The 72,089-nt window shown below is 43.6% G+C and overlaps 1 protein-coding gene and 1 non-coding gene across 2 annotated transcripts; one reads left to right on the top strand and one right to left on the bottom strand.

Annotated features, from left to right (window-relative positions):
* Positions 1-22,808: 22,808 nt before the first annotated feature.
* On the bottom strand, positions 22,809-51,106 carry LOC126295417 (poly [ADP-ribose] polymerase tankyrase-1-like). The gene is made up of 4 exons (XM_049987896.1): positions 50,975-51,106; positions 31,871-32,447; positions 28,249-28,464; positions 22,809-23,396 (listed from the first exon to the last, which is right to left on the bottom strand). The coding sequence occupies exons 2-4, from the start codon at positions 32,434-32,436 to the stop codon at positions 22,910-22,912; spliced, it is 1,269 nt and encodes a 422-aa protein (XP_049843853.1). The 5' UTR covers positions 32,437-32,447; positions 50,975-51,106; the 3' UTR covers positions 22,809-22,909.
* Positions 51,107-61,675: 10,569 nt separating this feature from the next.
* On the top strand, positions 61,676-61,750 carry Trnaw-cca (transfer RNA tryptophan (anticodon CCA)). The gene has a single exon. It is a non-coding gene; the product is annotated as a tRNA-Trp (tRNA).
* The last annotated feature ends 10,339 nt before the right edge of the window (positions 61,751-72,089 follow it).

Consider the following 72,089-nt stretch of genomic DNA (forward strand, 5'->3'; position numbering starts at 1 on the left):
ATATAGCAATCAAATCTAAAGGCTGTAACTTCAACTAAATACCTAGGACTTACAATTACGAACAACTTGAATTGGAAGGAACACACAGGAAATGTTGTGGGGAAGGGTAACCACAGACTGCGTTTTATTGGCAGGACACTTAGAAAATGTAACAGACCTACTAAGGCGACTGCCTACACTACACTTGTCCGTCCTCTTTTCGAATACTTTTGCATGGTGTGGGATCCTTACCAGATAGGACTGACGGAGTACATTGAAAAAGTTCACCGAAGCGAAGTACATTTTGTATAATTGCGAAATATGGGAGAGAGTGTCACAAAAATGATACAGGATTTGGGATGGACATCTTTAAAAGACTGGTGTTTTTCGTTGCGATGGCATCTTCTCATGAAATTCCAACCACCAACTTTCTTCTCCGAATGCGAAAATATTTTGTTGACACCGACCTACATGGGGAGAAACGATGTGGCCGGCCGCTGTGGCCGTGCAGTTAAAGGCGCAACAGTCAGGAACCGCGTGACCGCTCCGGTCGCAGGTTCGAATCCTGCCTCGGGCATGGATGTGTGTGATGTCCTTAGGTTTAAGTAGTTCTAAGTTCTAGGGGACTGATGACCACAGATGTTAAGTCCCATAGCGCTCAGAGCCATGTGAACCATTTTCTTGAAGAAATGATGAGCACGATAAAGTAAGGGAAATCAGAGCTCGTACGGAAAGATATATGTGTTCGCTCTTTCTGCACACTATATGAGATTGGAATAACAGAGAATTGTGAAGGTGGTTCGATGAACCGTCTGCCAGACACTTAAATGTGATTTGCAGAATATCCATGTAGATGTAGCTTGAGATGTAGATTCAGTTTTTGTGAGGAGATGAATCCTGTGTGGCCTGTTACCTGTACCAGCAACGGTACACGCCACGAGAGTCTTTTGTGGTTGAAATGGTTCAAATGGCTCTGAGAACTATGGGACTTAACTTCTGAGGTCATCAGTCCGCTAGAACTTAGAACTACTTAAACCTAACCAACCTAAGGACATCACACACATCCATGCCCGAGGCAGGATTCGAACCTGCCACCGTAGCGGCCGTGCAGTTCCAGATGGTAGCGCCTAGAACCGCTCGGCCACAATGGGCGGCTGTCTTTTGTGCACCAACATAATTACAAACCTTCAACAGTGTCGTTAGAATTATTTTTCTGCAAGACGGCACTCCTCTGCACAATGCACACCCAGTGAAGCAGCTGCTGCAGAGGAATTGCAGAAATGCTAAAATTACCAGTCGGCATTTCCCCACAGCCTAGCCATTCAGATCACACGATTTTTATCTGTATGACTTCTGCCTGTGAGATTATCTGGAAGGTGTTGTGTCCAGTGCTACCGTTGTGACTGTAGCTGAACCGAAGGCATGCATTACACAATGAATTCTGAACATTAGTTGCAAGACACTTCAACTTCACCTTCAACTTCTGGCAGAAAGCAGTGAAGAGCAGGGTCACCCCAGTTAGAAGGTGACGCTTATTATGCAGTTTTTGGGCCTTAGGGCAATTAAAAAGCAAACTCATTTTGCTTTTAATGCGGTTTTTGGCCCCTAGAACAATTCAAAACCAATGCCATTTAGCTATTTACGCGGTTTTCGCCCCATGTCGGTTAAAAACCGATTTTTCCCAACCGACGCAGTACGACCTTGTGTAGTGGATGAGCTTACCTAACAATGCCACATCTGCTGAACTTGAGCAGTGATGCACATTGTTCAGAATGGCTGGGTTAACGTGCGAGACACACCACAGCCATCGTCTCTGAATTCATGTCATTCATAATCGACTGCATTTACGTTAAGGCGCTTGCAGCGCCAACTGTAGAAAAATTTTCGTTACCTCTCTCTGTTCCGCGAGGTTTTCCTTGTCTCAATAATACGCTGTCCAAATCGGACATCATTCTGAGCAGTGGTTCTCTTACGGCAGCGCTTTGAAACTGGAATTACAATGAAATGAACACTCTTAGCTGCTTACAGGCGCTGACATACGTCAACGGGGACAGATGAAAAAGTGTGCTGCGACCGGCACTCGAACCCAAGACCTCCTGCTTACATGGCAGACGCTCTATCCATCTGAGCCACCGACGACACAGAGGATAGCGCGACTGCAGGGATTTATCTCCGGCACGGCTCCCGCGAAACCCACATTCTCAACGTATTGTCCCGCACCACATACGAAGTGCCTCCGCCTATTATACTCATCAGTCGCGGCTCGGTGCCGATTCCCGTAAGAGTTCGGGCACTGTTTGTGCATTCGCACAGAAGAAGAAGATGGTCAAGTGGCCGGTGAGGCTTAACTACATATTTACTGAGACGGTATCTGTTCTTCCGGAGATGTACTTAATAATGGATACGCTGAATGTAAATTACCTCCCGTCTGATATGCAACAGGCACAACTAGTTCTATTCACAGATGTCACTAGTGTTGCAGTCAATCAGAGTACGCATACAGGGACAAAAGAATGGTAAACAGTGCTGTTAAAAGTATCGTAGACTGGTTTGCTGTGAACGGTCCCATCCTCAGCTTCAAAAAGATGCAAGTTACTCACTTCTGCCCTACCTAGGGCTGCTACACCAACGATGAGTGTAGCACATTGCCGATGGTCCGTGTATCTTAAGGTCAGTAAACATTGTGTTAGAACCTTACAGTGGCATCAGAATATCGACTAACATTGCAAATGTGCGAGTAGTACATTACTGGTCATTGAAATTGCTACACCACGAAGATGACGTGCTACGGTCGCGAAATTTAACCGACAGGAAGAAGATGCTGTGATACGCATATGTTTAGTTTTTCAGAGCATTCACGAAAGGCTGGCGCCGGTGGCGACACCTGCAACGTGCTGACATGAGGAAAGTTTCCAGCCGATTTCTCATACACAAACAGCAGTTGACCGGCGTTGCCCGGTAAAACGTTGTTGTGATGCCTCGTATAAGGAGTAGAAATGCGTACAATCACGTTTCCGACTTTGATAAAGGTCGAATTGTAATCTATGGTGATTGCGGTTTAATGTATCCCGACATTGCTGCTCGCGTTGGTCAAGATCCAATGGCTCTTAACACAATACGGAATCGGTGGGTTCTGGCGGGTAATACAGAACGCCGTGCTGGATCCCAACGGCCTCGTATCACTAGCAGTCGAGATGACAGGCATCTTATCCGCACGGCTGTAACGGATCGTGCAGCCACGTCTCGATCCCTGAGTCAACAGATGGGGACGTATGCAAGACAACAATCATCTGCACGAACAGTTCGACGAAGCTTGCAGCAGCATGGACTATCAGCTCGGAGACCGTGCCTGCGGTTACCCTTGACGCTGCATCACAGACAGGAGCGCCTACGATGGTGTACTCGACGAGGAACCTGGGAGCACGAATGCCAAAACGTCATTTTTTCGGATGAATCCAAGTTCTGTTTACAGCATCATGTTGGTCGCATCCGTGTTTGGCGACATCGCGGCGAACTCACATTGGAAGCGTGTATTCGTCATCGCCATACTGGCGTATCACCTTGCGTGATGCTTTCGGATGCCATTGGTTACACGTCTCGGTCACCTCTTGTTCGCATTGACGGCACTCTGAACAGTGGACGTTACATTTCAGATGTGTTACGACCCGTGGCTCTACCCTTCATTCGATCCCTGCGAAACCTTACATTCCAGCAGTATAATGCACAACCGCATGTTGCAGGTGCTGTACGGGCCTTTCTGAATTCAGGAAATGTTTGACTGCTGCCCTGGCAGCACATTCTCCAGATCTCTCACCAACTGAAAACGTCTGGTCAATGGTGGCCGAGCATCTGGCTCGTCACAATACCCCAGTCACTACTCTTGATAAGCTATGTTATCGTGTTGAAGTTGCATGGGCCCTGGATACGCCATCCGAGATCTGTTTGACTCAATGCCCAGGCGTATCAAAGCCGTTATGTCGGCCAGAGGTGGTTTGTTATGGGTACTGATTTCGCAGGATCTATGCACCCAAATTGCGTAAAAATGTAATCACATGTCACTTGTAGTATAATAAATTTGTCCTATGAATACCCATTTATCATCTGCATTTCTTCTTAGTGTGGCAATTTTAATGGCTTGTAGTGTAACTGCAGAATGGGGAGTTCAAAAAGAAACGAGTCAGAGACATAATTGCAGAAACCAGTACCGGTATGTTAGAAGTATTGACATTTGTCCTACTGTGACACAAGGCGGTGGATGGCTGTCGCACAAAATTCCCGGGGCTGCGGTGTTTACTAGTTCCACATGTACAGCTGGACGTCGACGTCTGAGGTGAATCGTTATGCTGACGTTCTCCTTTGACCAAGACGGTCCTCTTCTGATTCACTTCCTGCAGTGAATGCCCAGCATTACTCTCAAACCTCGACCACCCTTCGCCAAGCGATCAAATCAAAACAACCAGGAAATCCCACCCGCACAGCCAACACAGACGCGGCGCTCCTGCTGAAATTCAAATGGGAGGTTCGTGGCCACCCTCCATTCAGTCCGGACCTCTCTCCCTGTGATTACACCATTTTGGGTCCTCTTGATAAGGCTCTAAGGGGCAAACGATTCTCCTCGGACGACAACGATTTCCTTTCTCCCAGATACAGTTCAGTGCCTCTTCATTAACTGTAATATAGATGTATCCATCTAACACTACAGCATTCTCCTGTAACACGACATTTCGGAAACTTCTAGTGTCTTCTTTCACTTCTTTACAAAGCTACTCCACACGAATATCTTCAGAAGAGCCTTTCAGCACTTACATTTACATTTGATGATAGTAAATATCTGTTTTTCAGAAATACTTTTCCTGCTGTTGATTGTTTGTATTTCGGATGCCCTCTTCTTCAGCTATCGCACGTTCTCCACTTACCCTGATGGCAAATCTCAACTATTACTTACAATGAAGCCCCAGAGAAACTTGTATAGGCATGTGCATTCAAATACGAAGATATGTAAACAGGTAGCATACGGCGCTGCGGTCGGCAGTGCCTATATAAGAGAACAAGTGACTGGCGCAGTTGTTGGGTCGGTTACTGCTGCTACACTACTGGCCATTAAAACTGCTACACCAAGAACAAATTCAGATGATAAACGGGTATTCATTAGATACATATATAACACTAGAACTGACATGTGATTACATTTTCACACAATTTGGGTGCATAGATCCAGAGAAATCAGTACCCAGAACAACCAACTCTGGCCGTAATAACGGTCTTGATATGCCTGGGCATTGAGTCAAACAGAGCTTGGATGGCGTGTACAGGTACAGCTGCCCATGCAGCTTCAACACGATACCACAGTTCATCAAGGGTAGTGACTGGCGTATTGTGACGAGCCAGTTGCTTAGCCACCATTGACCAGATGTTTTCAATTGGTGAGAGATCTGGAGAATGTGCTGCCAGGGCAGCAGTCAAACATATCCTGAATTCAGAAAGGCCCGTACAGCACCTGCAACATGCGGTTGTGCATTATACTGCTGCAATGTAGGGTTTCGCAGGGATCGAATGAAGGGTAGAGCCACAGGTAGTAACACATCTGAAATGTAACGTCCACTGTTCAGAGTGCCGTCAATGCGAACAAGAGGTGACCGAGACGTGTAACCAATGGCATCCGAAACCATCACGCAAGGTGATGCGATAGTATGGCGATGACGAATACACGCTTCCAATGTGCGTGCACCGTGGTGTCGCCAAACACGGATGCGACCAACATGATGCTGTAAACAGAACCTGGATTCATCCGAAGAAATGCCGTTTTATCATTCGTGCACCCAGGTTCGCCGTCGATTACACCATCGCAGGTGCTCCTGTCTGTGATGCAGCGTCAAGGGTAACCGCAGCCACGGTCTCCGAGCTGATAGTCCGTGGTGCTGCAAACGTCGTCGCACTGTTCGTGCAGATGGTTGTTGTCTTGCAAACGTCCCCATCTGTTGACTCACGGATCGAGACGTGGCTGCACGATCCGTTACAGCCGTGCAGATAAGATGCCTGTCAGCTGGACTGCTAGTGATTCGAGGCCGTTGGGATCCAGAACGGCGTTCCGTATTACCCTCCTGAACCCACCGATTCCATATTCTGCCAACAGTCATTGGATCTCGACCAACGCGAGCAGCAATGTCGCGATACGATAAACTGCAATCCGTCCTTTATCAAAGTCGGAAACGAGATGGTACGCATTTCTCCTCCTTATACGAGGCATCACAGCAACGTTTCACCAGGCAACGCAGGTCAACTGCTTTTTGTGTATGAGAAATCGGTTGGATATTTTCCTCACGTCAGCACGTTGTAGATGTCGCCACCGGCGCTAACCTTGTGTGAATACTCTGAAAAGCTAATCATTTGCATATCACAACATCTTCTTCCTGTCGGTTAAATTTCGCGTCTGTAGCACTTCATCTTCGTGGTGTAGAAATTTTAATGGCCAGTAGCGTACAATGGCAGGGTTTAAGTGAGTTTCAAAGTGATGTTATTATCGGCGCACAAGTGATGGGACACAGCATCTCTGATGTAGCAATGAACTGGAGATTTTCCTGCACATCCACTTCACGAATGTAGTGTGAATATAGGAGTCCGGTAAAACATCAGATCTCCGACATCGCTGAGTCCAGGAAAAGATTCTGCAAGAACAGGACCAATGACGAGTGAAGAGAATCGTTCAACGTGACAGAAGTGCAACCCTTCCGCAAACTGCTGCAGATTTCAATGCTGGGCCATCAACAAGTGTCAGCGTGGGAACCGTTCAACGAAACATAATTGATACGGGCTTTCGGTGCCGAAGAGCCACTAATGTGTCCTTCATGATGCACGGCGCAAAGATTTACGCCTCGCATGGGCCCATCAACACCGACATTGGACTGTTGATGACTGGAAACACGGTGCCTCGTCGGTCGAGTCTTGTTCCAAATTGTATAGAGAGGATGGAAGTGTGGGTGTATGGAGACAACCTCATGAATCCATGGATTTGGCATGTCAACAGGGGACTGCTCAAGCCGATAGAGGATGTGTAATGGTATAGGGCTTATGCAGTTGCAGTGATAAGGGCCCTTGATATGCCTATAGACGACTCTCGACAGGTGACACGTACATAAGCAACCTCTCTGATCAACTGCCTCCGTTCACTGTGCATTCCGATGAATTTGGGCAATTCCAGCAGGACAATGCGACACCGCACACGTCCAGAACTGCTCCAGAGTGGCTCCAGGAACACCCTTCCGAGTGTAAACACTTCCACTGGCCACCAAACTCGCCAGACATGAACATTATTGCGGTTACCTAGGATGTGGTAGGCAGAAAACATCTTCCGAGATGGTCCTAACTGCTTTCTCCGAAAATTATTTCGAGCAGTTAGTCCAAGAACCCACGCGAATTGTAAATGGTTGCGAAAACACACTTGACCTCTTAGCCACAAACAATCCAGAGCTGATAGAGAGCATCATGACTGATACAGGCATTAGTGATCACAAGGTCGTTGTAGCTAGGTTCAACACCGTTTCTTCCAAATCCACCAGAAACAAATGCAAAATAATTTTATTTAAAAAAGCGGATAAAGTGTCACTAGAAGCCTTCCTAAGAGACAATCTCCATTTCTTCTGAACTGACTATGCAAATGTAGACGAGATGTGGCTCAAATTCAAAGATATAGTAGCAACAGCAATTGAGAGATTCATACCTCATAAATTGGTAAGAGATGGAATGGATCCCACGTGGTACACAAAACAGGTCCGAATGCTGTTGCAGAGGCAACGGAAAAAGCATGCGAAGTTCAGAAGAACGCGAAATCCCGAAGATTGGCTAAAATTTACAGACGCGCGAAATTTGGCACGTACTTCGATGCGAGATGCCTTTAATAGGTTCCACAACGAAATATTGTCTCGAAATTTGGTAGAAAATCCGAAGAAATTCTGGTCGTATGTAAAGTACACAAGCGGCAAGACGCAGTCAATACCTTCGCTGCGCAGTGCCGATCGTACTGTTATCGACGACTGTGGCGCTAAAGCGGAGTTATTGAACGCAGTTTTCCGAAATTCCTTCACCAGGGAAGACGAATGGAATATTCCAGAATTTGAAACACGAACATCTGCTAGCATGAGTTTCTTAGAAGTAGATGCCTTAGCTTGATACGGGCAAGTCTTCAGGTCCAGATTGTATACCGATTAGGTTCCTTTCAGATTACGCTGACACAATAGCTCCCTTCTTAGCACTCATATACAACCGCTCGCTCACCGATAGATCTGTACCTACAGATTGGAAAATTGCGCAGGTCGCACTAGTGTTGAAGAAGGGTAGTAGGAGTAATCCATCTAACTACAGACCTATATCATTGACGTCGGTTTGCAGTAGTGGTTTGGAGCATATACTGTATTCAAACATTATGAATCACCTCGAAGGAAACGATCTATTGATACGTAATCAGCATGGTTTCAGAAAACATCGTTCTTGTGCAACGCAGCTAGCTCTTTATTCGCACGAAGTAATGGCCGCTATCGACAGGGGATCTCAAGTTGATTCCGTATTTCTGGATTTCCAGAAAGCTTTTGACACCGTTCCTCACAAGCGACTTCTAATCAAGCTGCGAGCCTATGGGGTATCGTCTCAGTTGTGCAACTGGATTCGTGATTTCCTGTCAGGAAGGTCGCAGTTCGTAGTAATAGACGGTAAATCATCGAGTAAAACTGAAGTGATATCAGGTGTTCCCCGGGGAAGCGTCCTGGGACATCTGCTGTTCCTGATCTATATAAATGACCAGGGTGACAATCTGAGCAGTTCTCTTAGATTGTTCGCAGATGATGCTGTAATTTACCGTCTAGTAAGGTCATCCGAAGACCAGTATCAGTTGCAAAGCGATTAAGAAAAGATTGCTGTATGGTGGGGCAGGTGGCAGTTGACGCTAAATAACGAAAAGTGTGAGGTGATCCACGTGAGTTCCAAAAGAAATACGTTGGAATTCGATTACTCGATAAATAGTACAATTCTCAAGGCTGTCAATTCAACTAAGTACCTGGGTGTTAAAATTACGAACAACTTCAGTTGGAAAGACCATATAGATAATACTGTGGGGAAGGCGAGCCAAAGGTTGCGTTTCATTGGCAGGACACTTAGAAGATGCAACAAGTCCACTAAAGAGGCAGCTTACACTACACTCGTTCGTCCTCTGTTAGAATATTGCTGCGCGGTGTGGGATCCTTACCAGGTGGGATTGATGGAGGACTTCGAAAGGGTGCAAAAAATGGCAGCTCGTTTTGTATTATCACGTAATAGGGCAGATATGATACGCGAATTGGGATGGAAGTCATTACAGCAAAGGCGTTTTTCGTCGTGGCGAGATCTATTTACGAAATTTCAGTCACCAACTTTCTCTACCGAAAGCTAAAATATTTTGTTGAGCCCAACCTACATAGGTAGGAATGATCATCAAAATAAAATAAGAGAAATCAGAGCTCGAACACAAAGGTTTAGGTGGTCGTTTTTCCCGCGCGCTGTTAGGGAGTGGAATGGTAGAGAGATAGTATGATTGTGGTTCGATGAACCCTCTGCCAAGCACTTAAATGTGAATTGCAGAGTAGTCATGTAGATGTAGATGTAGATGCCTTGCAACGTGCTGTTCAGAAGAGATCTCCACCCCCTCATACTCTTGCTGATTTATGGAGAGCCCTGCAGGATTCATGATGTTAATTCCCTCGAGCACTACTTCAGACATTAGTGGAGTCCACGCCACGTCGGGTTGTGGCAATTTTGCGTGCTTGCGGGAGCCCTACACGATATTAGGCAGGTGTACCAGTTTCTTTGGCTCTTCGGTGTATAATGACTCATTTCATGAGCTAAGTGCCCTCTGATTCTGAGCTCCTTTCGCTGTTCCATTTCTGAAAGGTACCCATTCACTTTATTCGTTTCCCGTGTTTCAATTGATTATTTCCTTTCAGTTTTTTGAGGCCTCATCGCGTTAATTTCCTGCTCTACAATTTCTTTAGTTTTAGTCTGTAGTTTATTATCAACAAATTAAGGTCGGGCCACATACGGCCCTGGAAGTGGACTGCCCAGTCATATCAATTGGGTCAGCTTTCAAGAGCCTGAATGACCAGCTTTCGGAGTCGAGACTGCTGTGAAATCCGCAGGAAGCGAGTCAGTTCTGGAAGTTACCGATGGGTATGTGGAGCCATGCCCACTCCACTCCCATGGCCAGCTGCGCTACATTCTTCTGTTGAGGATCCAAGGTGGTCCCACAGATTCTAGATTGGATTTAAACCGTGGAGTTTGGTGACCAGGGGACTAGGGTGAACCCACGCTGGTGCTCTCTGAGCAAAGCATGTACACTGCGATCTGTGTGACAAAGTTCATTGTCCTGCTGGTAGATGCCATCGTCCCGAGGAAAAACGAACTGTAGGTAGGGTCGGTCATAGTCCCCAAGAATAGCTGCACACTTGTGTTGTCCATTGCGCCTTCCAGAGTGGCGATATCTCCAGGGAGTGCCACAAAACCATTCTCCAGACCGCGACTCACCCTCCGCCAGCCTCGTCGGTTCGGCCTAGATATTCTGGAAATGCTTCCACCTATGTCCTGAAAGACGTCAGATAAATCGCTCCGTTTCCGCGTTACGACACATGGCTGAAAACGACTTACAAGTTCGTGGCGCCCTCCACCTGTAATGCTGCATTTCAAAATTGTGTTGGCCCACCCTTTGCCTTGATCATAGCTTCCACCCTCGGAGGCATACGTTCAATCTGGTGCTGGAAGGTTTCTCGTGGAATGACAGCCCATTCTTCATGGAGCGCTCCAATGAGGAGAGGTATCGACGTCGGTCGGTGAGGCCCAGCATGAAATAGGCGTTCCAAAAACATCCCAAAGGTGTTCTATAGGCATCAGGTCAGGACTCTGTGCAGGCCATTCCATTACAGGGATGTTTTTGTCGTGTAACCACCCCCGTCACAGGCCGTGCATTATGAACAAGTGCTCGATCTTGTTGAAAGATGCAGTCATCCCTGAATTGCTCTTCAACAGTGGCAAGCAAGAAGGTGCTTAAAACACCAGTGTAGACCTGCGCTGTGATAGTGCCATGCGAAACCACAAAGGGTGCAAGCTTCCTCCATGAAAAACACGACCACACCATAACACCACCACCTCCGAGTTTTACTGTTTGCACTGCACACGCTGGCGGATGACGTTCACCGAGCTTTCGCCATACCCACACGCTGCCATTGGATCGCCACATTATGTACTTTGATTCGTTGCTCCACTGCTCAATCGTCCAAAGTTTACGCTCCTTACACAGAGCGAGGCGTCGTTTGGCATTTACAGCTGTGATGTGGTTTATGGGCAGCCGCTCAACCATGAAATCAAAGTTTTCTCACCTCATGCCTGTCATAGAACTTGCAGTGAATCCTATGCAGTCTGGAATTCCTGTCTGATGGTCTGGATAGATTTTTTCCTATTACAGATTACGACCCTCTTCAACTGTCGATGGTCTCCGTCAGACGACAGACGAGGCCGACCTGTACGCTTTTGTGCTGTACGCGTCCGTTCACGTATCCACATCACTATCACATCGGGAACAGTAGACCCAGGGATGTTTAGGAGTCTGGAAATCTCGCGTACAGACGCATGACACAAGTAACACCCAGTCGCCTGACGACGTTCGAAGTCCGTGAGTTGTCCAGAGCGAACTACACTCCTGGAAATGGAAAAAAGAACACATTAACACCGGTGTGTCAGACCCACCATACTTGCTCCGGACACTGCGGACGGGCTGTACAAGCAATGATCACACGCACGGCACAGCGGACACACCAGTAACGGCGCAGCATTTGTGCACCGCCGCCGTCAGTGTCAGCCAGTTTGCCGTGGCATACGGAGCTCCATCGCAGACTTTAACACTGGTAGCATGCCGCGACAGCGTGGACGTGAACCGTATGTGCAGTTGACGGACTTTGAGCGAGGGCGTATAGTGGGCATGCGGGAAGCCGGGTGGACGTACCGCCGAATTGCTCAACACGTGGGGCGTGAGGTCTCCACAGTACATCGATGTTGTCGCCAGTGGTCGGCGGAAGGTGCACGTGCCCGTCGACCTGGGACCGGACCGCAGCGACGCACGGATGCACGCCAAGACCGTAGGATCCTACGCAGTGCCGTAGGGGACCGCACCGCCACTTCCCAGCAAATTAGGGACACTGTTGCTCCTGGGGTATCGGCGAGGACCATTCGCAACCGTCTCCATGAAGCTCGGCTACGGTCCCGCACATCGTTAGGCCGTCTTCCGCTCACGCCCCAACATCGTGCAGCCCGCCTCCAGTGGTGTCGCGACAGGCGTGAATGGAGGGACGAATGGAGTCGTGTCGTCTTCAGCGATGAGAGTCGCTTCTGCCTTGGTGCCAATGATGGTCGTATGCGTGTTTGGCGCCGTGCAGGTGAGCGCCACAATCAGGACTGCATACGACCGAGGCACACAGGGCCAACACCCGGCATCATGGTGTGGGGAGCGATCTCCTACACTGGCCGTACACCTCTGGTGATCGTCGAGGGGACACTGAATAGTGCACGGTACATCCAAACCATCATCGAACCCATCGTTCTACCATTCCTAGACCGGCAAGGGAACTTGCTGTTCCAACAGGACAATGCACGTCCGCATGTATCCCGTGCCACCCAACGTGCTCTAGAAGGTGTAAGTCAACTACCCTGGCCAGCAAGATCTCCGGATCTGTCCCCCATTGAGCATGTTTGGGACTGGATGAAGCGTCGTCTCACGCGGTCTGCACGTCCAGCACGAACGCTGATCCAACTGAGGCGCCAGGTGGAAATGGCATGGCAAGCCGTTCCACAGGACTACATCCAGCATCTCTACGATCGTCTCCATGGGAGAATAGCAGCCTGCATTGCTGCGAAAGGTGGATATACACTGTACTAGTGCCGACATTGTGCATGTTCTGTTGCCTTTGTCTACGTGCCTCTGGTTCTGTCAGTGTGATCATGTGATGTATCTAACCCCAGGAATGTGTCAATGAATGAATTCACGGTGTTCTTATTTCAATTTCCAGGAGTGTATTCTGCTCTCTGACGATGTCTAATGACTACTGAGGTCGCTGATATGGAGTACCTGGCAGTAGGTGACAGCACAATGAACCTAATATGAAGAACGTACGTTTTTGGGGGTGTCCGGATGCTTTCGACCACATAGTGTATGTACAATGCACTTCTATTGCTGCCATCTACCGTCTGTGTGAGTGTTTATTGCCCGTTGACGACGAACATAGGCTATGAACACAGTATTGTGACTGGACCACTTATTTTGCAGTTGAAAATCTTGTATCAATTCCGTTGTAGCATTGAGGAATGATCTAAAATTTCCTAGTGCAGGCAGGTGTCATCCACGTTTACAACCTTGCACTGTTCAAATGGTTGAAATGGCTCTGAGCACTATGGGACTTAACATCTATGGTCATCAGTCCCCTAGAACTTAGAACTACTGAAACGTAACTAACCTAGGGACATCACACAACACCCAGCCATCACGAGGCAGAGTAAATCCCTGACCCCGCCGGGAATCGAACCCGGGAACCCGGGCGAGGGAAGCGAGAACGCTACCGCACGGCCACGAGATGCGGCCATTGCACTGTTCTTGAAACAAATGTTAGGAATGACTAAATTCAAAAGTCGACTATGCGACTCTGCTTTTCATTTTTGTACCCAAGTGAGATACATAATTTTACTTAACCTTCCCAACTTTCAGTTCTCTACAACGAGAATCTTCATGGTGCACTACTATGACATGTCATAAAAGGAGCAGTCAAATGAAAATGCGACGAATGGAAAAAGTAAGTATACTGTTAACTGTTTCATAAGTAATTGATATAGCTATTAATACATTTATCCCACTGTGGGACAAGATTGTCAATGCATTCATGAAAAAATGTTTGCAATTGCCTTCAGAGGCATGATTGAACCAGACCAGCATCTCTTCATCTGAATCAAATCAGTGTGCACAAATGACTTTATTCAGGGCTTCAAAAATAAGGCAGTCACACAGGGAGAGATCAAGACTGTTTTGAGGATATGTGAGGGTTTCCCAGAAAAACTTCTGCAATGTAGTCGCAATAACCTTGGCAGATTGTAGTAGGACATTATCCCACAACTGAATGGTGCCATCCACCAATATTCCTAGGTGTTTGGAGTCATTGGCACATTTCAAGTTTTCAAAAGTGTCCACGTATACTGTGCTTTAACTGTGATGCCATGTTCTAGAAAGTCATTGAACAGCAGAGAAAAAGGTAATCATGTCTTTCAGACATTTGGCCTTCACGCCTTTGTGTTTTTTCAGCGGGGGTGAATGCATGTGCTTACAACGTTGTCTCTGATGTTTGTTCTCTAGCTCAGAAGAATGACACAATGTTTCATCCCCCATTACTATAAGGGACAGGTAACGATAGTCCCCACTGTGACATTTGCAACAGGCACTGCAGTGTTGTCGAGATGCTGTTCAACTTCTGCTGCTCCATCTGTCTGTGGAAATCCCACTGTGCACAGGTTCTCCCATGGTGGTGTGAGCAGCACCATTACTAATCCCCAACAGGAGCCAAATGGTTTCCAGCATCCGGTGTTGGTTATTACTGATGGCAGTGTCCACCACACCAACGGGAAGTAACGACACAATGAGGCTGTCCTGGCCAAATTCTGTCATCCAGTGATACCCAACCTTCTCGTTTATTCCACACACGCTCACAGGTAATGATGATGATGATGATGATGGTGATGATGATGATGTTGGTTTGTGGGGCGCTCAGCATCGAAGTCATCAGCACCCGTACCAGTCCCCAATCCTTCAAGTTCCAATCTCACTGCTTCCCAAATGATGATGAAATGATGAGGACAACACAAACACCCAGTTCCCAGGCAGAGGAAACTCTCACGTATATGATGTACTGCGCTCGCCAGACACAGCAGGTATTTCGGCATGAATTACATTTCCTGACACACCTTTGAAAGTGTGCAACTCCACTGCACACTACTGTGCCTTTTTCACAGTCTTCAGAGTGAATGCAGGCGCACACACGAGTCGCCCAACTCACGTCGAGCATGTCTGATGAACAGATGGCACAGTGGTAAATGTTCGCGCTGTTCCTCCCTGATTTCCAGCTATGATACACACACCTACCTACGTTCTACAACGTCAACGCCACGCTCAATATACAATTTGTGTTGTTTTAATTTTACACTCCTGGAAATTGAAATAAGAACACCGTGAATTCATTGTCCCAGCAAGGGGAAACTTTATTGACACATTCCTGGGGTCAGATACATCACATGATCACACTGACAGAACCACAGGCACATAGACACAGGCAACAGAGCATCCACAATGTCGGCACTAGTACAGTGTATATCCACCTTTCGCAGCAATGCAGGCTGCTATTCTCCCATGGAGACGATCGTAGAGATGCTGGATGTAGTCCTGTGGAACGGCTTGCCATGCCATTTCCACCTGGCGCCTCAGTTGGACCAGCGTTCGTGTTGGACGTGCAGACCGCGTGAGACGACACTTCATCCAGTCCCAAACATGCTCAATGGGGGACAGATCCGGAGATCTTGCTGGCCAGGGTAGTTTACTTACACCTTCTAGAGCACGTTGGGTGGCACGGGAGACATGCGGACGTGCATTGTCCTGTTGGAACAGCAAGTTCCCTTGCCGGTCTAGGAATGGTAGAACGATGGGTTCGATGACGGTTTGGATGTACCGTGCACCATTCAGTGTCCCCTCGACGATCACCAGAGGTGTACGGCCAGTGTAGGAGATCGCTCCCCACACCATGATGCCGGGTGTTGGCCCTGTGTGCCTCGGTCGTATGCAGTCCTGATTGTGGCGCTCACCTGCACGGCGCCAAACACGCATACGACCATCATTGGCACCGAGGCAGAAGCGACTCTCATCGCTGAAGACGACACGTCTCCATTCGTCCCTCCATTCACGCCTGTCGCGACACCACTGGAGGCGGGCTGCACGATGTTGTTGCGTGAGCGGAAGACGGCCTAACGGTGTGCGGGACCGTAGCCCAGCTTCATGGAGACGGTTGCGAATGGTCCTCGCCGATACCCCAGGAACAACAGTGTCCCTAATTTGCTGGGAAGTGGCGGTGCGGTCCCCTACGGCACTGCGTAGGATCCTACGGTCTTGGCGTGGATCCGTGCGTCGCTGCGGTCCGGTCCCAGGTCGACGGGCACGTGCACCTTCCGCCGACCACTGGCGACAACATCGATGTACTGTGGAGACCTCACGCCCCACGTGTTGAGCAATTCAGCGGTACGTCCACCCGGCCTCCCGCATGCCCACTATACGCCCTCTCTCAAAGTCCGTCAACTGCACATACGGTTCACGTCCACGCTGTTGCGGCATGCTACCAGTGTTAAAGACTGCGATGGAGCTCCGTATGCCACGGCAAACTGGCTGACACTGACGGCGGCGGTGCACAAAAGCTGCGCAGCTAGCGCCATTCGACGGCCAACACCGCTGTTCCTGGTGTGTCTGCTGTGCCGTGCGTGTGATCATTGCTTGTACAGCCCTCTCGCAGTGTCCGGAGCAAGTATGGTGGGTCTGACACACCGGTGTCAATGTGTTCTTTTTTCCATTTCCAGGAGTGTATTTTCCCTTATATTTATCATGGGGTGCACTCAGCCTAGTGATGTCAATTGAGGAGCTACTCGACCGATTAGCAGTGGCTTTGGTCAAGAATACCATCATAACGACCGGGAGAGCGGTGTGCTGACCACACTCCCCTCCTATCCGAATCCTCCACTGAGGATGACACGGCGGTCGGATGGTCCCAGTAGGCCACTCGTGGCCTGAAGACGGAGTGCTTATACTTATCACAGAAGTAAAAACGTTAATGTCGTGTGGCTAGGGTCTCCCGTCGGGTAGACCGTTCGCCTGGTGCAAGTATTTCTATCTGACGCCACTTCGGCGACTTGCGCGTCGATGGGGATGAAATGATAATAATTAGGATAACACAACACCCAGTCTCTGAGCGGACAAAATCTCTGACCCAGCCGGGAATCGAACCCAGGATCTTAGGATTGAGAGTTTGTAGCGCTGACCACTCAGCTACCGGGGCAGACATCACAGAAGTATAGTCAAATGGTCATAACAACAGTATATAATAACAAAGGTGCACCATATGCTTCCGTAAATATACTGGAAAATTCAAGTTCATTTGAAACTGCTTTTAGCTAATAATATACACTGTACCTGTACCCAATGTGTAGAACAATCCTACAATAGAGCAAGTGTCAACATAACGCAATTTAAGGACAAGAATATTTCAGTCATTTTTCCCACAATTTCAGTTGACTGAGTTACACTGCTCATTCCACTAGACTAGGGATCGGATTTGAAGTGCGTGCAGACGTGACTGAACACAAGAATACGAAGCTTAAGTCAGCCCATTGTTCCTTGTGTTAGAATCAACAGGTCTCACATGATCGTACCATTACAGTCGCTTCCTTTTTATCCACTGTAGCATTGTTCGTTTGTGTCTTCATTTCCTTAACCTGGCCATTTAGCGGTTTTCCAACACCTTCTCGGACATGTAATTTCCAATGTGAGTGGGTCTTTCTGTTCTTTGTTAGGGTCCATACGTCTGCACCATATGACACAGTGTCTTCAATGAAACAATGAAAATAGTGACTGTATAGTCACTATTTCCTACCTTCGGAGATATTGTCACGTCCTACCTTTCAAATTTTCACAATAATTGTCAACATTACGACAATATTATACATGCAAAGTGATTTCAGATTTTGGGTATGTTGTTGTTGTCTTCAGTCCTGAGACTGGTTTGACGCAGCTCTCCATGCTACTCTATCCTGTGCAAGCTTCTTCATCTCCCAGTACCTACTGCAGCCTACATCCTTCTGAATCTGCTCAGTGTATTCATCTCTTGGTCTCCCTCTAAAATTTTTACCCTCCACACTGTCCTCCAATGCTAAACTGGTGATCCCTTGATGCCTCAGAACATGTCCTACCAACCGATCCCTTCTTTTGGTCAAGTTGGGCCACAAACTTATCTTCTCCCCAATCCGATTCAATACTTCCTCATTAGTTACATTATCTACCCATCTAATCTTCAGCATTCTTCTGTAGCACCTCATTTCGAAAGCTTCTATTCTCTTCTTGTCCAAACTATTTATCGTCCATGTTTCACTTCCATACATGGCTACAATCCATACAAATACTTTCACGAACGACTTCCTGACACTTAAATCTATACTCGATGTTAACAAATTTTTCTTCTTCAGAAACGCTTTCCTTACCATTGCCAGTCTACATTTTATATTCTCTCTACTTCGACCATCATCAGTTATTTTGTTCCCCAAATAGCAAACTCCTTTACTATTTTAAGTGCCTCATTTCCTAATCTAATTCCCTCAGCATCAGCCGACTTAATTCGACTACATTCCATTATCCTCGTTTTGCTTTTCTTGATCTTCATCTCATATCCTCCTTTCAAGACACTGTCCATTCCGTTTAACTGCTCTTTCAAGTCCTTTGCTGTCTCTGAGAGAATTACAATGTCATCGGCGAACCTCAAAGTTTTTATTTATTCTCCATGGATTTTAATACCTACTCCGATTTTTTCTTTTGTTTCCTTTACTGCTTGCTCAAAATACAGATTGAATAACATCAGGGAGAGGCTACAACCCTGTCTCACTCCCTTCCCAACCACTGCTTCCCTTTCATGCCCCTCGAATCTTATAACTGCCATCTGGTTTTTGTACAAATTGTAAATAGCCTTTCGCTTCCTGTATTATACCCCTGCCACCTTCAGAATTTGAAAGAGAGAATTCCAGTCAACATTGGCAAAAGCTTTCTCTAAGTCTACAAATGCTACAAACGTAGGTTTGCCTTTCCTTAATCTAGCTTCTAAGGTAAGCCGTAGGGTCAGTATTGCCTCACGTGTTCCAATATTTCTATGGTATCCAAACTGATCTTCCCCGAGGTCAGCTTCTACTAGTTTTTCAATTCGTCTGTAAAGAATTCGCGTTAGTATTTTACAGCCGTGACTTATTAAACTGATAGTTCGGTAATTTTCACATCTGTCAATACCTGCTTTCTTTGGGATTGGGATTATTATATTCTTCTTGAAGTCTGGGGGTATTTCGCCTGTGTCATACATCTTGCTCACCAGATGGTAGAGTTTTGTCAGGACTGGCTCTTCCAAGGCCATCAGTAGTTCTAATGGAATGTTGTCTACTCTGGGGGCCTTGTTTCGACTCAGGTCTTTCAGTGCTCTGTCACTCTTCACACAGTATCGTATCTCCCATTTCATCTTCATCTACATCCTCTTCCATTTCCATAATATTGTTCTCAAGTACATCGCCCTTGTATAGACCCTCTATATACTCCTTCCACCTTTCTGCTTTCCCTTCTTTGATTAGAACTGGGTTTCCACCTGAGCTCTTGATATTCATGCAAGTGGTTCTCTTTTCCCCAAAGGTCTCTTTAATTTTCCTGTAGGCAGTATCTATCTTGCCCCTATTGAGATAAGCCTCTACATCCTTAGATTTGTCCTCTAGCCATCCCTGCTTAGCCATTTTGCACTTCCTGTCGATCTCATTTTTGAGACGTCTGTATTCCTTTTTGTCTGCTTCATTTACTGCATTTTTATATTTTCTCCTTTCGTCAATTAAGTTCGTCAATTAAGTTCAATATTTCTTCTGTTGCCCAAGGAGTTCTACTAGCCCTCGTATTTTTACCTACTTGGTCCTCTTCTGCCTTCTCTACTTCATCCCTCAGAGCTACCGATTTTTCTTTTACTGTACTTCTTTCCCCCATTTCTGTCAATTGTTCCCTTACGCTCTCCCTGAAATTCTGCACAACCGCTGGTTCTTTCAGTTTATCCAGGTCCCATCTCCTTAAATTCCCACCTTTCTGCAGTTTCTTCAGTTTTAATCTGGGTATAGCTGTATAGAAATATGAAGTATAACAAAGGTACTTGATGCCCTTTTTCTAAAATGCAGAAGAACCTTAAGGCTCATCTAAAGTCAGAGACTTTGTAGGAATATCATCAATAAAGGAATCAACGAATTCAATAACTTAAAAGTAGGACGTATTTCATTTGTAAGACATGCACTATTTACTATAGTTATTTAATTAATTTACAAGCCAAAGGTAATACAATTTTATAACCTGTATGTTCGTGACTTGTACAACCACCTCCACTGTGTAATTCTTTCTGACGAGTATCAAGTTACATCAACATTGTGAAACCTATGCTGCTACTCATGTTCAAAGTTGGCGATCGGTCTTCTTCCCCAAATTCAATTACAATTATTTTGATTGCTGCAATTTGATTATGTGAAGTAAAATGACATTACTTCAAGGATAGAATTTTCTTTACTTTTTCATGTGCCTTCGTTAGATTCTAACTTAAGTACTGCATTTAGGTACTGGTTTCTGTCCTAATTAAAATGTATGGATGGCGTTGTCAAAAACCAAGCAGTCTACATTGATCCAACTGTAAATTTAACAGCCAATTTTACTCAGTTTGGAACAGTTTATATTACATCGCCACCATATCACAGCTTGGAAGGTAATCTGCCGTTGCTACTTATATTGTGCTGTAAGAACCTATTTGACGAACGAGACGGCTGAGAGTATTGTTTACTTGTTTATTTTCGCAAATTAGAATAGTCTTTTCATAAAAGGTTAGGAACACTATTGGTTTTTGTTATTTTGGCATGGAACAGAATGTAGATCTCGTGTTAAATGTTCTATTTAATGATCCAATTGCCAACACAAATACGTCACACTCCGCCATCAGTTGTAGAGTTCACGAGAGCCGTAGTTCAGCAGACTGGGCAATGGGGCAGTGAGGGCGCTGTCATCAGTGGCGCCAGTCCAGCCAGAGTTGCTGTTGCTGTGCAGTGGACCCTGCAGGCGCTCTCCCCACTCGACACCTGGCTGAGGCCAGAGAACTGAAGACTGGCAGAAGGGAAATGCGGAAAGCGAGAACATTTTCTGCAGCATCCTGCAGTATCAGAGTGAAGATCAATGTTACCTGACTGTTGAGAGAGCGTATCACAAGAGCACCATTACTGCGGTGTGGGACTAATATGATTTGAGTTTGGACTTACACTACCGGCCATTAAAATTGCTACACCACCAAGATGATGTGCTGCAGACGCGAAATTTAACCGACAGGAAGAAGATGCTGTGATATGCAAATGATTAGCTTTTCAGAACATTCACACCTATAATGTGCTGACATGAGGAAAGTATCCAAACGATTTCTCATACACAAAACAGCAGTTGACCGGCGTTGCCTGGTGAAACGTTGTTATGATGCCTCGTGTAAGGAGGAGAAATGCGTACCATCACATTTCCGACTTTGATAATGGTCGGAGTGTAGCCTATCGCCATTGACATTTATCGTATCGCGACATTGCTGTCGCTTTGGTAGAGATACAATGACTGTTAGAAGAATATGGAATCGGTGGGTTCAGGAGGGTAATACAGAAACCCATTCTGGATCCCAACAGCCTCATATCACTAGCAGTCGAGATGACAGGCATCTTATCCGCACAGCTGTAACGGATCATGCAGCCACGTCTGAATCCCTGAGTCAACAGATGGGGACGTTTGCAAGACAACAACCATCTGCACGAACAGTTCGACGACGTTTGCAGCAGCATGGACTATCAGCTCAGAGATCATGGCTGCGGTTACCCTTGACACTGCATCACAGTCAGGGGTGCCTGCAATGGTGTACTCGACGACGAACCTGGGTGCACGAATGGCAAAACGTCATATTTTCGGATGAATCCAGTTTCTGTTTACAGCATCATGATGGTCGCATCCGTTTTTGGCGACATCGGGTTAACGCACATTAGAAGCGTGTATTGGTCATCGCCATACTGGGGTATCACCTGGCATGGTGGTATGGGATGCCATCGGTTACACGTCTCGGTCACCTCTTGTTCGCATTGATGACACTTTGAACAGTCGACGTTACATTTGAGATGTGTTACGACCTGTGGCTCTACCCGTCTACATTTCAGCATGATAATGCACGACCGCATATTGCAGGTCATGTACGGGCCTTTCTGGATACAGAAAATGTTCGACTGCTGCCGTGGCTAGCACATTCTCCAGATCTCTCACCAACTGGAAACGTCTGGTCAATGATGGCCAAGCAACTGGCTCGTCACAATACGCCAGTCACTACTCTTGATGCATGGGCAGCTGTACCTGTACACGGCATCCGAGCTCTGTTTGACTCAATGCCCAGGCGTATCAAGGCCGTTATTACGTCCAGAGGTGGTTGTTCTGGGTACTGGTTTCTCAGGACGTATGCACCCAAATTGCCCGTTTATCATCTGCATTTCTTCTTGGTGTAGCAATTTTAATGGCCAACTCTCTCGAGTTGAATTTGAACTGATTGTATGATTCCAGAAGATAAGCCCTTATTGTGGTGTGAATATTGCTACAAATGTCACATTTTACAGATGTACAAGTAAGTTCAGTCTGAAATCAAAGCTGAAAACATTAACTGCAGAGATGATATCAAGTAAGCTGGGCATGACAAAGATTACAGTAGTTTGATATCATCATATACGCCGGTATGAAATACGTTTCAATAATAAAATATTGTAAAGTACCGTGTTTGTTAGGTTTGTTGGCTTCTGCAAAGAGCAGTGTAGAAATTTTTCTTCGGAGAGAGGTTGCCTCCTGTTACTTAAATTAGTTCAGTGTTATTAGAGGATTTACACACGCTACATAAAGATGGGTACAAATGAGTGGCTGTAGGAACAACGTTTTTCATTCTTTATTTGAAAACATAAGAAACAGATTTAGAGAGACTATTTCAGTACTATTACACAAAAGTTTGTAGGTCTGCCTGCCTCACGATAGCAAATCTATCAGCTGCTGGTGGTTTCTCTGCCTGGCTTTGTCCAGGGGGGTGAACCCATCGTCATCCGTAACCTCCCGGTCGGCTCCTGCGTCGAGGAGCACGCTCGCCGCCTCCGTGTGGCCACGCCACACAGCATCATGCAGCGGCGTTCTCCCCCACTCGTCCCTCGCGCTGGGATCAGCGGATGACCCCAGCAGTAGCCGCACCACAGCCACGTCTCCACTGTACGCAGCCAAGTGCAGAGGTGTGTTCTGGTTGCCATCCCTGTCGTTCACCTCCGCCCCGGCGTCCAGCAGACACCTCACGGCCTCCAGATGTTCCTCCTGCGCTGCCCAGTGCAGGGCCGTCATCCTGTGTCCGCCCCTGCCTCGCACCCCCACATCCGCCCCCGCAGCTAGCAGTGCCCTCAGCTCCTCTACGGCCCCCTGCTCAGCTGCCTGGATCAGCCTTCTGTTTTTCCCTTGTTGAGAAAGGCTCCTGCATACAACAGATACATTCTTACATTTACTGTAAACAAACACACCTTGTGTGGGAAACTATCAAACAAAGCAAACAGAACAGTTCTGAATGTACATTTGTCCAGGAACAAACCTACTATATTTCCCACTTCTATTATACAAATGAATGTCAAACTGTATGCATATCAAGGTATAGAAGTAGTGCTGTAGCCCCTTGTCAAAGTCTTCATCCTCTGTCCATTAAAAATTCCTTTATTCAGTCTTTCAAGAAATCGCGTTGTCACATTTTTACCCATTCTACAGCTACACCTACATTTATACTCCGCAAGCCACCCAACGGTGTGTGGCGGAGGGCACTTTACGTGCCACTGTCATTACCTCCCTTCCCTGTTCCAGTCCCGTATGGTTCGCGGGAAGAACGACTGTCTGAAGGCTCCTCTAATTTTACATTCGTGGTCTCCTCGGGAGGTATAAGTAGGGGGAAGCAATATATTCGATACCTCATCCAGGAACGCACCCTCTCGAAACCTGGCGAGCAAGCTACACTGCGATGCAGAGCGCCTCTCTTGCAGAGTCTGCCACTCGAGTTTGCTAAACACCTCTATAACGCTATCACGGTTTCCAAATAACCCTGTGACGAAACTCGCCGCTCTTCTTTGGAGCTTCTCTATCTCCTCGGTCAACCCGATCTGGTACGGATCCCACACTGATGAGATTGTTTGCTGGAAGTCTGTTCTGTTGACCTCAAGTGAAGCAGATGCTTCGCACAGATACTACTGTTTCTGTGTGCATCAGTCCTTCCTTAAACTACCGTAGGTGACACACAAAATGAATTCCATCTCCAAATATTTAATAAGGTTTTGTTGACAAGGAGCCAAAAACGTTCAGTTCAGTTATCAGCACATTTAGTGACACACATGCCAAATAGTGAAAGTTCCACACAAAATGATTTTGTTGAAACAAGCACATTAAGTGGACTGCTACTCAACCACACTCATACTGTGTGTACGTGTGTCGCTTTTGTTTGTGTGGCTTGTACATGAACACATGTTGGGTATGCACACTGCTACTCTGAAGTACCTAATAGTGTACACTAATATTCATACACACATACACACACACACACACACACACACACACACACACACACACACAAGCACATGCACACTTCTGACTAAATTCTTGTTGCTGTCCCATGTCTTCTGGCTACTGCAAAAGTTACAATCCATGAAAGTAAGTGAATCTTTCATGCATTTTGCTAGACTACAATTAGAAACGTACTTCTAAACAAACATTATCTTAGTGGAAATACTGATTACCTCACACACTGAGCCAGCCGCTGTGGTCTGGCGGCTCTAGGCGCTCAGTCCAGAACCGTGGGACTGCTACGGTCGCAGGTTCGAATCCTGCCTCGGGCATGGATGTGTGTGATGCCCTTAGGTTAATTAGGTTTAAGTAGTTCTAAGTTCTAGGGGACTGATGACCAAAGATGTTAAGTCCCATAGTGCTCAGAGCCATTTGAACCATTTCACACACTGATGTAAGTACTGGAAAATGTGCTGTGTCACTTGCATCTGACTATCTCATTGCAATCACCAAGGCATAAAATACCCATTTACTCCTAGTATGACCTGTGCATCATATGTGCTAATATCTGCAAATATTCCAACTTCTCTAAAAACCTTAAATAAATAAAAACAATGTAGTTTTCTCAGTCTGCCAAGGGAGGCATTACAGCTGTTCAACTTAATGTTCATCTTTCAACAACTCAGTTTCATTTCTAATTAGATGCACAGGAAGATGCTAAGGCTTCTTTTTCAATTAAAAATAAATCTGTGCAAATGAAAAATTAGTGACCTCAGACGCACTTCAATTCTTAAAGAGATATCTTAGCTTTCTAACTTTTTATATGACATGTCACCTAATCTTAGATCGAATAATAAGACAGATGTGGATTTTGAATGACTTTACAGTACTTGACACCTGGAAGTTCTTTTCAAAGTGTCTCACTAGGGACAGCCCCAGTGGAGCTGGTACACCTTTGCAGGCATTTAATGTGTTAACTGGTTCACACACACACACACACGCACACTTCCTGACATGGAAGACTAACAATGGTGATGTTTCATTTTGAAACACACAGATGGAAGATGTGAAAGTCAGGTTAAAACTTTCTAGGACTGTTTGTCAATCAATCACTGACATGTGGAATCCAAGATTTTGGGAGAAGCAACCATGTTGCTTCATGTACAGACATATGTATGTGTTTCTATCTTCAAACCTTTTGCGATAGTAATGAACAGTCAACTAGTAGGGAACAGTGACAGTCTAAGAAATTCATCTTACCAAATAACCTCACCACTGAAGTGCAATTTCTGAGACCCGTTGTCTCATCGGCAGCCAGTTCTCTCCACACCAATCCTCTGTGGATGAGACCTCCCACTTCTTCCCAGTACTTGTGCTGGATGGTAGAGCTACTGCAAGCCTACATCACATATGCCGATACATTTGTATAAGTGCTTCTGTGCCTCAGTGTTTTTGGCTATTAAGAAGAGATGTGGAGGTTTACTTGGTAAAGGCCTGGGGACATTGGAAGATTCCAAGTGGATAATATATATATAAGAGATCTTGAAATCGGTTATTGATTTATGAGAAGTATTCATGGGCAGATGCAGACTAAGATTACAATTCAGCTGTAATGTACACCAAAGTTGAAGAGAAGCTTCGAGAAGAACCAGTGTGTAAATAAGTTGAATACTAAAGTATTGAGGAATACAAGGTTGTAGATAATCTGATATTGCATTCGAAGATTGGTGAACAGTACTGAACATCTCCAAAAAGGGCAACCACAAAAGTTTGTCACTCAAACGCCTTCAAGGAAAGGATCCCCATAGAAGTTTTGGTAAACAGAGAGAAATATAAACTCATTGAGGAAATAAAAAAATAGAAAAATATTCAGCAGAAGATGAGAATACAACAATGTAAATCACTCAGGTGTGAAATAAATAGCAAGTAGAAGGAAACATAAAGCACAATGGCTGCAGAAAGAATTAGAAGAATTCGAAAAAGAAATGATTGTAGTGAGGACAGCTTTGGCACATAGAAAAGAATAAACAACATTCGATAAAATAAAAAACAAACATTGAGGTGTGGCACCTTATATCTCTCCTGTCTAGAGCCTGTGTGTAGGCAGAATAACTCACGCGTGTACAGTGACAGATGATCTGAAGCGGGTCCAGTTGAGTGTATAATTCTAATTTTCATCCACCAGAGGACAGCAGCGCACAGAGACATTCAAGAAACAGGTCAAGAGAATGTTTTCTGAAATGTTCTGTTTATTTCTTGAAGGATTTTCTGTTCATATATGTTTGTACAGTTTTGTATATGCTCTTAGTAGTGTGAATGCTGCCTGAATGTAGTCTAAAGTAGGTATGTAGAGCATTGTTCTACTGATAAACACTACAAACTAGCGTGAGAAATTTTTAAGGCAGTGTGAATGCAGATGACGAAGAATTTTGTATCATAATATGTTAAGTCCGAGTTGCAGTACAGTAGGTTTCCGCTCGGTTTTCCTACCAGTGATCTGCTGTATCGAGTCCACAGGTAGGTGCAGGACCAAAGGAAACGCACCACCCCAAGGCGTCAACATGAAGACTACGAAAGGAGTTGCGTAGTTAAAGTCAGAGGAGAGAAGGGATAAAAATCTCTGTCAGATGATTTAAGAGAGGAATAAATGGCAGTCCAATCAAAAAACATAATGATTCAGTACCAGACTCAGTGTTTAATAAATATTTGGAGGCAGTATGCACCAACAAGGAGTGTGATTAGATAACAGTCCTTCAGAATTTCTGTAATCATTTAGGGAAGGTTATAAACAAATGACTATTCTAGTCGATCTACAGACTCTATGAGAGTAGAAATATAGCATCAATCTTTCAGAAAAAATATCAACCAGACACTCCACAATCGAACAAGGGCCAATAGGTGAGAGAACCTTCTCACAAAGAGCTTAACATAGGCCAGCTACTGACTAGAGTAACATACAGAAGAATGGGAATGTACATTGAAGATCTGTAAGACGACAAAATGTTTGAATCTAGGAAAAATAAAGGCTCCAGAGAAGCAATTCTAACGTGAAATTGATAATGGGAGCAAGACATAAGCAACAATGATTCAAAGAAAAATATATTTTTAGTATAACAATAGAACTAAAATGGATAGAATAATTTCTCCTAGCCCCATTCAAAATTCTAACCCCATCCAGACAGCCCTGAGAGTTTTTGCTTGAGAATTTTTAATAGTTATGGAAATATTTGTAACATGTATAAAGAAAAAGTAGGATCTATGTGAATGCTGATACGAAGTGCACTATTTGTGCATCAATTACGTACTGTATGTATCCCACAATTTTTGTGATGGATCTTACAAATACTCAAACCAATTAAAAATGCACGAGCAAAGATTTTGAGGATTATCTGTGTGGAGCTAGTAATCGGTATTTGGATAAAAGAATCTGTTTTATAATGTTTAATCTGGTTGAAAAATACGTTTTCTGCTGTTGTGTGAGAAATTCTTCAATGGACTTTAGACATTTTGGTGAGATTATAAAAATTTGCTGGCTCAGACGAAAATAAAATCACTGAACTGTTCACTATAACTCGCTATTTGCTCCCCTTTATAATTCCTTTTTAGCTTCCTCTTAAGATACAATTTTTCACAACATTACTCATCTGACCATATATCCTTATTTTTCATCTCACATCTCTGACTAAACTCGAACCAAGATTGAGCATTTAGATTTTCTTTTTGTTTTGGTAGCTTCCTCACCACGTAATTGCACGATGAGCGTATATATAGGAGAGGGAACTCACTGTATGCGAGAGACTGCATCGCCATCAAGTGGAGGAGCCGTTGCTGTTGCTGCTGCTGTTGCTGTTGCCGTTGCTGTTGCTGTTGCCGGCACAGCTGCAGCAGGAATCTGGCTGCTGTGGGACTGGCGGGTGGCGCTGGCGGTGGTGGTGGTGGTGGTGGTGGTGGTGGTGGTGGTGGTGGCGGCGGCGGACCTCACTTGTGTAGCGGCTGGTGCGCTGCACACAAAAAGTGAGAGGCACAGTGTCGGCAGGTGTGACCATGTGGGAACCAGGCGGTGCCTTATTACAGTCAGTACAGCTGAAACACTGTCCACACACAGGCAACAGCCAGAACACACACCAACAACAAGAGTAGTGCTTCAGTTAATACAAATGGCTTAGCACTGAACTACTGCTTCTCTTGAGTTCCCCACAGCAGTAATTCTTTACACCAAGCATGATATGGTTTAACATTAAGCACAAACGAAAGGTACGTACAGTGACAGAGAGTTATGCTAAATTTAATCACAGAATTATTATACAGGTCAGTGCAGGTTCCCTCAACAGCAACACCTGCAGAGGAATTAGAAACGTGCTATGCTGCTTGTGACAGTAATTGAAATTACACTATCGCCATACTATGATCTTTACACAGTGTTCAAAGTGTGTATTAAACATTGGGGTTGTGAAGACACAGACGTTAAAACGTGGACAGCAGGTTTTTAACTGACTGGAGAAGAAATTCAGAGCGCAGGAATGCGAAACTCAAGATTTCGTGATAGAAACAACCTATGGTAGCTGGCAATTGGCCTAGCATTAAAAATTTCATCGCAGAAACTGAAATTTTATCCAGTACATAGAGTTTTCACAAGTTTAGGTATTTTAAAACATTTGCTCTCACTCTCTAAGTACCCATGAAGTCATGAAGTGCTTGAAATCAGCAGTGACATTTGCCAGTGAGTAGAACTCACAGTGTCTGGAAGCTGAACGATAAAATTGGAGGGAGCAGCTGTATGTGTCAGTTTGTGTGTGTGTGTGTGTGTGTGTGTGTGTGTGTGTGTGTGTGTGTGGGTGGGTGGGTGGGTGGGTGGGTGGGTGGGTGAGTGGGTGGGTGAATGGGTGGGTGAATGGGTAAGCACACGCCATTCCAATGGTTACTGATTTAATGTTGTTGGTGTTTTCAGTGTAGCACATTATGAAACATTGGACTTCCTTCTATTGTCTCACCATGTGCAATCCAGAAATGTGGCTGGAATGTTTTGACAAGCAAGCTGTACTAACAAAACTAGTTGACAGAAGTTTTTGTGTAATGTACTGAAGATTGAAAATATTTGTATAACAAGCTGGCATGAACACACGTAGTAATGGAAAAAAACTACTGTTTCAAGACCTCTCCATACCACAGCTTACAGAGAGTGTGCTCATATATCGAAGTGATCTGTGTATCAGATGATAAATGTTTGTAGAAGATATGGTGCTTTCCTGATTCCACTATTGTATTTATGACAGTGTGTGTGTGTGTGTGTGTGTGTGTGTGTGTGTGTGTGTGTGTGTGTCTGTGTGATGAGGAATGCTATGATTTATAATATTGGGGTCTGACACTGATAGTGACAGACATGAAGCCTCTCGATCACATGTAGATGTGAATGATGAACTCAATGAGCAATTTACCAATAGGGGCCAGAAAACTGAAAGTAGCGTGGATACAAGGATGGAAGGAGGGGTTGAGACATGGGGTCACGAAAGTCTCCCCTTAAAGCATTTTAGTAACCACAAATGTATAAAATTATAACGTTTCTACTAAAATATTTTTATATGTTCCACTTATATTATCATTAAAGATCTGGTGTATATACCACTTCTACTATGTCATGTAGCAAAGCTCCAGGAGAGAACACAGAAAGTGACTGCCACAGTCGATGATGCCATGCTGGGACGGGTATGGCAAAGGATTCAATTACCGTGTTGACGTCTGCCGGGTCACTCATGGTTCACATATCAAATGTTTGTAAAAAAAACTTTCAGACTTTCTCTTCAAAATACAGTACATAGGACATTTGTACAATGTTTGGTTCTTGTGCAATAAATAATAACTGAAAGTGTTCCCGGATTTTATGTACACCCTGTACATCTGCTAATAAACACAAATTTAGAGGTTCGATAAACCTGTTATGAGGAGATAGTTAAAGAACCATGACCTACCAGGAAACGAATGACTGTAATGGTGTATTTTACAGCAGAGACACATCTAAGGCAACTCAGTGACAAGCATTGTAGGCTTGCAAATACGAGGTGCATTCAAGTTCTAAGGCCTCCGATTTTTTTTCTAATTAACTACTCACCCGAAATCGATGAAACTGGCGTTACGTCTCGGCGTAATCGCCCTGCAGACGTACACATTTTTCGCAACTCTGACGCCATGATTCCATGGCAACGGCGAAGGCTTCGTTAGGAGTCTGTTTCGACCACTGTAAAATCGCTGAGGCAATAGCAGCACGGCTGGTGAATGTGCGGCCACCGAGAGTGTCTTTCATTGTTAGAAAAAGTCACTAGCAGCCAGGTCAGGTAAGTAGGGAGCATGAGGAATCACTTCAAAGTTGTTATCACGAAGCAACTATTGCATAACGTTAGCTCGATGTGTGGGTGCGTTGTCTCAGTGAAGCAGCACACGCGCAGCCCTTCCCGGACGTTTTTGTTGCAGTGCACTAAGGAATTTGTTTTTCAAAACGTCTTCGTAGGAGCACCTGTTACCGTAGTGCCCTTTGGAACGCAATGGGTAAGGATTACGCCCTCGCTGTCCCAGAACATGGACACCATCATTTTTTCAGCACTGGCGGCTACCCGAAATTTTTTTGGTGGTGGTGAATCTGTGTGCTTCCATTGAGCTGACTGGCGCTTTGTTTCTGGACTGAAAACTGGCATCCACGTCTCATCCATTGTCACAACCGTCGAAAAGGAAGTCCCATTCATGCTGTCGTTGCGCGTCAACATTGCTCGGCAACATGCCACACGGGCAGCCGTGTGGTCGTCCGTCAGCATTCGTGGCACCCACCTGGATGACACTTTTCGCATTTTCAGGTCGTCATGCAGGATTGTGGGCACAGAACCCACAGAAATGCCAACTCTGGAGGCGATCTGTTCAACAGTCATTCGGTGATCCCCCAAAACAATTCTCTCCATTTTCTCGACCGTGTCGTCAGACCGGCTTGTGTGAGCCCGAGGTTCTTTCGGTTTGTTGTCACACGATGTTCTGCCTTCATTTAACTGTCGCACCTACGAACGCACTTTCGACACATCCGTAACTCCATCACCACATGTCTCCTTCAACTGTCGATGAATTTCAATTGGTTTCACACCACGCAAATTCAGAAAACGAATGATTGCACGCTGTTCAAGTAAGGAAAACGTCGCCATTTTAAGTATTTAAAACAGTTCTCATTCTCGCCGCTGGCGGTAAAATTCCATCTGCCGTACGGTGCTGCCATCTCTGCGACGTATTGACAATGAACGCGGCCTCATTTTAAAACAATGTCCATGTTTCTATCTCTTTCCAGTCCGGAGAAAAAAAATCGGCCTTAAACTTGAATGCACCTCATACACAAATACACGAGAAACAAAGATGAGTGGTTTGTCTGCAGCTTACCTGGTTTCTGGCGGCGGATCACATAGCAGCCTGCTGACTTCAATCAAATCTTTAGGCTGACGAAGCATCGCATCAGCCCACCCCTCGGTGGCCATCACCTGGTGGGTGTGTGCCTTGATGAACGTGAGTGCGGCCTGCCTGAGGCTGCTACAAGAGTGCCTCACCGCGAGAACCGCTGTGGCCGCTGCGGTTTCCAGAGCCAACTCTGCGGCCACCTGTTTCTCGCACTCTGCCTTAAGCCCCGACAATGCGTACTTATCTGCTGTGGCCAGCAGCTGGGGGGCTATGCTGGGCAGCTGGGGGGCCCGCAGGGTGTACAGGTATGAGACCAGCTGGCGCAGCACCGGGCCCTCAACGTCCGCAATGGCCACCTCTCCGCTGCTGGCCTCCAGCGTGTCGTGCTGGAACATGGCAGCGAACACGGGGCTCCTGTCCACCAGGACTGCCCGGTGCGCCGCCAGCCGTGTGTCGCCTGCCACCAGCGTCACGATGGCGCCGTCCCCAGCGTCCAGAAGGGCTCCCAGGTCTGTGGCCATCGTCTCCTCAGCCTTCTTAACTGTTTCCATTGTGGATGATTCTGAAACGTAGCATCACTTAGCAGCCTTTTGTCCAGATTAGAGTTGATATGCTGTCGTTCTAATATATCTGTAGTGAGTGGATCCCCATGGATGTAGAATATTTCAGGAAACAAGAATACACTGTAAACATTTACAAAGAGAAACAGATATGCTAAGCTATCTTCCATGGACTCCAAGTGAAAAATTTTAGACAGAGAAAAATATTTACAACACTTATCAACGACGACTACATTACTGGACTGAATTGTACATGATACATTGTTTGATATTATCAGTACATCTACACAACAGTCGTTTCTGCTAACAAAATTCATTACTGAAGAGGAAGGAGTTGCCCGTCAATAAATTCTTCAGGCTCTTCATAAACTGAACTTCAGTTGAAACTTCCTGGTAGATTAAAACTGTGTGCCCGACCGAGACTCGAACATGGGACCTTTGCCTTTCACGGGCAAGTGCTCTACCAACTGAGCTACCGAAGCACGACTCACGCCCGGTACTCACAGCTTTACTTCTGCCAGTATCTCGTCTCCTACCTTCCTAACTTTACAGTAGCTCCCTTGCGAACCTTGCAGAACTAGCACTCCTGAAAGAAAGGATACTGCGGAGACATGGCTTAGCCACAGCCTGGGGGATGTTTCCAGAATGAAGCCATGTCTCCACAGTATCCTTTCTTTCAGGAGTGCTAATTCTGCAAGGTTCGCAGGAGAGCTTCTGTAAAGTTTGGAAGGGGGAGACGAGGTACTGGCAGAAGTAAAGCTCTGAGTACCCGGCGTGAGTCGTGCTTCGGTAGCTCAGATGGTAGACCACTTGCCCGCAAATGGCAAAGGTCCCGAGTTCGAGTCTCGGTCGGGCACACAGTTTTAATCTGCCAGGAAGTTTCATATCAGCGCACACTCCGCTGCAGAGTGAAAATTTCATTCTGAACTTCGGTTGTAGTTAAACGTTTCATGACTGCTAGCAATTTATTGAAAATGTGTGTTCCTGAATAATGGACACCTTTCTGGACTCAAGTTTTAACATAAAAATTTTGTGAAGTTTATTCTTGTTTCCAGTACTGATTCCATGAACTGAACTGTCCATTGAAAAATAGATATATTTCTAATGACAAATTTCACCAGGAAATAAATGTATGGATAAATAGTAGTTAGTATACCTAATTCTGTAAACAGGTCTCCTGCAGAATTTCTTGAATTCATGTCTCAAATAATTCTCATTACACGTTTTTGAACTCACAGAAAGTTAGGCTGACTGGATGAATTATGCCGAAGAATAATTCCACATCACATTACTGACTAAAAGTGTGCATAGTATGCTAGCTTTATCATTTTTGTATCCCTTATGTCTTTGCATTGCATACATGTCCCTTCTGTATTGAAACCCTTTGTGTCCTTTCAGACATAAAGAATATTGTGAACAATTTGCAGCATTTACTCTTACATCATAATATTCTAATGTACTCAAAAGGATTTATTCATGTGCCGTGTGGTTTATAAGCACATTATCAAATAAAATAAAAACAATAATACATTTAATTTACACAGCCAAATGCTTTTACAAGATTGAAAACTATGTTAGTAGCTTGTAATTTATTGTATAATGAAATACGTAAATCCTTTCTGTGTGTATTGTGTGTATAAAGAGCATTCCCAAAATCGAAACCATTTATAGTAATCCAAACTGTGACATGACACTATATTATTTGTTGACAGATGGTTAAAAAGCTGATTGTATATTACCTTTCCTAAAATTTTGATCAATGAGAAAAGAGAAACTGGACATAAACATAACAGTATTTCTTTATCTCCTTTATTAAACAGTGGTTTAACTTCACCATCTTTCAACAATTCAGATAATGTTCCACTGATAAATGACTGGCTACACAGATAACTTAATATGTTACCAAACTCAGAAGCACGCTCTTTAATTGATATTGCTGGTATTTTATGATAACCACTTGAACTTTTTGATTTTGAATATTTTATGGTTGACATCACTTCTACTGGTGTTACATGTTACTGAAGTTATTTGTAATGAATGGTCCAAGATCTTTTCAGTAACAGTTGTGAAGCGCTTGATACAAATTTTGCAACGTTGCACACATCAGTTACCAGAGTATCATTTACTTTTAATACTATCTGTTCCTCTTCATCTCAGATTCTTTACCTGTCTCCTCCTTCGGTAAATTCCATATTCTGTTTATTTTGCCTGATGTAATTCTCTGGTCCTCGTTATGCATTTGCTTTGGCATCCACAGCACCGCTTTTAATATTTTGCAGTGCATTTTGTTATAAACTACAGCATCAACATCAGACTTGTGTCTGAGTGACAGATACAGTTTCCTATTTGTCTTCCAAAATACCTCTATTCCTTGAATAACCAACAGTGTATTTGTAGACTCGGGTCTAATCTGGGTTAGTTTTGGAAAAAGCAGCTGTGAAGAAAGGTAAGTATATTATTAATCATTGTTTGTATTTTCCATTAATGCTGTGAGCCAGTATACACAACTACAGTTCATATCTGTGAGCAGTTTGCCAAAATGATCAATTTGCGGCTTGCTAGCTACACTCTTGACCTCTGATTTAATAAGTTTTATATCGTTCTTAGTATTACCATTTAACAAAAGAACTTGCATGATTTGGTGTATGAGGTCATTGACTAACAGTTTTTAACATAATTTCCTTCATTAGCTCTTTGTAGATAGATATTATCACTGGCTGTTTTCGAGCAATTAGCTACTCCAGCTGGAAAATTTGCAGTAGGAATTAAGCTTAATGCTAATGTTACTGACCGTAATGAATTTTTACTGGAGAAATTTTTGAAAACATGTATGTCAAAATCATCAATTTCCACTATTTCTTTTTGCCGTAAAACAGGGCAACAGACCGTCAAGGTGATTTGTGGCTTGTATTATAACAAATGGTGTAAATGCCCACAGTTGAGAGTACACAACACTAGATGCAAACAAGTTTGGTAAACTTGGGGTCTAAAACGTCTATCAGAAGAACATCTTCGATGCTGTGAAACAAGTCTCTTATAGTGAAGCTCTTTGCTTTCCATATTTTGGAGATGGCAGTAAGGACCAAAACAAGATAAAAATAGGTTCTAAAGTGTGTACTATAAGAACTATGAACACATGTTCATCTTCGCTATAGTGAAACACATCTCTTCTAATATTTTGCGTAGGCTTCCATGGCTTCCTGGGAAAAAAAGTTGTACCACTCATATTGTCTAAAACAGTAGTTTTATAGAATATGATGCGGTACCATACCCAGAAAACTTTCATGTCGACATCTCTTCTACTGAACAAGTGCACATAGCTTAATAGCTATACTCATTTTACAGCCTGTTTTGGTCCATACTGTCTCCACCCAAGAAAAATACGGAGTAGGTATTAAAATTCATGGAGAAGAAGTAAAAACTTTGAGGTTCACCGATGACATTGTAATTCTGTCAGAGACAGCAAAGGACCTGGAACAGCAATTGAACGGAATGGACAGTGTCTTGAAAGGAAGATATAAGATGAACATCAACAAAAGCGAAACGAGGATAATGGAATGTAGTCAAATTAAATCGGGTGATGCTGAGGGAATTAGATTAGGAAATGAGACACTTAAAGTAGTAAAGGAGTTTTGCTATATGTGGAGCAGAATAACTGATGATGGTCGAAGTAGAGAGGATATAAAATGTAGACTGTCAATGGCAAGGGAAGCTTTTCAGAAGAAGAGAAATTTGTTAACATCGAGTATAGATTTAAGTGTCAGGAAGTCGTTTCTGAAAGTATTTGTACAGAGTGTAGGCATGTATGGAAGTGAAACATGGACGATAAACAGTTTGGACAATGAGAGAATAGAAGCTTTCGAAATGTGGTGTTACAGAATAATGCTGAAGATAAGGTGGATAGATCACGTAACTAATGAGGAGGTATTGAATAGGATTGGGGAGAAGAGAAGTTTGTGGCACAACTTGACAAGAAGAAGGGATCGGTTGGTAGGACATGATTTGAGGCATTAAGGGATCGCAAATTTAGCATTGGAGGGCAGCGTGGAGGGTAAAAATCGTAGAGGGAGACCAAGAGATGAATACACTAAGCAGATTCAGATGGATGTAGGTTGCAGTAAGTACTGGGAGATGAAGAAGCTTGCACAGGACAGAGTAGCATGGAGAGCTGCATCAAACCAGTCTCAGGACCGAAGACCACAACAACAACATCTCCACCCAAAATATGGAAAACAAAGAGCTTGCAGAAGAAGAGATCTACACTCCTGGAAATGGAAAAAAGAACACATTGACACCGGTGTGTCAGACCCACCATACTTGCTCCGGACACTGCGAGAGGGCTGTACAAGCAATGATCACATGCACGGCACAGCGGACACACCAGGAACCGCGGTGTTGGCCGTCGAATGGCGCTAGCTGCGCAGCATTTGTGCACCGCCGCCGTCAGTGTCAGCCAGTTTGCCGTGGCATACAGAGCTCCATCGCAGTCTTTAACACTGGTAGCATGCCGCGACAGCGTGGACGTGAACCGTATGTGCAGTTGACGGACTTTGAGCGAGGGCGTATAGTGGGCATGCGGGAGGCCGGGTGGACGTACCGCCGAATTGCTCAACAAGTGGGGCGTGAGGTCTCCACAGTACATCGATGATGTCGCCAGTGGTCGGCGGAAGGTGCACGTGCCCGTCGACTTGGGACCGGACCGCAGCGACGCACAGATGCACGCCAAGACCGTAGGATCCTACGCAGTGCCGTAGGGGACCGCACCGCCACTTCCCAGCAAATTAGGGACACTGTTGCTCCTGGGGTATCGGCGAGGACCATTCGCAACCGTCTCCATGAAGCTGGGCTACGGTCCCGCACACCGTTAGGCCGTCTTCCGCTCACGCCCCAACATCGTGCAGCCCGCCTCCAGTGGTGTCGCGACAGGCGTGAATGGAGGGACGAATGGAGACGTGTCGTCTTCAGCGATGAGAGTCGCTTCTGCCTTGGTGCCAATGATGGTCATATGCGTGTTTGGCGCCGTGCAGGTGAGCGCCACAATCAGCACTGCATACGACCGAGGCACACAGTTCCAACACCCGGCATCATGGTGTGGGGAGCGATCTCCTACACTGGCCATACACCTCTGGTGATCGTCGATGGGACACTGAATAGTGCACGGTACATCCAAACCGTCATCGAACCCATCGTTCTACCATTCCTAGACCGGCAAGGGAACTTGCTGTTTCAACAGGACAATGCACGTCCGCATGTATCCCGTGCCACCCAACGTGCTCTAGAAGGTGTAAGTCAACTACCCTGGCCAGCAAGATCTCCGGATCTGTCCCCCGTTGAGCATGTTTGGGACTGGATGAAGCGTCGTCTCACGCGGTCTGCACGTCCAGCAGGAACGCTGGTCCAACTGAGGCGCCAGGTGGAAATGGCATGGCAAGCCGTTCCACAGGACTACATCCAGCATCTCTACGATCGTCTCCATGGGAGAATAGCAGCCTGCATTGCTGCGAAAGGTGGTTATACACTGTACTAGTGCCGACATTGTGCATGCTCTGTTGCCTGTGTCTATGTGCCTGTGGTTCTGTCAGTGTGATCATGTGATGTATCTGACCCCAGGAATGTGTCAATAAAGTTTCCCCTTCCTGGGGCAATGAATTCACGGTGTTCTTATTTCAATTTCCAGGAGTGTATTTCACAGTGTCGAAGACGAAATGCACATAGCTCTTCTGGTGTGCATTTTAGAGCCTTTTGCTGCTGGATTGCTTGAGTCTAATGTCATGTACTTTCAACTATATGCGGTTACACCGTTATTTATGGTACACCCTCTATGAACAGACTAAAGTTACCTGTAGGTTCTTGGTATACATTTACTACAGTTACTACATTACTACATTTACTACAATGACAGAAAAAAAATTCCTGCACCAAGAAACAAGTAATGTAGAGTAATGAAATTTTTGGTGTACGTTTGAGTAGCTAACGTGGTTAACGTTACAAATTTACTGGTTCATGTAAGTGTGACAGAAGTCAATACAAATGTGATATCCTATTTCATAACAACCAGTGTAACTGCCAGAATGTTGAATGTAAGTGAGCAAACGGACATGCATTGTGTCGTACAGGTGCCGGATGTGAGTTTGGGATAGAGTTCCATGCCTGTTGCACTTGGTTGGTTAATACAAGGATGGCTAATGATGGTTGTGGATGATGCTTAAGCTCTTGTACAATGATGTTCCATAGGACGAGATCGATTGGAGACCGATATGGTGATCGAGCAGGCCAATGCAACATGTCGACCATCTGTAGAGCACGTAGGGCTACAACAGCGATACATGAGCGAGCGTTATCCTGCTGGAAAACTTACCCTGAAATGCTGTTCATTGATGACAGCTGAGCAGCTCGAATCTGGCGTACAAATCTGCGGTGAGAGTGCATGGGGTGACCCCGAGGGTGCTCCTACTGTCATGCAAAATCAGCCCTCCAGTACAGTGTATCTAGGCTGCAGCCACAGGGTCGTTGGGTCGCTTACCTGACCTCCTTCTAACCACACATAGCCATCAACGGAACCGAGGCAGAACCATCTTCCATCAGAAAACGCATCAGACCTCCACCCTGCCTTCCAGTGCGCTCTCGTTTGATACGTTTGAAACTACGAACGCTGATGGTTTGGGGTCAGTGGAATACCGCTTTAGGGAATCTGCCTCAGAGATTGTCGTTGAAGTAACCGATTTGTAACAGTTGTGTCACTGTGGTTCCAACTGCTGCACAGGTTGCTGCTCCAGATGGAATACGACGTGCCACATCCATACACCAGACGCACCTGCCTACCCTCTCAGTAGCGTCACGTGGCACTCTGGAGTCCGGTCTTCTTGTGACCATAGCTTCCCGTGACCAATGCTGCCAACACTCACGTACAATCACTACATTCCTGCCAAGTTTCATGGCAATATCACGAAAGGAACATACAGCTTCTCGTAGCACGACTACACGACATCGTTCAAACTCAGTGTGCTGTTGACAATGGCATCTTTGTCGCCTTAAAGGCATGTGCTGTTGTTGTCTTCAGTCCTGAGGCTGGTTTGATGCAGCTCTCCATGCTACTCTATCCTGCACAAGCTTCTTCATCTCCCAGTACCTACTTCGACCTACATCCTTCTTAATCTGCTCAGTGTATTCATCTCTTGGTCTCCCTCTACGATTTTTACCCTCCATGCTGCCCTCCAATGCTAAATTTGTGATCCCTTGATGCCTCAGAACATGTCCTACCAACCGGTCCCTTCTTCTTGTCAAGTTGTGCCACAAACTCCTCTTCTCCCCAATCCTATTCATTACTTCCTCATTAGTTATGTGATCTACCCATCTAATCTTCAGCATTCTTCTGTAGCACCACATTTCAAAAGCTTCTATTCTCTTCTTGTCCAAACTATTTATCGTCCATGTTTCACTTCCATACATGGCTACACTCCATACAAATACTTTCAGAAATGACTTCCTGACACTTAAATCTATACTCGATGTTAACAAATTTCTCTTCTTCAGAAACGCTTTCCTTGCCATTGCCAGTCTACATTTTATATCCTCTCTACTTCGACCATCATCAGTTATTTTGCTCCCCAAATAGCAAAACCCCCACTACTACTATAAGTGTCTCATTTCCTTATCTAATTCCCTCAGCATCACCCGACTTAATTCGACTACATTCCATTATCCTCGTTTTGCTTTTCTTCATGTTCATCTTATATCCTCCTTTCGAGACACTGTCCATTCCGTTCAACTGCTCTTCCAACTCCTTTGCCGTCTCTGACAGATTTACAATGTCATCGGCGAATCTCAAAGTTTTTATTTCTTCTCCATGGATTTTTATACATACTCCGAATTTTTCTTTTGTTTCCTATACTGCTTGCTCAATATACAGATTGAATAAGATCGGGGAGAGGCTACAACCCTGTCTCACTCCCTTCCCAACTACTGCTTCCCTTTCATGTCCCTCAACTCTTATAACCGCCATCTGGTTTCTGTACAAATTGTAAATAACTTTTCGCTCCCTGTATTTTACCCCTGCCACCTATATGGAATTTGAAAGAGAGTATTCCAGTCAACAGGACAACACCTGACAATGCTTTGGACATGTGTCTGAGCGTCATAGTCCTTCAGCTGAGTTATATACTATCAAATTAAATTTGTGGATCAGTATATACTGTTGTTTAAACCTTTACGCTGAACTCTTGAGTTTTCCGAATCTATTAAAATTGAGAAATCAACGTGTGTGTGTGTGTGTGTGTGTGTGTGTGTGTGTGTGTGTGTGTGTGTGTGTCAAAAAAATGGTTTAAATGGCTCTGAGCACTATGGGACTCAACTGCTGTGGTTATCAGTCCCCTAGAACTTAGAACTACTTAAACCTAACTAACCTAAGGACATCACACACATCCATGCCCGAGGGAGGATTCGAACCTGCGACCGTAGCAGTCTCACAGTTCCGGACTGCGCGCCTAGAACCGCGAGACCACCGCGGCCGGCTGCGTGTGTCAGAAAGGTCACAGTTCGTAGTAATTGACGGAAAGTCATCGATTAAAACAGAAGTGATTTATAGCGTTCCCCAAGGTAGCTTCATAGACCCTTTGCTGTTCCTTGTCTATATAAACGATTTAGGAGACAATCTGAGCTGCCATCTTGGGTTGTTTCCAGATGACGCTGTCGTTTATCGACTAGTGAAATCATTGGGAGATCAAAACAAATTGCAAAATGATTTATGAAAGATGTTGTGTGGTGTGAAAATTGGCCATTGTCCCTAAATAACGAAAACTGCGAGGTCATCCGCATGAGTGCTAAAAGAAATAGTTAGACTTTGGTTACATGATAAATCAGTCAAATCTAAAGGTCGTAAATTCAACTTAATACCTAGGAGTTACAATTACAAACAATTTAAATTGGAAGGAACACACAGAAAATGTTGTGGGGAAGGCTAACCAAAGACTGCGATTTATTGGCACCACACTTAGGAAATGTAACAGACCTACTAAGGAGACTGCCTACACTAAGCTTGTCCGTCCTCTTATAGAATACTGCTGCGTGGTGTGATATCCTTACCAGACAGGACTGACGGAGTACATCGAAAAAGTTCAAAGAAGGGCAGCACGTTTTGAATTATCGCGAAATATGGGAGACAGTGTCACAGAAATGATACAGGATTTGGGACGGACATCATTAAAAGAAAGGCATTTTTCGTTCTGGAGGAATCTTCTCATGAAATTCCAGTTTGCAACTTTCTCGTCCGAATGCGAAAATATTTTGTTGACACCGACCTACTTAGGGAGAAACGATCACCACGATAAAATAAGGGAAACCAGAGCTTGTACGGAAAGATACAGGCGTTCAATCTTTCTGCACACTGTACAAGATTGGAATAGTAGAGAAATGTGAAGATGGTTCGATGAACCTCTGCCGCGCGGGATTTGCCGAGCGGTCTTAGGCTCTGCAGTCATTGACTGAGGTTCGAATCCTCCCTCGGGCATGGGTGTGTGTTTGTCCTTAGGATAATTTAGGTTAAGTAGTGTGTAAGGAAAATATTTTGTTGACACCGACATACTTAGGGAGAAACGATCACCACGATAAAATAAGGGAAACCAGAGCTTGTACGGAAAGATACAGGCGTTCAATCTTTCTGCACACTGTACAAGATTGGAATAGTAGAGAAATGTGAAGATGGTTCGATGAACCTCTGCCGCGCGGGATTTGCCGAGCGGTCTTAGGCTCTGCAGTCATTGACTGAGGTTCGAATCCTCCCTCGGGCATGGGTGTGTGTTTGTCCTTAGGATCATTTAGGTTAAGTAGTGTATAAGCTTAGGGACTGATGACCTTAGCAGTTAAGTTCCTTAAGATTTCACATACATTTTTTTTTTCAATGAACCCTCTGCCAGGATCTTGAATGTGATCTGCAGAGTATGTACATATACAGGGCGGTCCATTGATCGTGACTGGGGCAAATATCTCACGAAATAAGCTTCAAACGAAAAAACTACAAAGAACGAAACTTGTGCAGCTTGAAGGGGGAAACCAGTTGGGGCTTTGGTTGGCCCGCTAGATGGCGCTGCCATAGGTCAAACGGATATCAACTGCGTTTTTTTAAAAATATGAACCCCCATTTTTTATTACATATTCGTTTAGTACGTTAAGAAATATGAATGTTTTAGATGTACCACTTTTTTTCACTTTGTGATAGATGGCGCTGTAATAGTCACAAACGTACAAGTACGTGGTATCCCGTAACATTCCGCCTGTGCGGACGGTATTTGCTTCGTGATACATTAACCGTGTTAAAATGGACCGTTTGCCAATTGCGGAAAAGGTCGATATCGTGTTTAATGCACCCGTACCATATTTCTATGCACCAGGAATTGCATGGCGACGACTTTGAACGTCGTGTAGAGTTCTGCCACTGGGCACAAGAGAAATTACGGGACGATGACAGATTTTTTGCACACGTTCTGTTTAGCGACGTAGCATGATTCATCAACAGCGGTAACGTAAACCGGCATAATATGCACTATTGGGCAACGGAAAATCCACGATGGCTGCGACAAGTAGAACATCAGCGACCTTGGCGGGTTAATGTATGGTGCGCCATTATGGGAGGAAGGATAATTGGCCCCCATTTCACCGATGGCAATGTAAATGGTGTAATGTATGCTGATTTCCTACGTAATGTTCTACCGATGTCACTACAAGATGTTTCACTGCATGACAGAATGGCGATGTACTTCCAACATGACAGAATGGCGATGTACTTCCAACATGATGGATGTCCGGCACATAGCTGCCGTGCGGTTGAACCGGTATTGAATAGCATATTTCGTGACAGGTGGATTGGTCGTTGAAGCAACATACCGTGGCTAACCGGATCTGACGTCGCCGGATTTCTTCCTGTGGGGAAATTTGAAGGATATTTGCTATCGTGATCCACCGACAACGCCTGACAACATGCGTCAGCGCATTGTCTATGGATATGAGAACATTACGGAATATATATATATATATATATATATATATATATATGTGTGTGTGTGTGTGTGTGTGTGTGTGTGTGTGTGTGTGTGAGAGAGAGAGAGAGAGAGAGAGAGAGAGAGAGCAAAATTCAGCAGAATATTATGTAATATACACCAAACGCAAAAACATAGCGACTCCTGTTTATCGTTGCAAACTAACGAAATCCGAGCAGTGTCTTACTTGTACGCAAATATCACAATAACTATGATCGTCAACGAAACGATGGGCACATCATAATGAACCTCACGTACAAAAATACAAGTGAAGCAAAAATTAATTTTTTTACTGAATAGTTTAGGTAAAATCGTCGAAAAAGATTGCAGGACACGTGCGTCGATTCTGTCATCGCCGACTGAACAAATGAATGAATTCCCACAGCGTTAGTTACGTTTAAGTGGTTCTAAGTTCTAGGGACTGATGACCACAGCAGTTAAGTCCCATAGTGCTCAGAGCCATTTGAACCATTTGCAGCAGTCGGACATTTTCTGTATCGAGAAGGGCTCATACAGGACCTGCAATGGGCTATCGTGCATTATCCTGGTGAAATGTAGGGTTTCGCAGGGATCGAATGAAGGGAGAGCCACGGGTCGTAACATATCTGAAATGTATCGTCCACTGTTCAAAGTGGCGTCAATGCAAACAAGAGGTGACCGAGATGTGTAACTAATGGCACCCCATGCCATCACGCCGGGTGATACGACAGTATGGCGATGACGAATACATGCTTCCAATGTGCGTTCACCGCGATGTGGGCAAACACGGATGCGACCACCGTGATGCTGTTAACGGAACCTGGATTCTTCCGAAAAAATGATGTTTTGAAATTCGTGCATCCCAGGTTCGTCTTTGAGTACAGCATCACAGGCACTCCTGTCTGTGATGCAGCGTCAAGAGTAACCGCGGCCACGGTCTCCGAGCTGATAGTCCGTGCTGCTGCAAACGCCGTCGAACTGTTCGATCAGATGGTTGTTGTCTTGCAAACGTCCCCATCTGCTGACTCAGGGATCGAGACGTGGCTGCACGATCCGACTGCTAGTGATACGAGGTCGTTGGGATCCAGCACGGCGTTCCGTATTACCCTCCTGAACCCACCGATTCCATATTCTGCCAACAGTCATTGGATCTCGACCAACGCGAGAAGCAATATCGCGATATGATAAACCGCAATCGCGATAGGTCACAATGCGGCCTTTATCAAAGTCGGAAACGTGATAGTACGCATTTTTCCACCTTACACGAGGCATCACAGCAACGTTTCACCAGGCAACGCCGGTTAGCTGCGTTTGTGTATGAGAAATCGATTGCAAACTACCCTCATGTCAGCACGTTGTAGGTGTCGCCACCGGCGCCAACCTTGTGTGACTGCTCTGAAAAGCTAATCATTTGAATATCACAGCATCTTCTTCCTGGCGGTTAAATTTCGCGTCTGTAGCAGGTCATCTTCGTGGTGTAGGAATTTTTATGGCCAGTAGTGTATTTTGGTTCAACGCCCTCACTTTTTTGAGAAAACGACCCCTAAACGTTACGACGAGCAACCGACCCAAAATTGGCGGGATCGGAAGACAACTGTTACTAGAGCATTTTTCATCATGAGGTGTAGGCACGACAAATGCGCACTTTTCCAGAAATCGAGGAAAGAGACTTTTACAGCTCCCCCTTATGTACCCACATGGTAAATGCTGTTCTCCGAGAGCAGCAACACAAATAGTCCAGCTCTGTTCTGGGCCGGCGGAAGGGATCTCGTATTTCGTTGGTCAAATTTTTCGTTTTTATTTACGGATGTCGCCCTCTTACGTCGATTCCCGCACTCACCTCTACGCAGACGCTGTTTATTACGCCGTCACTTGGATCAGAGGTCACGTGATTCATTATTTATTTGCACGTGGTGTCATAGAACTCGTGGGTTTTTGAAACTATTTAAACGATCGTCATTGTGCTATTGTGAAGAACCCTAAGTACAGTCAATACTTTTCGAACTTCTTGCAGAGCATCTTCCATGATCCGCGCCGTAGCTCGATTATTCATCGCAGGAGATAAAATGGTTCAGATGGCTCTGAGCACTATGAGACTTAACATCTGAGGTCATCAGTCCGCTAGAACTTAGAACTACTTAAAGCTAACTAACCTAAGGACATCACACACATCCATACCTGAGGCACGATTCGAAGCTGTGACCGTAGCGGTCGCACGATTCCAGACTGAAGCGCCTAGAACTGCTCGGTCACAAAGGCCGGCCGCAGGAGATAAATTTGATACATACATGCAAGGAGATGAACAGATAAGAAGCTACACAACATTACAAGAAAACATGCCATGAAAATGGGGCGGCGGCGTCCATGAAGTATTGACGCCCCATGTGCGTGTTACAGAAATGTAGCTTTGTGTTTATTTTTCTTTCTTTCAGAGACAAGGCGGATTTATGAACATTGTCCTATGGCCATTTACTCCTTCCACATGTTCCTGTATGGCGAAGGAGACATAGCGGCCAGGCCTTGTACAATGACCCCTGACCACTTTGCAACGCAACAGCCAAAATAAATGGCTGGGAAGCGGAAAACCTGGGTTCGAATCTCGAGGAAACCTAGCGGACGTTATTCTTCTCGTTGGTATTTTTCCATATCTCAATTGCTGTTTTAGGTTGTACACAAGGGACCTGCCAAATCTGAGCCGAATCCGTTGGCCGTGTCTGACGCCTTCCCCTTGTGAGCCTGCAGTTGGGTGAGGAACTATTGGGCGACAGTGCAAAGCTGTGCCCGCCCATTAGCCGGAGAAACTGCGAGCCTAAGGCCATGTCCTGCGTGAGCGACAGAGGCGAGCGACTTCTGGATATGCGACACTCCAGCGACAGGCAGCAGTATCGGGCGAAAAGCTCGGGTTTCCTGCGTGCAAGCGACCGCGTCCCGCTACACGATGGCTGCCTAGAGCCAAGCAGGTGCTTCTATAGAACGGCGTCCCTAACCTGTGGAATACTGTAGCTGGAGAGTAAGGCTACAGAATTAGATTTACTTAAGAAAACAAAACGAAAAGGAATGCTCTGCACGAAATTTACAAATGGAGGAATCTCCATGGAGAATTTCGTATGTATCGTCAACTACAAAGATCACCAGAGAAGGTCTTCCAATACATGTGAGTGAGCAGAGGAGCATTCGAATATCTCATCAATAAATTAAATACGATTTTTTTTTTGCGTGATCAAGAATCTTTAACAGCCAATAAATGCGGAGGAATGACTATTACATGACTAACTATGCTAAATAGAAAAATAATCACAAAGAATGGGTCGTGTGTACAATATGTAGCTGTGGTGTAGGGGTCGCGTACGCAAATCATAATTATATGCGAGGATAATGTCCTCAGTTCGATTCCCAGCACTTCATATATTTTTACTGACTCAATTACGATTCTGTACACTGTTTACACTGCATCGCTAAGTATATTTTTAAGGTCTTGCCAGAGAACTTGATCTTCACACCTAACCCAGTATATCACACACATTTAATTCCTAATAAATTACAATGAAACATGTAATTTTTTTACTGTTATTTCGTGTTTCGATCGTAATTCATCAGCAGTCAGTGTTAAGGCCAAGCGTTTCAATTATTCTAAATAGTCTGTAAAAGTAGAGCTTACAAAATTTTTGAAAAGAAAGTCAAATGTTTTGTGTAATGATTTGCCTAAAAGTATGAAATAAAAAATATTTGGGAAACGTTTGGTGCACCTCATTTTCTGTTCATGATTTCGAGAATCATTCAAAGGCACGCAGAAACTTTCTCTGATCTACTTATTTCTTTTACACAAATAATTTCATGAAATATTTGAGTGACTTCTTCCATTTTTTTAATTTCAAGCTTCATTCTGAAAGCATGATCTTACTGACTCTTTGTTTGCCTTCCTGACGTACTTGATTCGAAGGAAGCCTTTTTGACATTTATAAATCACATCAGTGTATCTTTTTATGTGCAAAATAGCTAGGTCTTGAACAGATGACATTTTTGGCGCTTCATTTAAAGCAGCTTTTCGTGAAATATTTCAATTTTTCCTCAACTTATTAATTAAGTTTTCGTTCATTACCCTGATTACTTTCAAGCAGTTAAATATTTTCATGCAAAACTAGACCTCATGCTGGTCACTTTGACACCCCGTTTACCTGTTTCTCTCCCTTTATTTGGCTATGAAAATTTGGACAAAACCTCACGGTGTATGTTATAGGGAGCCTTGTTTTTGCTCTGCTCACGCATTTACAATAACGTATCGAGTGTTAATCACATGATACAATAGTCATTTCTGCGTGCTGTCATTCCCAAAAATCGTCTTTTCAGTTTCTTGAACCTTCTATGTGATACGACGATTTTTACGACCACTTGATTCCCGAAGCGCAAGAAAGGTTCGGACCCGACGCGAGCGAACCGTCTGCGGGTATAACAACCAATATCTCAAGAATGAAAAGAGATATCATTCCGGTCTCAACTTTAAACACAATTTAGGTATATTGGTCACATTTCATACGCAATAATGTATGAACTATACGAAAAGTATAGACAATGTGATTTTATCTCAGCAAAATCTTAAAAATTTCGTGCAGCCATGTGCTCAATTGCGTGCAGCAGAGTAACTACGACGAATAACGAAAATAAATTCCGACCTTTATCATTTAAGGATATCAAGCTATACGTGCGGAAGAATCAAATTTTTTCACCGGATGGTTTTCTTAAAATCGGATGTTAAGTAATTCATAGCTGCCGTCGCGTCCGCTCCAGTGCTTTTCAAGACGACACGTGGCTGTCGCTCTGTGTCGTGGGTGCTGCAGCAAGATTCAAACACGTTTAGCCCGGTCCACAAGCAACGATCTGTCTGCGCAGACATCGGCGCAGTTGTCTGTACATGCAAAAGATCGCTGCAAATGTGGTGTGTTCACACGACACAAACCCCAATCTACTCCCCGCCCGCCATCTGTCGGTGTAGAAACGAAATACCAGTGGCAAGCGACTACGCTCCCCGTAAACGTCACTGTGTTCGCAACTTGTGTCGCAAAAAACATTCAGACCAACCGCAGGAAACAGCGAAAGCGGTCAAAATGGTGTAGACAGTGGCTGCTAAACCGAAAGCAGTTTTCTCGCGTAAAAAATGGTTGAATGACTCTGAGCACTATGGGACTCAACTGCTGTGGTCATCAGTCCCCCAGAACTTAGAACTACTTAAACCTAACTACATCACACACATCCATGCCCGAGGCAGGATTCGAACCTGCGACCGTAGCAGTTGCACGGTTCCAGCCTGCGCGCCTAGAACCGCGAGACCACTGCGGCCGGCTTTTTCACGTACATTTACTGCGAGAGTTGTACGGCGAACCTAAGGACTGGCGAAATTATTTGCGGATGGATGTCGAAACTTCTAACTATCTCTTAAAGATTGTAACCCCTCATATTAGGAGAAAAAATACTTGTATAGAGAAGGGCAATTTCTGGTCATGAAGGGCTGGCGGTAAATTAAGATTCCCAGCAACAGGAAGGAGCTACAACGATTTGGAATTTTCAACTGCGATATCGAAACAAGAGTTGAGTGAAGTAATACCCGCACAATTAGAGCATTGTATGCTGCTGTCGTTTTGTCTCAGTCACTAAATTCTTTACTTTAATCTTCCACAAACATTGGTGGTTTCTATATATTTCAATGAATTCACTTACAAACTCTCGAGAACACTGACGAGTATCAGCCATTTTAATGCCCTGTGCGCACAAATACAAACACTACACTGAGCAAACAGCTGTTTCGCGCCAGATTTGCGGCGATCTCCTGTCCACACGCTCCAACTTGTCTGCGCAGATGTGGTTTGAACCAACAGATTCCAGAGGTTTCGCTCAAATCTCCAACTCCAGCTTCCAGCTTTGCACGCACCTCTGGTTGGTGCAAATCTTCTGTCCGCACGCAACGATCTGTCTGCGCAGATGTGATGTGCGCAGACATTTGCGCAGACAGACCGTTGCGTGCGGACGGGCCTTTTGAATTCAAACGTCGCCAGTTGCAGCAGGAGACAGGCAGCGACACAGATGTCGCTCACGCAGGACACCTCCGTCACCACACCTGCGGTTGTGTTTTGTCGCCTGAAGCCGTCGCGCGCTTCAGTCGCTCATGTATAGACACAGCTAGAGATGGGCAAACTGAAACACGTAACTGTTTCGAAGCAAATGAAACAGAACAATGTAATGTTTCGATACGCTGTTTCGAAACAGTGAAACAGTTTGTCTTTTGTAATCTAATAAACCGACACATTTTATCATCATGAATGTCTACTGTATAAGTATGTCCATATAAACACAAATGAGGCGCGAGTGTGCTAATCATATTGCAGAAAGTATGAAACTGTCACTTAGGAATATAGGCATTTCGTATTTCCTGCAGCAAATGCACTGCTTTCGTGTCGTGTGACTTTCACACTTCTCAATCGGCTGAGGACAGCCATAGCTGAAGACAGAAAAGCCACCACGAACGGAATTGCAGGTGGGATCAAACTGCAGAAACAACGGATATGCTACTGGGATTCCCACATTCCGTTAGTATGGGTAATATACCCATCCTGCTAATTTCCATGCACACAAAGGGAATCACAGTGAATAATAGGCACATTGACTGTAGACTCACAAATAACGCCAAATAATTCGAATAAATGACAAAATATAAGAGGAAAAATTTTGCTTTTCAAGGTGTTTCGAACCGTTACTATAAATTCACCATGCTTCCTAGTCCTTCCCGTTCACCATTACTCTATCAGTTTTATGTCAAACAGATTCCTTGCAATTATACCTACATCAGATTTATGTATATTTCTAATAACTGTCACTCTACGCCTTTTTTTATTCAAAATGTTGTAGGCTTACTTACGTTTCTTAATGTGATTACTGAATATGGACAGAGAAGCGTATGTTATACGAAGTGTAATTTAACTGAATGATTTTCACATATTTATTATTTTTATGTGAATAGTATGCATTGTTTTATTGTTTGGTTAGTGTTTATAAAGCAGATGTTACGCCATTTCGGAACAGGACAGTCAGCTAGAAACGAAGCTTTATTTTCGGATATCTTAAGCTTCATGCTACTGCCTGTCAAAAAGATTTCGACACTCTTGAAAGTGTTTCACGAAGTGGTATGTTGTGTTTCAGTACCTGTTTCGAGCCCGAATCTAGTGCGACACAGAGCGGAATGCACAGCACTGTTTCGATAGAATTAGTCCGTTCCAAGCACAGGTATACTGAAACAGCCTTATTTTGAAACAACGATACAGTTTCTGTGTCTGGCTCGAGATCGAATCTGGTCCGGTTATCCGAGACAGGGGCGGAATGAAACACGACTGTTTCGAAACAGTGAACCACAGCCGTTCCGAAACACTGGAACAGCTCGACGTATCGATACACTGTATCTAAACACAGAAACAGTGGCCATGTCTAGACACATCCATAGCAGAAGAAGCAGACCTTGCAACGGCCCTACTCACCGTGCGGGCGCAGCGGAGTTCCTTCAGGTGGTGAGTGAGTCCCCAAGTCGCGGCCAGCTGACACGGCTCGGCTCCCCTCCCCTCTTATAAACAACACCTGCAGGAGGTCGCTGCGACCGCGTGACGTCACCCCGTGTGATCGCGAGCAGGTGGCGCCTGTCAGCTTATCGCTCTCGTCACCTCGATTTTTTTTTTTTTTTCTGTCAAGTGTGGGATCCGAAGCTCTCGAGTAAGCCACTCCAGTAGGCTTGTGCAATCTTCTTATCCACTCCCACGTGGACGTTAGATTTCCAGGAATGCTAAATGTCAGAATATATTCTAATAGTTTTCTCATAACGTGGGGCCACAGTCATAATATATTTCTTTAAAGTCAATTCCGCCATTAGACTTTTTTTTTCTTTGCAGTGTTACATTTAGACGATCACGATTTCGGCTTTGAAGTGCCATTAGCAAGTGTTTTAACGTTATACAGTGCCTAAGATAGCAGGTCAGCAACTGGAATCAGTTAATTCTATAAATTATCTGGGAGTAAGGATTAGGAGTGATTTAAAATGGCATGACCATATAAAATTAATCGTCGGTAAAGCAGATGGCAGACTGAGATTTATTGGAAGAATCCTAAGGAAATGCAATCCGAAAACAAAGGAAGTAGGTTACAGTACGCTTGTTCGCTCACTGCTTGAATACTGCTCAGCAGTGTGGGATCCATACCAGATAGGGTTGATAGAAGAGATAGAAAAGATCCAACGGACAGCAGCGCGCTTCGTTACAGGATCATTTAGTAATCGCGAAAGCGTTACGGAAATGATACATAAACTCCAGCGGAAGACTCTGCAGGAGAGACGCTCAGTACCTCGGTACGGGGTTTTGTTGAAGTTTAGAGAACATACCTTCACCCAGGAGTCAAGCAGTATATCGCTGCCTGCTACGTATCTTTCGCCAAGAGACCTTGAGGATAAAATCAGAGAGATTAGATCCCACACAGAGCCATACCGACAATCTTTCTTTCCACGTACAATACGAGACTCGAATAGAAGGGAGAACCGATAGACGTACTCAAGGTACCCTCCGCCACACACCGTCAAGTGGCATGCGGAGTATGGATGTAGATGTAGATGTACATACTGTCATACTTAAAATACGACCCTTAGACAATGTGTCTAATAGCGTATTTTAAATACGACAGTATGTCATCTTAGGCACTGTATTAAAACACTTGACAATGGCACTTTAAAGCCGAAATCATGATCGTCTAAATGTAACACTGCAAATAAAAAACAGTCTAATCGCGGTACTGATTTTAAAGGAAAAAAAGAGAATATATTCTTTTCACTTACTATTGGCTGCATTTGTTGCTATAGGTACACTTTTCTTCATACGTAAGAGAGATTCTCCGACGGATTTTGCACAGCATACAAACCATACTTACAGATGTATGAAACTCTAGAATTTTCCAAATCTATTAAAAACTGTGCTAAAAATTGAGATAATTAAGAATAAAATTTGAGTTTTTTCTAGACATGTAGTTTAATAAGTAGTAGCCCATTTGGTTTTTTTTTCATAAATTAAATAAATTCTAGAGAGTCTTACACCTGTAAGTATGGTTTGTATGCTGTGCAAAATTCATCGAAGAATCTCTCTTACTTATGAAGGAAAGTGTGCCTGTAGCACCAAATGCAGCCAATAGTAAGTGAAAAAAATTATGAAATTTCACATCTAAAAAAAAAAATATTTGGGTATGTCTTTGAACATTCACTGCAATGAGTGTGAATCCTGAGTTATTCCTTGTCGTACTGACAAAGTTTTATGAATTTATTTTTAAAAGTGTAGACAGCGGAAATTAAAATGTGCTGTGGTGCCTCTCCTGCTCCACGTCGGCCCGTTCGACGTCCTACCCTGGCTATACTCAGTTCATCATCAGAATAAATCTGATGTAAACATTACGCTGCGTATTCTCCCGCGTTTGCTCGAATCTCATTGCATTTCGTTTCACGTGGAGTGGAAGCCGAGTTGTGACCAGTACAACAGCTTTACCGGCGCATTAACCTTGGACAGCACTAGCCAATCAGCGCTCGCTTCGTCCCCCCCCCCCCCCCGGCCCAAGTCAGCCCGCACGCTATTCGTCCGCTTCTTTCGCCAGTCGACTCGACTGAATCGAGTTATAGAGTAGTTGTACTTTCCTATGTAGCACGCACGTCCGTGTCATCGTATTTTATACGTTTCTCTCTGGCATGTATATAGCTAACACATACCTACGAGAAAAGTCGCGGCCATTCTAGTTATCTCGATACGTTATTCTGTCTGGCATTTGTTCGAGAAAAGTGGCGAATATTCGACTATTTTCTTTTACAGAGAACCTTCGATACGTAGCGTTATACACTCCTGGAAATGGAAAAAAGAACACATTGACACCGGTGTGTCAGACCCACCATACTTGCTCTGGACACTGCGAGACGGCTGTACAAGCAATGATCACACGCACGGCACAGCGGACACACCAGGAACCGCGGTGTTGGCCGTCGAATGGCGCTAGCTGCGCAGCATTTGTGCACCGCCGCCGTCAGTGTCAGACAGTTTGCCGTGGCATACGGAGCTCCATCGCAGTCTTTAACACTGGTAGCATGCCGCGACAGCGTGGACGTGAACCGTATGTGCAGTTGACGGACTTTGAGCGGGGGCGTATAGTGGGCATGAGGGAGGCCGGGTGGACGTACCGCCGAATTGCTCAACACGTGGGGCGTGAGGTCTCCACAGTACATCGATGTTGTCGCCAGTGGTCGGCGGAAGGTGCACGTGCCCGTCGACCTGGGACCGGACCGCAGCGTCGCACGGATGCACGCCAAGACCGTAGGATCCTACGCAGTGCCGTAGGGGACCGCACCGCCACTTCCCAGCAAATTAGGGACACTGTTGCTCCTGGGGTATCGGCGAGGACCATTCGCAACCGTCTCCATGAAGCTGGGCTACGGTCCCGCACACCGTTAGGCCGTCTTCCGCTCACGCCCCAACATCGTGCAGCCTGCCTCCAGTGGTGTCGCGACAGGCGTGAATGGAGGACGAATAGAGACGTGTTGTCTTCAGCGATGAGAGTCGCTTCTGCCTTGGTGCCAATGATGGTCGTATGCGTGTTTGGCGCCGTGCAGTGACTGCATACGACCGAGGCACACAGTTCCAACACCCGGCATCATGGTGTGGGGAGCGATCTCCTACACTGGCCGTACACCTCTGGTGATCGTCGAGGGGACACTGAATAGTGCACGGTACATCCAAACTGTCATCGAACCCATCGTTCTACCATTCCTAGACCGCCAAGGGAACTTGCTGTTCCAACAGGACAATGCACGTCCACATGTATCCCGTGCCACCGGACGTGCTCTAGAAGGTGTAAGTCAACTACCCTGGCCAGCAAGATCTCCGGATCTGTCCCCCACTGAGCATGTTTGGGACTGGAGGAAGCGTTGTCTCGCGCGGTCTGCACGTCCAGCACGAACGCTGGTCCAACTGAGGCGCCAGGTGGAAATGGCATGGCAAGCCGATCCACAGGACTACATCCAGCAGCTGTACGATCGTCTCCATGGGAGAATAGCAGCCTGCATTGCTGCGAAAGGTGGATATACACTGTACTAGTGCCGACATTGTGCATGCTCTGTTGCCTGTGTCTATGTGCCTGTGGTTCTGTCAGTGTGATCATGTGATGTATCTGACCCCAGGAATGTGTCAATAAAGTTTCCCCTTCCTGGGACAATAAATTCGCGGTGTTCTTATTTCAATTTCCAGGAGTGTAAATGCCGCCGAACAGGAGGCTAGTTCACACACAGCAGCAGAAATATTAAGACTGAAGAATGAATAAGTGAAAAGTCCTAGTTGCAGCAAATGCAAGTGGTAAAGATCAGTCAAGAGTAAGAGTGATCAGATGATTCTGAAGTATTAATAAAAGTAACTCATAGTAATTTCGCAGTAAAAATACTGTATTGTTAAGAGACTCGTAACAATATTTTTACTAATGACGTAACAATAGTTTCCCATACCCAACTCGTAATACGAGTTAGGTATGGGAAAGTTTTGATGCGTAAGTCTCCGGTTTCGAGAAGATTTCTAAAACCGCATTGTAAGTACACTACTAGCCATTAAAATTGCCACACCACGAAGATGACGTGCTACAGACGCGAAATTTAACCGACAGGAAGAAGATGCTGTGATGTGCGTGTGCTTAGCTTTTCAGAGCATTCACACAAGGTTGGCGCCGGTGATGACATGAGGAATGTTTCCAACCGATTTCTCATACACAAACAGCAGTTGACCAGCGTTGCCTGGTGAAACGTTGTCGTCATGCCTCGTGTAAGGATCAGAAATGCGTACCATCACGTTTCCGAATTCATAAAGGTCGGACTGTAGCCTATCTCGATTGCGGTTTATCGTATCGCGACATTGCTGCTCGCGTTGGTGGAGATCCAATGACTGTTAGCAGAATATGGAATCGGTGGATCCGGCAGGGTAATACGGAACGCCGTGCTGGATCTCAACGGCTTCGTATCACTAGCAGTCGAGATGACAGGCATCTTATCCGCACGGCTGTAACGGATCGTGCAGCCACATCTCGATCCCTGAGTCAACAGATGGGGACGTTTGCAAGACCACAACCATCTGCACGAACAGTTCGACTACGTTTGCAGGAGCACGGAGTATCAGCTCGGAGAACGTGGCTGCGGTTACCCTTGACGCTGCATCACAGACAGGAGCGCCTGCGATGGTATACTCGACGACGAACCTGGGTGCGCGTATGGCGAAACGTCATTTTTTCGGATGAATCCAGGTTTTGTTTTACAGCATCATGATGGTCGCATCTGTGTTTGGGGACATCGTGGTGAACGCACAGTGGAAACGTGTATTCGTCATCGCCATACTGCCGCATCACCCGGCGTGATGGTATGGGGTGCCATTGGTTACACGTCTCGATCATCTCTTGTTCGCATTGACGGCGCTTTGAACAGTTGACGTTACATTTCAGATGTGTTACGACCCATGGCTCTACCCTTCATTCGATCCCTGCGAAACCCTACATTTCAGTAGGATAATGCACGACCGCATGTTGCAGGTCCTGTACGGGCCTTTCTGGATACAGAAAATGTTCGACTGCTGCCCTGGCCAACACAATCTCCAGATCTGTCACCAATTGAAAACATCTGGTCAATGGTGGCCGAGCAACTGGCTCGTCACAATACGCCAGTCACTTCCCTTGATGAACTGTGGTATCGTGTTGGAGCTGCATGGGCAGCTGTACCTGTACACGCCATCCGAGCGCTGTTTGACTCAATGCCCAGGCATATCAAGGCCGTTATTACGGCCAGAGTTGGTTGTTCTGGGTACTGATTTCTCAGGATCTATGCACCCAAATTGCGTGAAAATGTAATGATATGTGAGATCTAGTATAATATATTTGTCCAATGAATGCCCGTTTATCATCTGCATTTCTTCTTGGTGTAGCAATTTTAATGGCCAGTAGTGTATATAGGCCCTCTGTCGAATGCACTAGAAAGGAAAGGAATCGACAATAAAATTTCCTCTCGCATAAAATGTGGGACAATGTCATCATTGGAAACTCGCGCTTATATTATACGTTGTATGGTGCATGTGACTTGATTATTTTTTATGACGGTAAAAGTAAAGGTAGCTCAAGATATCTCTAGCGCCTCTTCCTTGATGTTTTTCTGTGTTCGCGACTGACCAGCGGTCCAACAAACCTGCAATGTTGTGAACAGTTGCATTTCAGACGTATAAACAGACAGCCAAAGAAACAATACAGCTTCGAATCTCATTTAATTTTTAAAGATAATGAAATAATACTCGGCAAAACTCCAGCGCTACCGTGTGCTTCTTAGGTAAAAATGCGGAAAGCGTAAAATGCTGCTCTCGTTCTCACCTAACATAATATCATAATTACAAACAAGAGTGATGAAAATTCCTAAATTAAACAAACACGGATTAATTTTTCTGAGGGAGCTGTCTGGTGCAAATGCACACTGCACGGATTTCATCGTACTGTTGAATACTGAAGCCACTCAATTTATCAATTAGAGTCAGTCCTCTGGTAATCTCTTAGCTCCTTCCTTTTCCGGATCCGACAAATTCATTACAATACTGGAACTGTCGCCCGCTACGTTGATAACGAGTCGATCAACAACACAATCCACGGAGCCAAGTAGGCGTCGCACTTTCTCCTCTTCTTCAATGACGTGCCACTCTATATCCTGCCAACGTTCGACAGTCACTTGTAAAAAAGCTGACGGTTCAACAGTCTTGTTATTTCCTAGGCCAAATCCCTTAACTTGGCTCCAGATCAGTTTGTTGGTTTGATATTGTAATTGTACAGTGGCAGACGTAAAAATGCAACACTGGTATGGTGTACTATATGCTTTGAAAATGATTTTTTTCACGTTTCTGTGGTATAAAACAATGGGCGTAGTCCAAATAAAGAATATTTAGTTTTTCAGTTTTGCCTTAACAAATTAAATTGTTAATGTTTTCTTAATTTAAGCAACTTTTATGAACAGTCTTTCATAGAACACCGATAGCCAAGAATTTGTATTTCAAATGAGAAGAGCACTTTTGCGTCCCGTATTTAATTAGAAACAATACGCCCATTATTCATAAAAAATGATGATGAGTTTTATATTTGCGAGATGTAGGTATTTCAAATTGAAAGAGAAAAAAGAATAATACTCTGGAAATTTGGAACTACTCATGAACAATCGCATTTGGCTCCCAGTCTATTACACTACCGACTGTGCTACACGTTCAATGTCAATCACTTTCTCAACTGCATTATACACAACGCTGGGAAAATTTCGAAGCCGACTATCTCCGTAAATTTATGAAAAACATTAAGAACAACTGTACAGGTACATAAGGAAAATCGCCAACAAGCTACGACAAAAATTTAACACCAATGATAATAATAATTAGTGCGGCTGCCGTAAGCGCCGATAAAGATATATTTTGCTACGCCGGAAGGCGTATAATAAAAGATACAAAATTCCATTCCATTTTTTTGTTAATAGAGAAACTCTCCCTTTAGTTCTCGAATGGAGAAGACGTATTTTTGTAAGGTGCGTGTGGTAGCCAATTGTGTTGTTTGAATAACAATTATTATTTGTGAAAAAAACCACGGACGTTTTCTTTTCTTCCGTGAATCTACTCAATGTTAGGTCCACAAGCGACCTGCATTCGGAAGAAGAAGCCCGATTAAGAACTGTTATAGACACGGTCAACAGATAAATATCAATGGCGTAAGAAGATAATCCAGGCCATCAAAGAAAATTCGCGTTAAAACGGACTGGAAGGAAAGAAACTATAAAAATCCAAAATTTGGGCATTAATTGATTTCTATTAATCTATTTATGTACCGTATTCTATTACTATTTATATGTATATGTCTATATATAAATTTGCACAACTGGTGACCTGGTGACATGGCATGGAGAAAGCCATGAAACCAGTAGTGTAAATTATCCAAAATTATTTATGACGTCGTATGAGATTTTTTTGAATGTACTAATTATTTTCAAATTTTCATGTGCAACATCACGACGGGGGGAGCATAATGACCACAACCAAAAATTCTTGTGTAGAAAACCAATTCAAAAGGGACTCAAAAGTGAAACCGGAATTTACGGAAAATTTTAGAAATACGATGTTTGTCTCATCGCAGCAAAAGTAGGACCGCTACGCAACCGCTTGCTTATGCTTGGTACCGTCTCCTGCGTAATAATTAAAAGTACCTTTCCTCAATTTCCTTTCTTAATTGCTGTAGTGAATTTTTCAGAAACTTTATGTAATGAGTAGCGAGAGAAAAGATGAAAGTTTCTGTGTCATAACGTTTTGTGCGTCATAAAAGTTGATCAATAACGCTTGACGACACGTAAATCGTATGTTTAAATTCACAAAATAATATATTTCAATTTTTTGTTTTACAAAAATTTTAATTGTAATATTCAAACAAAATGGCACAAAAATCAGTTTCCATTATTGTTGACAATGGTGAAAACGCAATCAGCCAAGATGGAGTACAATTGCAGGATAGAACGTCTGAAGTAACAACGCCATGTCATCCACAATTAGTCGTATTAAATAGTTCAGAGATTAACATGACTGAAATGAGAAGTGCTAGTGAGCTTTCACAGAGTTCTAACTTTGATGACAATAGATGAAACTACATCACGTATCTCCGCGAGCAAGAATCTGTTCGCACAGGAAAATATAGAAATCCCAGATAACATTAGTTTTGACGGCACTTTACTGTCACCCATCACACGAAATTCAAATGTTGATTTGCAGAATACAGTTTTCAACAACCAAAGTGCATTAAATAGCAACCTAAGTGATGCACTTGCCATATCACTTTTATAAACTGGATAGTATGAACACCAATTATACCAATTTGCGCGCAGACATACAAAATACAAACACCAGTTTGCGTGCAGAAATAAAAAAAAATATAAAAATCAATTTGCGAACGGACATAAATACAAAATTTGACTGTTTGTCGCAAAACCTTACCACAGTCACACAAGACATAAACCACATAAAACAAGAACAAAAACAAGTTTCAGAGATTTTTCAGGATACAGTCACACAGCAGATCAGTGATTTGACAAAGAATTTTCGACAGAGACGAATGTAAAATTTAAAGACATGTAAAAACAGCTAAAGGCAGATGTACTTTCCAAAGTAAACAATGACATTACGGAGATAAAACAGAAATTAGACGCTCTTAACGAGCAGAATGATACAGTAGTGCAACAAATAAAAACCATTGAAGACACACGCACAGACTTGGAAGCTACACAAACACAGTTAACTTCCACAGTAAAGAACATCTCTACCTTACTGAACAAACTGCACAAGGATTGCAAAAATATACCAATAGCTATTGATGAACTCACTTTAAAAGTACCATCACTTGAAATCGCGTCAGTCTGTGCTAAAAAGGAGAGAGACAAAATTAGTTAAAATTTATCTGACGTAATTTCAGAAGCTGAAGCAGGTACTTCAGACAAAACAAATTTCAAAAGCTTTTTCTTTAAAGCCAATTTTCAGTACTATGCCCCATTATATCAGAAACTATCATAGATAAATGAAGGAAATTTTCAGACACTCTGCGTAACATAAAAAGCCACCTGTGGTACTACATTCATCAATATTCCCCTATTAGGAAGTTCACAAAAAATATTTTCTGCTGAAAAAACTTAATATTTTTGTTAATAAATTTTAAAAAGTATTTCTTAAATACTATAAAATTGATAAAGTAGATTTTACTACAGTTGACTGTATTAGCAACATGCAACATACAGTAAAAATATTAAGGTCCTGCATCAAATAGTCTTTTTTTTCAGAAATGGGTCAAATACTTGCCTAAATTAACATTTGTTAGATAGGCAGGGTGTGGTCTCCTTAAACAAAACTTTCCGTATAACAGGAAAGATTACCATCCACAAGCTAATGTCAATCCCTCCTCTCAAAATTATGCACCGCGTGTAAATGAAAATAGCTAGCCCCACGGGGGTCCGGTGCGCGGCTACAACAATAACATACAACATGCCGTACCGCAGCCAACATTTGCGCAGCAAAATCACATTACTGCAACTTTTCACAACAGCCATATGAGTACAAGAGAAAGCATGTTGCGAACTGGAAATGATACAAACTGGAGAAACAATCACACAGTACAACTGACAGAAGTTGTACAGTGTACCGAAGTAGATCAGACTACACCGCAGGGAAACCCGAATCGGTCGTACTATAGACCTTATAAGCGATGGAGGCAAATTTGCAAACATGTTTCGTACGATTCGATGCGCAAGGAGACATAAAGGACGATCAATACCAGCATGAAAAATACACTGGAAGAACAAGTGCAAGCAGTAAACAGAGTGATAATATTTGGTATAGACACACTGTTAATACTTGATACAGGGTCCACGACTAATTTAATGTCTGAAGCATTTTTCACTGAATTGAAGATACGGAATAAATTTCCTGTTCTGCCAGTGCAAAACTGCAAAGTACAAACCGCTACAGACGGCAAAACCAAATTAGTAAAACAACTAGCTCCTATCACCGAGAACATTGAACAGTTTTCTGTGCAATGTAATTTTTTAATAGTAGACAAACTCATAGTCAACTGCTCGATAGGTATGGACACATTTAAAACCTACAAAACTCAAAATAGACATAGGTAATGGTAAGTGTCATTTCTTTGAGAAGGACCAAAGATTTTCTGTCATCCTCATTACCACACCGGAGAAGTATGACAAAGTAAACCCAGAACCCCATGTCACCGTACAGTATTCTTATCCCACCGTGTATTTTGTGAACAAATGTGGTAGTGAACACGAGACCGACACTGAAGTTAACCAGTAATTAGTAGAAGAAAAATTGAACGAATCAAACAATCTAGATACTATACAACGACAAGAGCTTTCTGACTTAAATTTTAAATATGTAAATGTTTTTAATAAGAATCCAGGATTAATCAGAGATTATCAACATAAACTTAATGTCTATCGTCTCGAAACATTTTGTGTTATCAGAATGAGATTTTCACTCTGCAGCGGAGTGTGCGCTGATATGAAACTTTCTGGCAGATTAAAACTGTGTGCCCGACCGAGACTCGAACTCGGGACCTTTGTCTTTCGCGGGCAAGTGCTCGTAGCTCAGTTGGTAGAGCACTTGCCCGCCAAAGGCAAAGGTCCCGAGTTCGAGTCTCGGTCGGGCACACAGTTTTAATCTGCCAGAAAGTTTCATTTTGTGTTATGTCTTACCCTATACCGTGGGGCAAAGCGTGAAGCAGTTAAGCAGGAAATCAATAGAATATGCGAATGGGGAACCATACAGCCATCATTTTCTCCATACTGCAGCCCAACACTACCAGTCAGCAAACCTGATGGATCAGTATGACTAGTTCTAGACGCTAGAGGCATAAACAAAATCCTAGTACCAGCAAAAACAAAACCAGATAATTTAGAAGAACAATTGCTAAAATTTCAGAACACCAAATATTTCAGCACCCTTGACCTTAAAAAATCTTACTGGCAAATAAAGTAACACGAGGAGCGTAGAAAATAGACAGAATTGTCTGCAATGGCAGGAGTTACGAATTTCAAGTTCTACCCTTTGGCTTAAACGTCAGCGCAGGCGCATTTGTATCAGCCTTGGACAAGGTCTTAGGACCTGAATTGCTCAGTAAGGTTACCATTTATGTTGACAATATGTTAATAGCCACATCAACTTGGGCAGAACACGTCAGTTTAATAGAAAAGGTATTACAGAGATTTACAGAGTGCAAAGCAACAGCAAGTCTTAAAAAATCTAACTTTGGCAAATAACAAGTAAAATTTTTAGGACATATCGTATCAGAACAGGTTATATTGCCAGACCCAAAGAAACTAGATGCCGTACATAATTGCCAAACCCCAAGGAACAGAAAACAATTGGAAGTATATCTAGGACTAACTTCCTTTTTCCGAAAATTTATAACACAGCAGCTTATGAATAGCGATGCCCTACTTAAGCTGTTGAGAAAGAAAAAGCCTTAGTTTTGCGATGAGAGATGCCAGGAGGACTTTACCAAAATTAAAAATGCATTAATATCAGCAAACATTGTGAGTCATCCTGACATGTTGAAGGACTTTTGCTTAAGCACGGATGCCTCGTCTCAGGTGCTGGGGGCATGTTTGTTTCAGATAGAAGTAGAAGAAGGAAAAACTGTACCCAAAGTCATGAGCTTTGCCAGCAGAACTTTACCAGAGGCAAAAAGATCACATTCCGTATCAGAACTGGAAAGCTTAGGAGTAATTTGGGCGTTTAAGAAATTTGAATATTTTCTTTGCGGTAAAAACACTAAGGTCTATTGTGATCACCAATCATTATCTTTTCTCTTAACATGTAAAGTGTTACACCGAAGACTAGCGAGGTAGTGTTTGTACCTGCAGGAATTCAATTTTGAAATAATATACATAAAGGACAGTCAGAATGTTATTGCAGATGCATTATCCAGATTACTGCAGGGACTAGACGAGTTCAGTGAACTGACTGAACACGATTCAGAAATCAGAACATTTTTGATGCAAAGTAGTAGATAAATGTCAGACAACAAATAATTTTATAAACAAATGGAAATAATACAACAGCAAGACAACAGGTGGAATAATGCAAACCACAAGGTAAGTAAATGCTATCAGTTATACGAAGGCGTTTTGTTCCACCGGAAGCACGAAAGTTCTAACCATTGGTGTGTATGCCTTCCAGAGGAATATATCGATGAATTTATCAAACACACACACGAAGTATGGGGACACTATGGAATAACAAAATGTATAGACAAGACTTCCAAACTTTGTTACTTTCCTAATTTACGACGACGTGTTTCACAAATATTAAAAAATTGTGCTATTTGCCCAAGAACAAAACCATCCAATATGTCAAAATTTACAGAACTAGACCCCATACTAGCCAAAGCTCCACTGGAAATGGCTTCTCTGGATATCGCAGGTACTTATCCTAGAGCAACAGGTGGTGTCATAATAGCTCTTTATGATATTTTCACAAAATACACCAAACTTTGCTATCAAAACCACTGTAGCCAGCAACATCATAAGGATTATTTACGAAGAGTAGGGAAACCCAAAGTCATATTAACAAACCATGTTGCCTATTTCGAAGGAAGGAAATGGAAACAATTCATGAACACACAGGGCATTAAACACATCTTGGTAAGTTTTTTCCACCCAGAAGCAAGTCCTGTGGAGAGGGTGTTTAAAGAATTCAATAGATTTATAAGGACATACGCTCATAATAAACATTGAGGATGGATTGAATACGTAACTCCATTTATGCAAACAGTAAACAATCTCCCCCACTCTTCCACAGATTTCACTCCTAATAAACTTATGTTTAACACAAAGCAAACTGGCGGATGGGAATCACCCATACCAAAATTACCTACTAAAAAGTTAACTTTAAGGATAAAATCAAACAAGCAATAATGACACTAGAGAATAGAGCAGAATACAGAAAGAGAATATACAACAAAAACTTAAAACGAGTTCCAATTTTTTTTTTTTTTTTTTTTTTTTTTTTTTTTTTTTTTTTTTGCAGGGTAACGAGTCCTCATGAGAACACATCCCAAATCAACAAAGATCGGTAAGCTGAACAGAAAATGGCAATTACTGTACTCAGGGCCCTACATTATTACAAAAATACCTTATCCTAGAACTTATAGATTAGTATATGAAAGAACGGGGCGAGACAAAGGTCTCCACCCTCACAAATATTTAAAGGTCGTTCACTAGTGACACAATATCACAGCAGTTTTCTTGTCATAAAATATATTTATAAGTAATTTCAACGTTTTATAAGTAAGAAATTTTAATATGTGTATTTTAAATGAAATGTGTATAAACTCGAGAAATTTTCTTCTTTTGTGCGCAAAGACAAACATTTGCTTGGGATGAAGTGAAAAAACACAGCTTCACGCGAAGCGAAATGCAAACTGGTGCAGCGTACGAGTCAGCTTTGCGCGCCCAACAATGCATGCTTACGTCAATACTAGGGAAGAGACACTGACCTAGCGCAAAGGCAACAGGCTAATTCCCGGCGCAACCAAATAGAAACGCGAAGCTACACAAGTATTAAGCCCAATTTCAAAATAAATAATAACACGTAACAACTATATTTACTATCAGGGAACGAAGGAATGTAATATTACATTTATATCAACATGGAAAGTTACGTCAACACTAAAATATATAAAAGTAAACGTAAAAGAAATCATTACGACGAAACATACAGGACGCGTTCGCTAACTAAAGGATGGGATACCGTAGGAAATGTCGAATTAACATTCTTAACCTGGTAAAGGAATAAGAGGGGTAAAAATGCAAGTGAATATACGAACAAATAAGAATGAATTATGAAAAAAACACCTGCCAGCGAATGTGATGACCGAGTATATGAGTAGCCAATGAGCTACGAAACACAATTAGTTTTTAAGTTAGTTATAAGTTTGTTATATTGCAGCGACCAGTGCATCGACACGGCGCAGAAGAAGACATTTACGACGGGTGTTATAGGTGTTGTTGTTGTTGTTGTTGTTGTTGTGGTCTTCAGTCCTGAGACTGGTTTGATGCAGCTCTCCATGCTACTCTATCCTGTGCAAGCTTCTTCATCTCCCAGTACCTACTGCAACCTACATCTTTCTGGATCTGCTTAGTGTATGCATCTCTTGGACTCCCTCTACGATTTTTACCCTCCACACTGCCCTCCAATACTAAATTGGTGATTCCTTGATACCTCAAAACATGTCCTACCAACCGATCCCTTCTTCTAGTCAAAGAACTTTCAGCATTGCAGCGCGTCAGCAATCGTAATTATCTAAATAAATTATGAATAATCCGCCTCGATTGCGAAAATTCCAGGTGCTTACCCAGGTTTCGACGTGGATAACCACGCCTTCTTCAGAACAAAATAAAAAATAAAAAATAAAAAAATTTAAGGAATTGACTATGCCCATTTAGGCAAGCTGTTTTTTATTTTGTTCTGAAGAAGGCGTGGTTATCCACGTCGAAACCTGGGTAAACACCGGGAATTTTCGCAATCGAGGCGGATTATTCATAATTTATCTTCTAGTCAAGTTGTGCCACAAGCTGCTCTTCTTCCCAATTTTATTCAATACCTCCTCATTAGTTATGTGATCTACCCATCTAATCTTCAGCTTTCTTCTGTAGCACCACATTTCGAAAGCTTATGTTCTCTTCTTGTCCAAACTATTTATCGTCCATCTTACACTCCATACAAATACTTTCAGAAATGACTTCCTGACACTTAAATCTATACTCGATGTTAACAAATTTCTCTTCTTCAGAAACGCTTCCCTTGCCATTGACAGTCTACATTTTATATCCTCTCTACTTTGACCATCGTCAGTTATTTTGCTCCCCAAATAGCAAAACTCCTTTACTACTTTAGGTGTCTCATTTACTAATCTAATTCCCTCAGCATCACCCGATTTAATTCGACTACATTCCATTATCCTCATTTTGCTTTTGTTGATGTTCATCTTATATCCTCCTTTCATGACACTGTCCATTCCGTTCAACTGCTCTTCCAAGTCCTTTGCTGTCTCTGACAGAATTACAATGTCATCGGCGAACTTCAATTTTTTAGTTCTTCTCCATGGATTTTAATGCCTACTCCGAATTTTTCTTTTGCCTCCTTTACTGCTTTCTCAATGTACAGATTGAATAACATCGGGAGAGGCTACAACCCTGTCTTACTCCCTTCCCAATTACTGCTTCCCTTTCATGTCCCTCAACTCTTATAACTGCCATCTGGTTTCTGTACAAATTGTAAATAGCCTTTCGCTTCCTGTATTATACCCCTGCCACCTTCAGAATTTGAAAGAGAGTATTCCAGTCAACATTGTCAAAAGCTTGTGTTGTAGGTACCAAATGTAAAAAACGGGATGCCCCTCAAAGAAATGATTTAGTTATTAGTATGTCTATGTGTATGTTTAGGTCACAAGCAAATGAAATATAAGAATGTACATCGTCGCAGTACAACCACGAAACATTTTTCCTGTACATATTGACTACAAAACGCACATAAACACGGAGGCATATGACCTCAGATAAAACTAATCAGGTTTTATTGCATTAAATATGGACATAAACAAAGGCATTTCCCCATAGTTGTAAGAGATAAATATGAAATGATGAAAAAACTTTACCTTACGAACTCAAAACTACACGTAAAACACACACACACACATACACACACACACACACACACACACACACACACACACACACACACACACATATATATATATATATATATATATATATATATATATATATAATGCATTTCATTTTGTTACCGTAAAACAGGAGTTCCCTGACGAGTGATTTAAGAAAGGGCGAACAGCATTTCCTTAGTAATCCATAAACCAGTAGAGTAGAATTCCTTATTCCTTCCCCAATACAGGAAGCGGTGCCAAAGCTTAGTTAGGCCAGCAACGCGTAATGTAGATTCGTGATGTAAATGCTTTTCCGTGTTTCTCCCTAGGAAAATATTAAACTCTCATAACTGATGTATGCATCACTGGTAAATAAAATGTGGATACATTAAATGCGTATGTAGCAACAGAATGTAATGGAAAGTTGTATTTATGTAGTAAGAAATTTTTTTTTGAAGCTAACAAGCTATACTAACCAGCTACTGCAATAGAAAAAGGAATTTTGTAATGTTTTAGTATTTAAGAATTCTCTGTGTTTGATGCAAATAATGGGTGGAGTGTCAGGCTTAGATGTAAGCCATTGTAATATGCATTGTTATGTCAAAATGTTTATGTGAATTTTAAGTGTATATCGAGCCATATATAAATGGTGAACTTGAAGATCTACCTAAAAGGAAAAAAATCTCAAGGACTAACAGCAGTTCTCACGACAAACTGAACAACGAAACATATAGTGGAACCCATATGTGTGCAATAGTGCAACGAAGCAATTATGGTAATGTCATGTTACGCAACATCTGATATATTAATCGGCAGACTACAATTGTGCAAGAGACACTTACCTTGACGTCGGGTGTTGATGTGCAGTGTTCTCCCCACCGAAAATGTGGATACGACAGAGTTCCCGGGCCGTATGAAAGGTGAATTATCTGCCACAGCATTGGTTCTTGGAGAATAAACGCACATGCACCGCACTCAAAATAGAAGACCACGCCACAGCAAATTCTTCGACGGATAGTACGCCACTCAGAGTGAAAATTACACTAAAAGTACGAGTGGAAGCCCGGACAACAGTACACAATAATTTGTGGAACATTTAACGGTTGTTGCGCAGTCAAATGTTCAAATGTGCGTGAAATCTTATGCAGCTTAACTACTAAGGTCATCAGTATAAAAGCTTACACACTACTTAAACTACATTATCCTAAGGATAAACACACACACACCCATGCCCGAGGGAGGACTCGAACCTCCGCCGGGACCAGCCGCACAGTCCATGACTGCAGCGCCTCAGACCGCTCGGCTAATAATGCGCGGCGTTGCCAAGTCAACAAACGAATTTATGGCGCATGCGCACAGAGACTAGCAGTGTTGCGAAAGAGACAGGTAACCGTTCTTGGAGCACCTTCATGAAAATACTTGGTAAATTATCATTCCATAGGTAAGTTGCGTGTTTTCCTATAAGATAATGTAAAAACAAAACAAGCTGACATATCCAACCCAAAAATACAAAGAGAAATACGCCGACAAATAAAGGTCATCTAGTGAGCAAAATGTATGAGACAGGTGAAATGCTCTCAGACTTCAAGAAGAATATAATAATTGCACTCCCAAAGAAAGCAGGTGTTGACAGATGTGAAAATTACCGAACTGTAAGTTTAATAAGTCACAGCTCCAAAATACTAACGCTAATTCTGTACAGACGAATGCAAAAACTGGTAGAAGCCGACCTCGGGGAAGATCAGTTTCGATTCTGTAGAAATATTGGAACACGTGAGGCAATACTGACCCTACGACTTATCTTAGAAGCTAGATTAAGAAAAAACAAACCTACGTTTCTAGCATTTGTAGACTTAGAGAAAGCTTTTGATAATGTAGACTGGAATACTCTCATTCAAATTCTGAAGGTGGCAGGGGTAAAATACAGGAAGTGAATGGCTATTAACAAAAAGCTTTTGATAATGTTGACTGGAATACTCTCATTCAAATTCTGAAGGTGGCAGGGGTAAAATACAGGAAGTGAATGGCTATTTACAATTTGTACAGAAGCCAGATGGCAGTTATAAGAATCGAAGGGGAACAAAGGGGAAGCAGTGGTTGGGAAGGGAGTGAGACAGGGTTGTAGCCTCTCACCAATGTTATTCAATCTATATATTGAGCAAGCAGTAAAGGACACAAAAAAAATCGGAGTAGGTATTAAAATCCATGGAGAAGAAATAAAAACATTGAGGTTTGCCGATGACATTGTAATTCTATCAGAGACAGCAAAGGACTTGGAAGAGCATTTGAACGGATTGGACAGTGTCTTGAAAGGAGGGTATACGATGAACATCAACAAAAGCAAAATGAGGATAATGGAATGTAGTAGAATTAAATCGGGTGATGCTGAGGGAATTAGATTAGGAAATGAGACACTTAAAGTAGTAAAGGAGCTTTGCTATTTGGGGGCAAAATTACAGATAATGGTCGATGTAGAGAGGATATAAAATGCAGACTGGCAATGGCAAGGAAAGCGTTTTCGAAGAAGAGAAATTTGTTAACATCGAGTATAGATTTAAGTGTAGTGAAGTCGTTTCTGAAAATATTTGTATGGAGTGTAACCATGTATGGAAGTGAAACATGGACAGTTAACTAGTTTGGACAAGAAGAGAATAGAAGCTTTCGAAATGTGGTGCTGCAGAAGAATGCTGAAGATTAGATGGGTAGGTCATGTAACTAATGAGGGGTATTGAATAGAATTGGGGAGAAGAGGAATTTGTGGCACAACTTGACTAGAAGAAGGGATCAGTTGGTAGGACATGTTCTGAGTCATCAAGGGATCACCAATTTAGTATTGGAGGGCAGTGTGGAGGGTAAAAATCGTAGAGGGAGACCAAGAGATGAATACACTAAGCATATTCAGAAGGATGTAGGTTGCAGTAGGTGCTGGGAGATGAAGAAGCTTGCACAGGACAGAGTAGCATGGAGAGCTGCATCAAACCCTCAAATAGCACGAGAAATGTGTTACGGAAAGCATTATATTTGTCATCTATGTTATTGGCGCTATGAAAATTCTGCCACTGTTGTTCTTTAACGAGGTTTAAAAACCTATCCATTGCCATTGGATTAACTTTCCTAGATAGTTTGTAATTATATGTGACATTTGTTTGAGTGCAAAAGCCTTTTAGAGTTATAATTTGTGTATCATAGTGTGAAAGGCCATTCACTCTTTTACTAACAGAATGCCCATCTAGTAATGAAGAATGAATGAAAATATTGTCTATGGCTGTGCTACTGTTCCCCTGCGAGCTAGTTGGAAAAGACAGAGTGTGCATCAGATCACATGAATTTAGGAGATCTACCAACATCCTTTTTCTTGCACAGTCATATACAAAATTAATATTGAAATCAACACTAATTTCTGGCACTTGCTATAAAATGAATCAAGTATCCTCTCTAGCTTGAGCAGAAATGCTCTGAAGTCAGAGTTAAGGGACCTGTAAACAAAAAAACAAAACAAAAATAGAAGTCTACTTTCATCAAATTCAACTGGCCTTGCAAAACGTTCAAATATTTGTTCAGAGCAGTGCCGTGATATGTCTATGGACTCAAATGGAATACTGTTTTTTACGTACATGGCCACTTCTCCACCCTGCAAGGGAACACCTTGGAAAACAGCCAGCTAATCTGTATCCTGGTAAACGAAGCCTCTGAAATGTCAAAATATTTAAGTGGTGCACCGATATTCCAATAATTTCAGAATCAACACCTGCAAGCAGTTCACTAACTTTATCTCTAATACCTCTTCTGTTTAGATGAAATATGCTAATTCCTTCTCTACTTAGAAACATGACGTCACCTTAGTTAGAGGTACTCCTTTTAAGCTGGTATACCTATCAGCTGACTTCAATCAAAAAAAAGGTGTGGGTGTAACACAAGCTACTACAGGTATTTCTCCATGAGTGATCCCAGCACCTTCCACTACACTGTCACCTACAAGCTTTGCCAGCCTCCCCTTCCCATACCTATTGAGCTGCAGGCCATGCCTAGTGAAGCCCGATCTACTGACAGACTCATCTGGCACCACTGTAATGATGGACGGCGTGTGCAGTTGGAGTGATATGGGACCCCTGATAAGTCTAGATACGAGTCTGACAGGTGACACGTACGTCTGATCACCTGCATCCATTTACGTCCATTGGGCACTCTCATGGACTTGGGCAACTCCAGCAGGAGAATGTGACACCCCACACGTCCAGAACTGCTACAGAATGGCCCCAGGAACACTCTTCTGAGATTAAACACAGCCGCTGGCCACCAAACTCCCCAGACATGAAAAATTTGCTGGGACGCCTTGACGGCCGGGGTGGCGGAGCGGTTCTAGGCGCTTCAGTCTGGAACCGCGCGACCGCTACGGTCGCAGGTTCGAATTCTGCCTCGGGCATGGATCTGTGTGAAGCCCTTAGTTTAGTTAGGTTTAAGTAGTTCTAAGTTCTCGGAGACTGATGACCTCAGAAATTAAGTCCCATAGTACTCAGAGCCATTTGAACCATTTTGGGATGCCTTGGAACGTGGTGTTCAGAAGATATCTCCACCCCCTCAACTCTTACGGAATTATGGACAGCCCTTTAGGACTCACGGTGTCAAGTCCCTCCAGCACCACTTCATACATTAGTCGAGTCCATCCACTTCGTGTTGTGGCACTTTGCGTGCTCGTGGGGGCCCTACACGATTTAAGACAGGTGTACCACTTTCATTGGCCCTTCAATGTAGCTGCTCTTCATTATGTGAGATATGTGTGCTTGCATCGTTTAATACAATTCATGTCACCGTACCATCAGCTTACAGGAATCCATCCATTTTCATTTTCCAGTAAATCTGGCGATAAAATTAAATTTTCTTATTTAAATAAGTAACCGGAACATTTCATATACTACACTGTGAAATAGAAATGATAATTGCGCAAGTCTCAGTCCAGGGAAACTACTGAGCAGCCTCCAACTCTGATTGCAGCGCGTGGCAGCCGCGCGGTCTCGGGTGCCTTGCCACGGTTCCGCGGCTCCCCCTGTCGGAGGTTCCAGTTCTCTCCCGGACATGGGTGTGTGTGTGTGTTGTTCTTAGCGTAAGTTAGTTTAACTTAGGATAGGTAGTGCGTAATCCTAGGGATCGATGACCTCAACAGTTTGGTCTCATAGGTACCCACCACAAATTTCCAAAACAGTTTCCGACTCTGATTCCGCCAAAACTACCTCCGCTACATCGTTTTAATGATCTGCTGGCTGCTGGCATTAAAAGTGTTAAGTGGGTGGCCTTTGCGAAATACGATCGCCCCTCATAGACATA

Source organism: Schistocerca gregaria, chromosome 11 (assembly GCF_023897955.1).
Source record: "Schistocerca gregaria isolate iqSchGreg1 chromosome 11, iqSchGreg1.2, whole genome shotgun sequence".
Lineage (NCBI taxonomy): Eukaryota > Metazoa > Arthropoda > Insecta > Orthoptera > Acrididae > Schistocerca > Schistocerca gregaria.

Excerpts from the sequence above, each read along its gene's own strand:
- LOC126295417 (XM_049987896.1), bottom strand. The coding sequence starts at position 32,436 with ATGGAAACAGTTAAGAAGGCTGAGGAGACGATGGCCACAGACCTGGGA. Across the intron at positions 28,465-31,870 it reads GATCCGCCGCCAGAAACCAG|CGCACCAGCCGCTACACAAG; the intron begins GTAAGCTGCAGA and ends TTTTGTGTGCAG. Across the intron at positions 23,397-28,248 it reads GATGCAGTCTCTCGCATACA|GAGCCTTTCTCAACAAGGGA; the intron begins GTGAGTTCCCTC and ends TGTTGTATGCAG.